The 72,089-nt window shown below is 35.3% G+C and overlaps 2 protein-coding genes, 1 long non-coding RNA gene and 1 pseudogene across 3 annotated transcripts; 1 reads left to right on the forward strand and 3 right to left on the reverse strand.

The window, feature by feature from the left end:
• Positions 1-16,634: 16,634 nt before the first annotated feature.
• LOC120150198 (probable ATP-dependent DNA helicase CHR12) lies at positions 16,635-48,125 on the reverse strand. The gene is made up of 12 exons (XM_039162894.1): positions 47,817-48,125; positions 46,651-46,807; positions 46,377-46,441; positions 45,772-45,960; positions 28,417-28,566; positions 21,816-22,211; positions 20,959-21,218; positions 20,596-20,814; positions 19,347-19,554; positions 19,116-19,269; positions 17,981-18,583; positions 16,635-17,446 (listed from the first exon to the last, which is right to left on the reverse strand). Exons 1-12 carry the CDS (start codon positions 48,069-48,071, stop codon positions 16,743-16,745), a joined length of 3,360 nt encoding a protein of 1,119 aa, XP_039018825.1. The 5' UTR covers positions 48,072-48,125; the 3' UTR covers positions 16,635-16,742.
• Positions 48,126-61,208: 13,083 nt separating this feature from the next.
• LOC120150185 (protein OS-9 homolog) lies at positions 61,209-64,657 on the reverse strand. The gene is made up of 7 exons (XM_039162888.1): positions 64,555-64,657; positions 63,395-63,470; positions 62,637-62,843; positions 62,486-62,557; positions 62,167-62,282; positions 61,867-61,990; positions 61,209-61,223 (listed from the first exon to the last, which is right to left on the reverse strand). Exons 3-7 carry the CDS (start codon positions 62,814-62,816, stop codon positions 61,209-61,211), a joined length of 507 nt encoding a protein of 168 aa, XP_039018819.1. The 5' UTR covers positions 62,817-62,843; positions 63,395-63,470; positions 64,555-64,657.
• A 2,898-nt stretch (positions 64,658-67,555) lies between these two features.
• On the forward strand, positions 67,556-68,740 carry LOC120150186 (annotated as a pseudogene).
• A 2,048-nt stretch (positions 68,741-70,788) lies between these two features.
• On the reverse strand, positions 70,789-71,999 carry LOC120150172. Its single transcript, XR_005518506.1, has 3 exons — positions 71,887-71,999; positions 71,400-71,546; positions 70,789-70,975 (listed from the first exon to the last, which is right to left on the reverse strand). It is a non-coding gene; the product is annotated as an uncharacterized LOC120150172 (long non-coding RNA).
• Positions 72,000-72,089: the final 90 nt, after the last annotated feature.

Raw genomic sequence — 72,089 nt, forward strand, 5'->3', positions numbered from 1 at the left:
TCAAACTAACTTTGCATTAGCTTAGAAAATTCTTGGCAAAGAACATCATTAGTAGAACCAAATATTATATCATCAACATAAATTTGAACTACTAATAAATCTTTACCTTTATGCTTTAAAAACAATGTAGTGTCAACCTTTCCTTTTGAAAAACCTTTTTCAATTAAAAAATTTGACAATCTTTCATACCAAGCTCTAGGAGCTTGTTTTAAACCATAAAGAGCTTTTGTCAATTTAAGAACATGATCTGGAAATTTTGAATCTTCAAAACCTGGAGGTTGTTCCACATACACTTCTTCTTTTATAAAACCATTTAAAAATGCACTTTTAACATCCATTTGATATAATTTAAATTCATGAAAACATGCAAATGCTAATAGCATTCTAATTGCTTCGATCCTAGCTACGAGAGCGTATGTTTCATCATAGTCTATGCCCTCTTCTTGAGTATACCCTTGAGCAACAAGTCTAGCCTTATTTCTCACTATATTACCACTCTCATCAAGCTTATTCCTAAATACCCATCTAGTACCTATAGTAGATTTATTACTAGGCCTTTCAACTAATGTCCATACTCTACTTCTCTCAAATTGATTTAACTCTTCTTGCATAGCCATAATCCAATGTTCATCATTTAATGCTTCTTTAATATTCTTAGGCTCCATGCATGAGATAAATGCAACATAATTACAAATATTTCTAAGAGAAGATCGAGTTGTTACCCCTTTTGATGGATTACCTATAATTTCACCATCCTTGACATAGTTGTACTCTCTTGGATAAGATACTTCCCTTTCTTCAATGGTTGGATTCTCAAGAGGATCATGAGTTTCCTCATTTTTCGTTTCTTCCTTTGATGATGGTTCTCCAACTTCATAACTAACGTCATTTGTATTTATAACACCTACATCATCATTCACACAAGAATCCTTCCTCGGAAGGGGATTATCATCGAAAACAACATGTATAGACTCTTCTACAACTAAAGTTCTTTTATTAAATACACGATAGGCTTTAGAATTTAAGGAATAACCCAGAAAAATTCCTTCATCACTTTTAGCATCAAATTTGCCAAGGTTTTCTTTACCGTTGTTTAAAACAAAACATTTACATCCAAAAGGATGAAAATAATAATGTTAGGCTTTTTATTTTTGAAAATTGCATATGGAGTTTTCTTTAAAATTGGCCTAATCATTACTCGATTTACAACATAACAAGCGGTATTTGTGGCTTCCGCCCAAAAATATTTTGGCAAATTATTTTCACAAAGCATGGTTCTAGCCATTTCTTCTAAAGTTCGATTTTTCCTCTCAACAACTCCATTTTGTTGAGGGGTTCTAGGTGCTGAAAAATTATGACTAATACCATTAGAATTACAAAATTCAATAAATACAAGATTTTCAAATTCAGTGCCATGATCACTCCTAACACTAGTTATAGAGTAACCCTTTTCATTTTGGATTATTTTTGAAAATGTGATGAACTGTTCTAATGCTTCATCTTTAGTACTTAAAATAGAACCCAAGTATATCTAGAATAGTCATCTACCAAGACAAATGCATATTGTTTTCCACCCAAGCTAGTAGTCCTAGTTGGCCCAAAAAGATCTACATGGATCAATTGTAATACTCTACTAGTTGATACGTCATTAATGGATTTAAAAGAAACACGCTTTTGTTTTCTTTTAGCACAAGCATCACAGATTTTATCATTATCAAATTTAAGATTAGGCAACCCTCGAACTAAATCACCTTGAATTAGCCGTTGCAAAACACTCATACTAGCATGTCCTAGTCTCATATGCCATAACCAACTATCATGTTCATCTTTAGCAACTAGGCATAAATTAGTCATATCAATAGAGTCTAAATGCACCATGTAAATGTTTCCTATTTTATGACCAACAAGCATAATCCGATTAGATGCAATGTCAATGACTTTACAACCATTAATTTCAAAAAAGACATTGAATCCCTTATCGCATAATTGACTAATACTCAATAGATTATGCTTTAATCCATTCACATATAAAACATTATGCAATGTTGATTATCAAAATTAAGAGCATATGCATAAAGTTTTACAAAGATGTTATGCATTAAAGATTGATATTGATTTAGAGAGATATCATTAAAACTTTGAAATTACTTGCATAAACATTAGAACAAAATTTAAGGTCAAAAATCAAATTGTTTGAAAATTGATATCAATGGTTTAAAATGAATATCAATTACGTTAAAATTTTGACCAAGTTTTATTATGATGAACTAAAATTCTAAAAATAAATAAATATAACTTTAAAATGTTCATCATAACCATATTTTCAACATACATGAGAATAAAACAATTATGCAAAATCAAAAATTATTCAACATTTAAAACCTCATGTATGCACAAACTAAATGAGCAACCAAATAAAATAATAACATTAAGTTTAGAGGTTACCCATTCCTTTTTCATGTGTGGCTAGAGCATCTTGAATATCATCATCTTCATCACCATTTCTCCCACACATCTACAAGAGACATTTAAGTGTATTTTGGTATCCAAATTGCTTTGGATCCTTGAACATTAGTTTCAATGCCTCTTGTTCCTTTTGGAACCCATACTTGTCTAATTTTAAATCGTTTTCCTTTCTTTAAAGGACAAGTATGTTCCTTATGACCATGATAATGACAATGTGAGCATATTGTCATTATTGAACTAGATGAATTATTTAAAATGATCTCTTTTTCTTTTGTTAAACATTCAAGCTTAACTTCTAAATTGAAAATTTCCTTTTCCATACTTTCAAATTTTATCTTTGAAAGCTCTAAATTCTTCTTAGAAATTTCATTTTGTTTTTCAAAATCCATTTTAGTTTCTAGAAGAAGTTTGTTTAATTTGAAAATTTCTTTTTCAAAGTTTTCCGATTTTATTTTTGAAAGCTCTAACTCCTTTTTCAACATTTCATTTTTATTTTCCAAGTCCTTTTTAGCTTTCAAAATAAGATCATTTTTAGTAATAAATTTATTGTATTTGGAGTTCATGGTCTCAAACTCCGAAAATAATTCATCATAAGCATCTTGTAACTCACTAAAAGATTTTGAATTTAATCTATTTGAGTTAGAAGATACCTTTGGCTCTGTGAGAGCTAATAGAGACATCACTTTTATTGGTTCTTCTTTTGCCTTGTCTCCATAGATCTCCTCAAGCTTATCCCACATTTCCTTGGCACTTGAACAAGAAGAAACTCCTTTATATACATTAGGATCAATTGCACAACACAACATATGCATAGCCTTTGTGTTTTGTTGAGCTTCCTTCCGTTCTTGATTACTCCACTTCTTTACCTTCTTCGTAGGAAAAGAATATCCGTTCTCGATTATCATCCAAGCTTCCATATCATGTGCTTGAATAAACATCATCATGAACCTCTTCCAACGACGATAATTTGTTCCATTGAAGTGTGGAGGCAGGCCAATTGGTCTGGATTCTTCCATGGAGAATGAACCGGAAGTGGACGCCATCTTTATCGATTTAACTCTTCCCGGATCTACTCAAGAGGTGATTAAACCTTCAAATGAGTGAGGCTCTGATACCAATTGTTGAGTTAATCGATTGACGGAATCGGCCAAGAGGGGGTGAATTGGCAATTAAAAATTTCGTGGAAGCTTTTGCAGAAAATTGAATGTAATTGCACAGTGATTTACAATGGTTCGACTTTCTCAAACAAAGTCTACGTCCACTACCTTAGCTATCCACACTAAGGATTTTCCAACAAATTCACTAATTTGTTCTTTCTTTTGAGGCCAAAGAGATAACCTTACAAAATCCCTCAAGAGTATACCCCAACTCTTGAGAACACTCTTTTTCCCAAAGAGAAGATTACAAATTTGTAAACTTACAAGAAAACCTCACAAGGTAAGATGTTTGCACAATTCTAGAACAAAGAAAAGAACACTCAAAGATAAATACAATTGAGTACAAAAGTGTTCTTGAAAGCAAATGAATATTGGATGAAAAATAGGCTTGAAATGCTCAAACTTGAGGTTTGATGCTTTCTCTTTTGATTCTCTCTTGATTCTAGTTTCTTGATGTTTCTTATTGTTTCTTCTTGTTGATCAATGGCTTCAAAACTTGTTTAAATACTCCTTGAATCAATTCTGAACGTTGGTGATAATTAGTGGAGTCAATAGAGCCGTTAAAGTGTGAAAACAATTAATTTTTCTAGGTGGAGCGTCTCATGCATCGATGCATGATCAAGGATGCATCGGTGCATTCGTGTAAAATTCAAATATTTTGACCGTTGGAACACTTGATGCATCGGTGCACCAAGTGTGCATCGATGCATGAAATGCATTCGATGTTTGAAAAATAGCCTGGTGCATCGATGCATCAAATGCATTCGATGTTTTGAAAATATTCAGAGTGCATCGATGCATGGAGAGTGCATCGGTGCATGAAATGCATTCGATGTTCAATTAATTCATCGATGCATCGATGCATGGACTGATGCATCGGTGCATGCCTTTGAATAATTGATTTAAGGCTTATTTTTGGTTCAAAATACTTTGTGAAAACTGTTTCAAAAATAGTTTAAGTACAAATCACAATTTTACACATTTAGTAAGGATTAAAATTGATCTTGAAAAACTTGGAGTAATAATTTGATATTCGGTTAATTGAATCGAATATAAATTTGTAAAATCATTTGTAAAATCTTAAAATTCATTTAACTTAATTTGTTATATCGAAATATCAAAAAATGTTTTCAACATTATGTTCGATGAGATTTCTATGAATAATAATCATTATTTTAATTATTGAGATAATTTGATTTATGTTGTGAAATTAAATATCAAATTTCAAATAATAGAGAGAATAAAACCATAATTAGATTATTGGTAGTTTAAAAATGTTAAAGGTTCTTGTATTATTTTTAAAAATTAAATTTAAAATTTATTCTTTTTTATTTTATTTTATAAAACTGAGTCTATGAATTACTTTTTATGTGAAAAAAAAATTATCCTCCTTAACTTTTGTTCAATTTCATCATTAATTGATAATTTGAAAGTTATCAGAAAAGGTGAAATAACTCTTGAGTCATATTACATATATATATTATGATTTTGACTCCTAAAATCTGTATATTTAGGCAGATGAAAGAAAAAAATATATTAATCAATTAATTTTAGTTTATATATTTTTAAAGATTAAATGTTAAACTTATCAAATTTATAAAAGTATGGGACCAAAAAATTTATTTTATTTTATTATAACTGTATCAAATCAACAATTAATTGTAGAATCAAACAGAAATTGAGGAAAGACCAAAAATTTTAAAATAAAAAATAATAATACAAAAGTTAAATATAAACATTAAATTTTAAAATAATACAATCGCTTTTGAAATTCGGATATATATGAGATACATATATTAAACAACATAAAAAAGTAAAAGGCACATATGTATCGATGAATCCTATGTGTCACAACCGTCTTTCGGTTGGGTCCCGGGATTGGGCTTCGACTTGAAAAATATGGATTGGGAGTCGCCACCGATCATTTATTTAAAAATAAATGGGTTGATCGGATACCATATTTCTTACCGGATCTGCGTCTTACCAGAAATATGTCGGGCTCGGGAGTCGGTTACGGTCAAGGAAGGATTAGCACCCTTGAACCGCCCTTTCGGTACTACGTAATTTCCAGTTGTCTAAATTAAGAAAATTGTAATTTTAAATTAAAAGGTAAAATTTGATCATGAATTACTTACCTCTGATTAATTGACGAAAATACCCTTAAAAAGTCATAAGATGTGTTAGAGGGAAAAAATGAATAAATGAAAAAATGAAATATAAAAATAAGTAAAAAAATAAAAGGAAAAATAAATAAATAAATAAATAAATGAAATATTAAAATATATATATATATAAATGAGTAAAATAGAAAAATAATAATCATAACAATAATAATAGTATATGAAAATATAATATAATATAAAAAAACCAAAAACAAAAATAAATAAATAAATATATAAACCAAATATAAAAATATACATATAATGATAATTGGCTTATAAATAAACTATTAAAAACATACATATATACGTATAATGATAAAGTAAAAAAAACTAAATAAAGATAATTACAATATATATATATAGTAATAATACGCTTATAAGTAAAATATTTTAAAAAAGTATATATAAATAATAAATATAGTATTAAAAAATAACCAAATGAATATAAATAAATAAAAAATATATGTATATATAATAATAATAATATATAGTGTAAAAAAATCAATTGAAAATCATTTAAAAAACATATGTATATATATTTATATAATGACAATAATATAAATAATAAATAAATAAAAATATCTATACAATAAATAAAAGGACTAATATAAAGAAAAATAAAGATTGGAGCCAAATTTGAAAGACAATTAACGTTGATATTACGTATTAGGGGGATAAAAAATGAACACGCCTCAGGGTAGATCTAGGTTCGAAACTTCGAAACCCCACCCATTTTTGGTTATCGGCACAACCCACGTTTTGGGTTATTCGAACCAAATCTCAAAAAAATAACGTGCACATGCGAGAAATGAACGAATCAAAAAAATGCTACCTTTTATTTCCTTTTCGAATCGTTTACAATAGTTTTGCCTTTGTATTTTCCGTGTTTTCCTCTGTATTTTGTCTGTAAATCGTGTGTTACAACAGTGAGTTACAATGGCTATTTATAGTGCTTGTGGATCCTATCTTTGGGAGTTTAAATCATAGTAGAACTCTATCCTATTTTTAGGAGTTTGAATCCTAGCAAAATTCTATCCTATTTTTAGGAGTTTGAATTCTAGTAGGACGAAAAGGTGTGTGGACAGCTGCCCCTCTTTGCCCATAATCGTGTAACAAGGATAGGGAAAAGATTAAAAGACACACTTTTCATTCGGTGGAGTTAAAAATTGACTCTAATGTTTCAATAACTCCCTGTCGAATTGAGTTACGGATGACTCATCCGTCGTGAAGTCGAGTTCATCTTGAAATGATATGAAATTGAAGCCGTAGTTCAGAATTTGAATCAGCACGTGGCTTCTCTTTGCCCTTCGGTCTTCTTCTCGGTTTAAAGACCTTGGATCAGAATCGAACTCAGAAATCTTCATTGACAGATAGCTTTTGCTTGAAAATGGTTGCTTGTCACTAAGGCACGGTTAACACAGGTCCTCTTCTCGACTTGAAAACCTCGACTGCAACCGGAAAGTAGTGCGATTGATGTGTCATCGAGCTGAATGAAATCGAACTTGATAATTTTGATGGCAGATAACCCTTCTAGCCTTGAGTATGCTGTAAATGATATGCCTTGGAGCTGAGCGTAGTCGAACTCGAAGGTCTTTATTGACAGATACTCCTTCTTTGAGTTGGATATCCTTCTTCATGAAGTTGAAATCCAATCTAAATATGGATGATGCTTGTGTGCACGATTCCCTTCTTCGTGAAGTTGAGCTTGAAATTGGATATCCTTCGTCGTGAAGTTGAAATCCAAGTAAGTAGCATTGTTCTGAGTCCAATATCCTCCGTCGTGAAGTTGAAATTGGCTCTGGAACCAGGAAGTTGTTTGTTGACAACCAGCCGTCCCTTCGTTGTGAAGTTGAACTTGTGTTGTCTCGAGTCCAATATCCTTCGCTGTGAAGTTAAAATTGACTCTGAATGAAATTTTGTTGACAATCAGCCGCCCATTCGTCGTGAAGTTGGGCTTGTGTTGTCTTGGGTCCAAGATTCTTCGCTGAGAAGTTGAAATTGGCTCTGAAATTGGGAAGTTGTTTATTGACAACCAATAATCCCTTCGTCGTGAAGTTGAACTTGCGTTGTCTGGAGTCTAATATCCTTCGTTGTGAAGTTGAAATTGGCTCTGAAATTAGGAAATTATTTATTGACAACCAGCGGTCCCTTCGTCGTGAAGTTGAACTTGCGTTGTCTGGAGTCCAATATCCTTCGTTGCGAAGTTGAAATTGGCTCTGAAATTGGGAAATTGTTGTTGACAACCAGTCGTCCCTTCGTTGTGAAGTTGAACTTGTGTTGTCTTGAGTCCAATATCCTTCGCTGTGAAGTTGAAATTGGCTCTGAAATTGAGAAGTTTTTTGTTGACAACCAGCGGTCCCTTCGTCGTGAAGTTGAACTTGCGTTGTTTGGAGTCCAATATCCTTCGCTGTGATGTTGAAATTGACTCTAAAATTGGGAAGTTGTTTATTGACAACCAGTGGTCCCTTCGTCATGAAGTTGAACCTACGTTGTCTGGAGTCCAATATCATTCGCTGTGAAGTTGAAATTGGCTCTGAAATTGGGAAATTGTTTATTGACAACCAGCGGTCCCTTCGTCGTGAAGTTGAACTTGCGTTGTCTGGAGTCCAATATCCTTCGCTGTGAAGTTGAAATTGGCTCTGAAATTGGGAAATTGTTTATTGACAACCAGCGGTCCCTTCGTCGTGAAATTGAACTTGCGTTGTCTGGAGTCCAATATCCTTCGCTGTGAAGTTTAAATTGGCTCTGAAATTGGGAAGTTGCTTGTTGACAACCAGCCGTCCCTTTGTCGTGAAGTTGAACTTGTGTTGTCTCGAGTAGCACGATATCCTCCGTCGTGGAGTTGAAATCGCGGATGGCCCATTCGTTGTGAAGTTGAGCCTTGACTTGAATATCCTTCGTCGTGAAGTTGAAATCCAAGTATTGTATGTTGCAGGTGGACACAATTCCCTTCGTCGTAAAGTTGAAACCGTGGAGACCCCTTTATTATGAAGTTTGGCTTCGAGCTAGATATCATTCGTTGTGAAGTTGAAATCCACTCTCGAGAAAATTGTATTATTTCGAGAGAAACTTTCAATCTGTCGAGTTGGTCGAAGTGTAGCTTCTTGTTGCTGAGTTAAGCAACCAACATGAATCTTTAAAGGTGCTTTTGAATCGAGTATCCTTCATTTTGAAGTCGAAACTTGACTCTAAAAGCTGCAAAAAATTATGTATGTGGAAAATGATAAATATGATGCTCTAAAATGTATGCATAAGATGCATGTAACATGAATTGGTTATATTTTATCGCCTGAAAAAGGTCTGATAATTTGTATTAGGATGTTGAATCCCCAAATAATGCCCCAATATTTGATGTTGAATCTTCAAATATGCCCCAAATGTTTCTCATTTCTTGCTTTAGCATTGATTCTGAGCATGAGTTTTGTGTCTAAGAGTCACATGTCATTTATCAAGATCCATTCTAGAGAGACTGTCTTGTTTGAAAAAAAATGTTTTTTCCTTTATTTTCAAAGTTCTGAAAATATCAAAAGTTTTGAAAATATTATCCCTTTCACGGTTTTACAATTGAGACGAGTCATAAAACTAGAGTTCATTGGATATCAAAGAATTAATTACAATGTTAATCCTTCAATAAATTATAGCTATTTGACAAGTGTCAAGATCAAAGCTATCTTTGGGAAATGGTTGAGTAAGGAAAGGATAAAAAAGTCTCAAGTTATTATGTTTGGTCAAAGGTTTGGCATTTGATGCTCAAAGGTTTGATGGGGTATCTTGCATGCTCCTCTACTAGAAGTGTTATCTGACTCCCAACCTTCGTGGTTACACTCGGATTATGCGATGACGTATCAAGGAACTTGTGTGATCGCCTTAGTTGCACAATTTTTATATTCGAGCCGCCTTTTCAGGTTTTCAACTCGAACCCTCCTTTGGTTTCAAGACGTTATTCAGGATTTACGTCTTGAACCCCCTTTGTTATTTTTCTATACCATGCATTAATTACATTGTTTTTTGCAAACAAAGATTAATCCTGATGGGCGGGATGAAATATGAAGATAGTCTCTTCTGTTTAGAAATCCATGTATGATTAGAAGGGACTTTTAAGGCACGTAATGTAGGCCAGGGCTCATGGTTATGAAAGAAAAGGATAAATAGGCCCAAACAAGTGTTACAGGGTTTTGAACCAAGGATCAATTCATTCTGATGCCTTCAATCTTGTCTTGCTCAAAATGTCTCTTTCTCTTGATACTCTATGATCTTCAAGTGAAGTGATTCAGTGATTCAGGAATTATTGTTCTTGATCAATCTCATAGTTTGAATCTTGATGTGCCATTTGTCTTTAGGGAATCTTTGCATGTGTTTTTTGTCCATTTTTCTTTTTGATTTTTGTTCTTTCTTTTTTTTCTATTTTTTCTTTGTTTTTTTTCTTCTTTTGCTTCTTTTCTTTTTTGTTCTTGATTGGATCTTCGCACTTGCCATTTAGTCTACCTTTGGATCGATGTCTTCACTCATGTGAGCAGATTTCTTCCACCTTGCCCCCCAGTGTGGAGGGTGATCCTTGGTTAGGGTTGAATCAGAAGAAAAAATACTATAGGATCAAAAGGGGACACAAGGGATATATATTTTCTCCTGTTGTGAAGGGATAAAGAAAGAAAGCCATTCATCATTTCATACATGTAAGTCTTCACAGAAGAGGTATCCCTAGGGGGATAGATTTTCAGGATTAGTTCTATTCACATGAAAACAATGTAGTTAATGCATGATAGAATTATTTCGGATGAATTCTTCTTCTTTTTTCCCCAGATGTCTCAATGTTCAAGCTCCCCGCGAGATGGCCCAAGTTGTGTCTAAAGAATAACGCTCATGTTCAGATGAACAACTCAATGCCTTGGGTTTTAATGGTATTAAAATGTCAATTTTGAGTCCAAAAAGACAGTGGTATGATTTTATTGACTCAAAGAAAGGTATGGGTGTATCGAAAAGATAAAGGCAATGTTCAAGAATTTGGTCTTTTTGGTAATGACCATGAGTTATTTTGGGTAAAAAATCGAGGTATTTTATTTTGGGGTTTGAGACAGGATAAGAAAGGTCTAATCTTATCATATGTCAAAAATCTGTAATTCTTGAAGAATTAAAAGAATCCTTAATTCATTTAATATTTGAAGAACTAAAGATTAAAATTTGTTCAATTTCTCCACCTTAGAAAGTAGCATAAATTCAATCCTTTAAAAGATTAAGCAAACATGAAAGATCAAAGACGTGTTCAAACAAAGTAATCCTCTAAGTGCAAATGGTATATGCCATGCCCCCTTCTTCGGCAAGCGCCTTACAATTTTCAGATGAATGTTTGGGGCTTCTTATGTGGCAACTGCAAACAGCTTCAACATCGTAGTCCTTAGGATATGTGGACTTTTTTTTCAGATCATCCTGGCAGGCTTTGTCCTACAATCAGCTGATCAGGTTCCCACTGTATTGATTTCAGCTTTTTCTTTAATTGTTAAAATCTTGCTTCAATGTGGTTTCATGTGGTTAAGACCACTTCATCGAATCCTCCATGACTTAATTTCATGTTAGTGAAAATGCTTAAAAATGTAGATGAAGATGCAAAAATGCAAAATGCAAGAATGCATGAAATGTTCAAGGCATTGATCGAGAAAAGTGTTTATTATTATAAATAATCTTTACTTAGACAAAAATGTTTTATCTTGTAAGAGACGTAAAAATAATCAAAGGTACATTCGGACTAAATCTTCTAGACCCCGAATAGCTTCTAGTAGGTTGACAAGTCTTTTGTCTTCATCTGTCACTGGTTGTATGCCTTTTCGGACCATTCCAGCTTCCCTTGCCAGGCCGTGTAGATGACGAGCTACCTTCTGTATTTGATCCAGGAGGTCTCGGATGACTGCGTCTCTGGCCTTCACCCTTTGTTGTGCTTGCTCCCAACGGAAATGCCACTGTAAACATCCGTCGAAGGGCACTATCTGAAGCTTTCTTGCTTGCTTCTTGAACCCATCTACAATAGATTCTAACTCAGCTATTGTTTTGCCATCTTTCTCATGTTGTTTCTCCAGATCAGCCATCCGGATTCTCAAGCATTGGTTTTGATGCTGACTGCCTGCTAAGCGCCTCTGGGCAGTCTTCATCTGTTCCTTCCAAGCTCTCTCATTCCAGTATTTAGAAGCCATTTTCAACTTGGAGTTATCCTTGACTTTATCTTGATACCACTTTCTCAAGTCTCCGAGCTCTAAACGGACTCTTTTTTGTTCTTTTTCTAGTTTGTCTGCTCGATCTTTCTGAGAGTATTCCACTGATAGCGCTCAGCCTCAAATTCCTTTATCCTCTTCCCCAGCTCATTGTTCACAGCTTCAAACTCTGTTTTGGCTATCTCAAGTCCATAAGGGACATGCCTGAGATGCTCCTCCATGGTCCGTGTGTCCTCACAGTTTGGCACCGGGGTGTTGTCGTTTTTTCGCAATCTTCGCCACTCTAAATAGTCTGGGGTAAGCATGTCTTTAGCAGCCACAATATCCATCCGTAACACTTTCTTCCATGAATCGACAATCTCTTTGATCCTCTTCTTATAACTGTCGCCGTGATACTCAAACTCTGATTTAGCTAGTACGCATGTTGCTGGGACAAACTGGCGTGCCCCATAATGTCTAAGTGCTAACAATGGAGCATACCCAACTGCATCCCAAAGTTCAGATAAGGTCATAGTGTCAGAGTCCCCATATTATAAAAGAACGTCACTGAGGAACAACCAGGGGGATCTCCAAGTAATATCTCGATCTTGATAGATGAGTGAAGACTTTCATCCACTTCTCTTTTGAAGTTCCTTTATGCCATTTCATGGTGATGAACTCTCTCAAAGGTAAATATGTAGTGCTAAATCGACGGTAGGCAACCCCATTATTCTTCCAGAAATGGCTATGAATCCAGACTTGAAGGAGTTGAACACATCCAATGAATCTACCTCCGCCAGCTCTTCGGCAATGGTTGAGAGACCGAAAGGTCTCGGCTAAGATGGTTGATGCTGGGTTGACCCGTTTCGGAAGTTTCTCAAACAGTTCCACCACGGCTGCGTCAATGCATCCCAAAATCTTCAGAAAGATGATCAAGCCATACGTACCTAGTGCAAAAAAGGTCTATAGTCTTCCATTCATCAGGGTGGTCATTCATTAGTTTTCTTATGTGGATCCACTCAATTCCCTGCCCGTTACCTTTGTTTCAGAGTCGGTCAGTCACCCACTTTTCATCAACTCCTGCAATTTTAGCTAGTCTATTCTTGAAAGACTGACTCTTGATGTGTTTGATGTAGGCTCGCTCCAGTTTAATGCTTTCACAGTGCAATAGTGTAGTATACTCCTCGATGGTAGGTATCATGTCCTCCTGGTTAAAAGTGAAGCAACTGTATCCCGGGTTTCAGAATCGAACCAAGGCTCTGATTAAGGGCTCATCGGTCTTAACATGAAGCAAAAGTGCAATGTCACCATATCGCTGACTGAACTTCTGTTTCCAATCATTCTTCCAACTGCCCCAGATGTCCCGAAGCTCTTGCACGTCGTTCTGCTTTAGGATAATAGAGGCATAGCTAACCAGTTCTAACACATAGCTTCCTTGAAGACTATCTCCCTTTTCCTTCTGAGTCTTCTCGGACCATAGTCGTACCTCGGGGTTTTTAATCTCTTGTATTACAACATCTTTATCCATTAATTCAGATTATTTTGTGTAATAAATACCTTTTTAGGGATCAATGACCTCTTGTTATGATGCAAATGATGAAAACAAAATAAAAGAGGACAAAATAAAAAAAATAGTGAGGTAAATCAAAATAATAAAATGAAAAATCCTACCCCACATGATATATACCCGAACATGCTTAGTATTCCTACTCGGACATGATCTCTATCCCGCATGCTAATTTCAAACAAATCCTAACCGCATATTTGTCTAGTTCGCATGCTTTGAACAGAAAGTAAATCATGAAATAATTCTGGCATCTTAGGGTTTGAAATAAGGTTTTGGGGTATGCTCTAATTCTTTAAAGTCTCCCGATTTAGGTGCTAAAAAACGGTACCCGAGTTCTCCTTGCTGGTGCCCCCTTGGGCTTGCCAGACCCTTAGTCTTAAACCCATCATAGGCTTGTGTGGACTAAGTTAAACTCGAGAGGACACATTCCCTTATGTCTACGCGGAGAATAAATTCACACGAAGACATAAGGTATATGAATCCCGAAGGCTGCTTCCTAGGCATATGCGGAGAATAAATTCACACGAATGCATCGCTTTCACCCCCACTTAAAACGGGTTCGGAGCTCGGGTTTAGAGCCTTAGATGAAAAAAGACTTTAAGGGCTGAAATCATTGAGAAAACGGTTAGTACAACTATTTACTCGAAAAAATATAATCAAAAGTAAGCAATAAAGATCGAAATGTTACCTTAAAATTTAAACTTACCCTTTCGTTAAAAAGACAACTGAAAATTATCTTAGCCTGACTCACTTGAGAATCCCAGCGGAGTCGCCAAGCTGTCACAACCGTCTTTCGGTTGGGCCCCGGGATTGGGCTTCGACTTGAAAAATGTGGATTGTGAGTCGCCACCGATCATTTATTTAAAAATAAATGGGTTGATCGGATACCCTATTTCTTACCTGATCTGCGTCTTACCAGGAATATGTCGGGCTCGGGAGTCGGTTACGGTCAAGGAAGGATTAGCACCCTTGAACCGCCCTTTCGGTACTACTTAATTTCCAGTTGTCTTAATTAAGAAAATTGTAATTTTAAATTAAAAGGTAAAATTTGATCATGAATTACTTATCTTTGATTAATTGACGAAAATACCCTTAAAAAGTCGTAAGATGTGTTAGAGGGAAAAATGAATAAATGAAAAAATGAAGAATAAAAATAAGTAAAAAAAATAAAAGGAAAAATAAATAAAGAAATAAAGAAATGAAATATTAATATATATATATATATATATATATATATATATAAATGAGTAAAATAGAAAATAATAATCATAACAATAATAATAGTAATATGAAAATATAATATAATATAAATAAAAAAAAACCAAAAACAAAAATATATAAATCAAATATAAAAGTATACATATAATGATAATTGGCTTATAAATAAACTATTAAAAACATACATATATACGTATAATGATAAAGTAAAAAAAACTAAATAAATAATTACAATATATATATATGTATAATACGCTTATAAGTAAAATATTAAAAATATATATATATATATATATATAATAATAAATATAGTATTAAAAAATAACCAAATGAATATAAATAAATAAAAAATATATGTATATATAATAATAATACATAGTTTAAAAACAATCAATTGAAAATCATTTAAAAAAACATACATATATATATTTATATAATGACAATAATGTAAATAATAAATAAATAAAAATATCTATACAATAAATAAAAGAACTAATATAAAGAAAAATAAAGATTGGGGCCAAATTTGAAAGACAATTAACGTTGATATTACGTATTAGGGGATAAAAAATGAACACGCCTCAGGGTAGATCTAGGTTCGAAACTTCGAAACCCCACCCATTTTTGGTCATCGGCGCAACCCACGTTTTGGGTTATTCAAACCAAATCTCAAAAAAAATAACGTGCACATGCGAGAAATGAACGAATCAAAAAAAATTCTACCTTTTATTTCCTTTTCGAATCGTTTACAATAGTTTTGCCTTTGTATTTTTCGTGTTTTCCTCTGTATTTTGTCTGTAAATCGTGTGTTGCAATAGTGAGTTACAATGGCTATTTATAGTGCTTGTGAATCATATCTTTAGGAGTTTAAATCATAGTAGAACTCTATCCTATTTTTAGGAGTTTGAATCATAATAAAATTCTATCATATTTTTAAGAGTTTGAATTCTAGTAGGACGAAAATGTGTGTTGACACTATGCCCCATGTTTGGAATCATATAAAATTGTGGAAACTGTAGCTTAAAATTTCATATTTTCTCAGAAAAAGAAAGCCGAAGTTTTTTCACTTTTTTTCCGTTTGATAAGCGACGACATCAATCTTAATATTGATAGTTAATCTTATATATATATATATATATATATATATATCATTTTTCATATGTTTTCTTAATTTTTAATAATTATATCTTTATGACATTTTTAATCTTTTTTATCGGTCGTTTGATCCTTTTGTTTTCATTTAATTTTCTTACAATTAGATTTTACGTCTCAACTGATTAAGATAACACTTATTTGTTATCTTGTTAATCTTCACACTTTAGACTCTCAATTGGATTTAGATACACAATTTACGTTTGAAAATAGTTTTCTCACGACGCTCAATTCTGATATGTAATTATCAATGATCTTTCAATAATTTGATCTCATGTTATAGTTCGCTCACCTATGCAATCAGATATGTCCGTATCGATATTTTTGTTCAAAGTTTTTATTAGTTATTAACATTTTTTCTTGTATAGTCTTTGTATGTGTACAAGTTGCTTATTTATTGTATCAATTACTATAAGAATGTCTTAATTATATGTTTAGTTTGTGTAATGATTGTAAACTTTCTTTGTTTCCCAACTTTATTAAATTGATGTTCAAACTCAATTAATTATCGAAATAACATACATAAATATCATATAAAATAAAAACCCGACTGCTCAAAAATATATCTAACCGGATCACTAGGGGATATTATATATACAAATATTACAAAGAGATTATATAAAATAAAGAAACTTGATATAGTTTTAGACATTAATTAATTTGTTTTTTAAAAGAAAAACACATTATTGGTGAATGCATAATTTAAACTCTAGATTTTAATGAGGGAAATTAAACCCTTGGAATAACTTTATGGTACATACATACACAATAACACACTAGGGAAAGTCATTTCTAGGATCAAATTCAGTCTTCAGGAATAGGAAATTTACACCCTCAGAATTCAAGCCCATCCATTTCCTCTTCCATTGTAATTCTGCCCTCTAGAATCTGACGATGAACTTGGGAAAACATAGCTTGATCTCTTCTTCTTAATACTACTCCATGTAATTATCCGCTCATTCCATAAACTTCCTCCACCGTGATGCTCCGATCTTTCAACCCCTAGATCACGATATTCGGGTTTCTTTGGAGCTGATGAACCATAGGTAGTATCTTCACTTGTTCCTTCACTTACTGCTGCCATATTGTCATTCCTGAAGTCTACTCCTATGTTATTACCACCCAACTCATTGCTCTCATCGGCTGGAAGATGGTCTTTTCTCCTCCTTTTGCTCGGTAACTTCTTTTCCATGTCTTCTGCATTCTCCACAGCCCTCATGTACTGTAAGTCGCTCATTGTATCTGCGTAATAGTTCCCATCCCTTCTTTTTCGCTTCCCTAGTTCAACATTGCTTTCAAAAGCTTTGCCCTTCCTATCATCATCGTTAAGTACAAACACCCACTCAGGTACCTCGTGGTCTTCCATGAGACGAGACCGATAATTCTCCTTCGCTCTTCTTTCCTCATCCATTTGCTCAAACAATCGGAACTCGTCATCTGAGCGAGCTGCAAGTCGGTTGATTTCCCTCTCACTTGGAACATCTGTTCCAAGCGAACTTGTTCCTCTCCGCATAATTTCTTTCAGCAGTTCTTTTCTGTCCTGAGCTGCATAAGTGAAGATGACCACGTTAGCTTGGTATTGAATTTACTCGAGCCGGAATACAATCAAAACATTAACTAAAAGAGAAGAGTTGTTGTCATGTGATAGATGAAAATAAAAATTGCTTCTACTCCAACAAGCTCCAACCAGTTCAAATGGTTTATATTTCACAGAGAGAACAATAAAAATATTTTAACAAATTAGATGGCAAAACATGTATGATGTGAAGAAACAAAACTACGTTGTGTTAAGTGTCAAAGGAAAGGTTAGGGTAGAGTAGGGGTCGGATAGCAGTTGCTTCGACATTCCCCGTGTTTTACTGTCCCACCTATATGATTACACATGTGCACACACAGACACAAAACCATACACACCATGCAAACACATTAGTATCCAACAATACCCTATGGATCTTGCATACGCTGATTATCAAATATAACACGACAGAACCGAGAAAATATTCCTTATTCTAACTCATGCCAAGCTGATTTTTGTGTTACATGCATTACACAGATAAAGTCAATTCAAGCACAACAGACCTGTGGAAGTTGTATTAAACAATCCAGCCTGGATGACCTTAGCATCAATACCCATCTTCTGCTTTGCACGCTCTAAAATAACTTCTTCAATTGATCCAACACTAACCAGCACAAAAACCCTGACTTCCTTCTTCTGTCCTATTCGATGGGCTCTATCTTCTGCCTGCTGGTCCATTTGGGGGTTCCAGTCACTATCAAAAATTATTACAGTGTCGGCTGTCTGCAAGTTCAGCCCAAGACCTCCAGCACGAGTGCTTAATAGAAACATAAAATAAGGAGAGTCTGGAGCATTGAACTTCTTAAGCAAAGTGCCTCTTTCCTCCGTTTTTGTTGAACCATCAAGTCTAAGATACATAAAATGGTTGAGTCTCAGATATATTTCAAGAATGTTCATGAGATGAGTCATTTGGGAGAAGAGCAGGACACGATGGCCAGTTCTGTGAAGTTTTGGGAGCAACCGATCGAGGAGCTCAAACTTCCCTGATGCTCTAAAAATCTCCTCTTTCTGCCACATATTGTGGGTAGGCACAAAGAGATATGGGTGGTTACAGCACTTCCTCAATTGCATCGTCAGGTTCTGGAGCCTCTTTGATTTCCCAGACCCTACAAAAATTTAGACTTATTAACCAATTGGCAACTATTTCTGCTTTCCTGTTCCAGTAAGATAATACCACTACTAAGCAGGAAACAATATAATGCAGTTCAAATGAACTCAAATGTGAGAGTCCAAGATTAAAACTCGAGTAGTATAAGATTGATAAAAGTATATGGAAAAGATCAAAGAAGATAGATACAACTTGGAGCGTTAAGAAGCATAATACTGTATCTCAGCTGCCTTTGAGAAGGTTGTATGGTAGATATATGGTAACTCATGTAGTACATTTGTACCTACCCATCAATGTTTTTTTAAGAAAATGTCAGTAACTAGAAACTAGTCACTTAGCAGTTGGGAAACAATGTAAATCCCCTTAAAATTAAAGAGAAGCTATACGCTACCAAAAGCACATACCACAAAAAGTATATCCCAACCTAACAAATATGATTCAAAGAACGCAAGTACATATTTTTGACAAATAGATTGTGTGAAAAAACCATCAAAATAGCCTTGATCGCATGAAAAATAGAATCTACAAACCGTTGTCTAGCCCAACCCTGCCCTTTTCCGTTACTTGCTGATAGTATGCTTTCTGCCATGCTGACAAATCACATTTGAGTATAACCTGGGATTTTCCAGGAAGGTATTTCTCCACCTCATCTTTTTTTCTCCTTAAGATGAACGGCCTTATAACCTGAAAATCAAGGAATTTTATTCAATATTAAGAAGTTTAAGGACAGATAAGATAGTTTGAAACTAATGTAGACCCACATGATGGAGACGACGAATAATCAAGAGTTCTTCTTCATCAGTAAGAGAAACATCACCACGATCTGCAAATGGTGCATTAAACCACTCCTCGAAATTCTGAACTGAATTGAAAATGTTTGGGAGCAGAAAGTTAAGAAGGGACCACAATTCTTGTAAACTATTTTGAATAGGGGTCCCAGTTAACAGAAGTCTCCGCCGGATCTGATAGCTGCATGCAAGTGAAAATTCAATTAAAACAGCCTTTCCAATTCTCTTTCAAAGGCCTAATCTAAAATATAAGATGACATCCTCAATTCTCTAGTAATTGGAAACACTCATAATTATAGTTATCTGAGAAATAATATATCTTTCATAATGCACTAAATGCAGTGAAATATTTTAGCCTTATGTCTCAAAAGGGTAAAGTACTAGCCAACTTCACTTCAAATTGTTTTCAAAGCAACCGCAAGCTGTTTGTCTTCAGAAGGCGTTCTGAATTCAATAGCACAAAAGGAGGGAGGATTTTGAAGTATTATATGCTAACATTCAAGCCTAAGTAAAAGTATCAGTCAAGTGGTATATGGCATTAATAGATTTTCCAGGCAAACCAAAGCAACACACTACATAGCATAATTAATAGATAGTTCTATCTATGTATATATATATATATATGAATACCTACAACCAACTATAACTCTCCTTCACCGCTTCCTGACCTCTGGTGACTCCACAGAAAAAAATAAAAGATATCCAACATGTATATTTAACTAGTGGTATAATAGGTGACTTCCAAAGAAGGAAAAGGATTGATTGGGGTTGTAGATTGAAAGGAAAGAAATATTAAACAGGAGGGAAATACCAGATATAAGCAATTTGTTGTTTCAGTTTCTTAGTTTTCTGTCTTCTGTTATGTTTCTACATAAGAGTGCACTAGTTGTTACAAGTCGCATGTTATCTGAAAACCTGAAAGCTAGTAAGGCCCCTTCCTAATCAATTATGTTATGCAATACAAGCAAAACTAAAGGCCTCTAAGATGCAAAGGAAAATGTAGATGAGAGACATCTATAGGATTTTTTTTTTGATAAGAAGAGTAGGCCTCGTTAAAAAACTGATAAGAAGAGTAGGCCTCGTTAAAAAACCCCTTCATGATAGAGACATCTATAGGATCAAGAATACCAACACGCAATGGTAGGAAAAGGTGGCTGTATAACCTTCCAAAACAACATGATTACAATCTGGCAGAAAGAACAGACACAGGTTATCATCATACCCTGAAATAAGGGTTCGTGCAAGAGCACACTCGTGATTCTTTAACCGATGGCCTTCATCAACAATCATGTAGTACCAGTGTATCTTCTTCAAGAACGCTTTATCTCTCATAATAAGATCATAGTGTGTGATCAAAACATTAAATTTTCCATCTCTTGATATTTCTTCCCTCATTGACTTCCTCTCATCCAAACGTCCATCATAAAGGACTGCATGAATGCTGAAACAAGAAGAAAATGTCTAAGAAATTTCAAATTATTAATTACATGTAGAAAAGCAAATGCAACCTTTTGAATAAATGTGTGCATGTGTTGATGTACCCATGCATGAGAATTAGAGATGTTTTCGAAAAATTATTTTGTACCTAGGAGCCCATGTCGAAAATTCATGGATCCAATTTGGTAATACAGCTTTTGGAGCCACTATCAAGTGGGGCCCAGTCACCCCTTTGTTCTCCATGAGATATGCAATTAATGAAATTGTCTGTATTGTTTTTCCCAACCCCATCTCATCAGCTAAAATTCCATTAAGGTTGTTATTGAACAAAGAAAGCATCCATTGGAGCCCTTCTAACTGGTACGGTCTTAACTCTCCACCTTGAAGCATGGATGGTTGCTCCGTTACCTGTTTACAGAGCACAAATTTAGTAGCTTCTTCCCAAAAATCTATACAGAAATTAAAATATAACAAATATTGAGAACATGAATGGTTTGCAATGCAAATAGAAAATGATTAATAAGATATCATATGGTAGCCATTGGGTGGATACCAAGGAGCTAACACTGACTATTGGTAGAGGAATGACAATTCACAGGCATCAACCTGGACCTTTGTTATATTATTGAGTATACAGTATACTCTCATTAGCAAATTAGCCACAACTAGTAATGACCACAAAATCCCAAGAATAATCTATATGTGTGTGTGTGTGTTTTCAAAAAGAAGGAATCCATGACTAAGAGATTGCAAACGAACATATTGGAAGTACATTGAAATAATTTTCCAACAGTTAAAAGCAACTAAAGCATTTAAGCCGTTTTTATCACCATGAATTTGCAGCAAGAAGACATACATATTGTTCCCACCTTTCACAGCACAATTGAATTCTAAGAATCACATGCCAATCGTCCTTTGGCCCAATATAAACTCAATGGTCCAGGACAAACATTAAAAATGAAAACATTTTACAAAGGGTACAGATAATAAGGTTTATAATCTTACCTTTTCCTGAATTGAGTGAATAGCCAAGTTATACTGCCGCTGACCTTCAAGTAGATCACTGGATTCATCATTCTGATCAGAATCAGTGGCATCTATATCTTCTTCAGGAAGTGAATCTTGAGGAGTTCCATCCTTCGAAGCATCCAACTCAGGTGAATCAGAATCTAAATCCTTCAAATCTTCAATACCATCTGAATGTTTAGCATCTTTCTGACGCTGAACAGCAGCTCCTAGATTAACAAGGAGCTTATTTGTTTCTGAAAGAAGCATAGTTAATCGTTCATTCTTGCTCTCCTTCACTAATCTCATATATGCTTCTTGATCATCAGCCTTCAGGGCCTGGAACCTCAATTTCTCAGCTCTCGTAGCACGTTGTCTTTGCCTTCCATGCCATGCCTGTTAAAATACCAAACTTATGCTATAGTTCTCTTTGTTGGATCATAAACTTGATCCATTATGGGAGCCTAAACCCAAACCCAAACTAAATTGATGTCATTGCTTACTGACATCAATTTGATGAAGATGTCATTGCTTACATCAATTTAGTTAGGTGAGAGTTAGGTATTTGTAGACTTTAATGGTTTAAATTATTTTATTTGTGTGGTGAAGGATTGTTCTTGAGTAGTATAAATACCCCTCCCCATTTTAGTTTAAGCATCAAGAAAAATGAAGAGCTTCTAAGTGAGTGAAGAAGCAAAGTCTTATAAGAGTGAGTTGTAGTTCTTGTTTTTGAGTGAGAGTGCTCTTGTAATATTTGTTTGAGTTTCAATAAAAGTTGTTTGTGTGAGTGTTTTATTTCCATCAAAGTGGAATCAGAGCGAGTTGGAAAGATCGAAAGTCTCGACGAGAGGAATCTGACGCCGCCAAAATTTTCTCAATCTGAGTTCTGACGCACCGCCGGAAGACTACTGCCAGAAAATCGAGTTGACTCACCGAGTTGAGCCGAGTCAGCCGAGTTGGAGCCCCTTGACCGAGTTGTCCAAGTCCCTCCCAAGATTTTTCAGCGTTCCGGATTAATCCGTGCAATTGGATTTTGCAAATTCTCATTATATTGAGAGTTATGACAAATGGTATGGCACCATTCCAAGTTTCGACACTCAACAACAACAACTACGACAATTGGAGTATCAAAATGAAGGCACTTCTTGGATCACAAGATGTGTGGGATATCATAGAGAAAGGCTATAACGAGCCTACGGATGATGATGCTTTTGCTACTCTTACACCAGATCAAAAGACAACTTTGAAGAATTCAAGAAAGAGAGACAAGAAGGCTCTCTACCTCCTCTATCAAGCATTAGATGATGATGGTTTTGAAAAGATTTCGAGTGCAAACTCTATCAATGAAGCGTGGGAGAAGCTGCAAACCTCTTACAAAGGATCCAAGCAAGTGAAGAAGGTTCGTCTCCAAACATTAAGAGGTGAATTTGAATCCTTACACATGAAAGCATCCGAGTCTATTTTAGATTATTTCTCAAGAGTAGTAGTTGTTTCTAATCAATTGAAAAGAAATGGTGAAAAGTTAGAAGATGTGAGGATAATAGAGAAGATACTCCGTTCGTTGGATCCCAAATTTGAGCACATAGTCGTGACGATTGAAGAAACTAAAGACTTGGAAGAAATGACGATCGAGCAACTCCAAGGATCATTGCAAGCATATGAAGGGAAGCATAAGAAGCATGAGTTTACTGAGCCACTCCTCAAGCTGCAACTCAAGGATATGCATGAAAGTCAACGCAATGATAGAAACCAACGTGGCCAAGGCAGAGGCCATAGACGAGGTGGAAGTCGAGGTCGTGGACGAGTCTGGAATTAGAGCAACAATTCCAACAACTATGAGAAAGGAGAAAGCTTAACACGAGGTCGTGGAAGAATCAATCCGAATTCAAAGTATGACAAATCTCAAGTTCGATGTTATAATTATTAGAAGTTTGGGCATTATGCTTTAGAATGTAGATCTCCCAACAACAAAATTAAGGAGAATGCCAACTATGTGGAGGAAAAGACAGATGGCAAAGAAACTCTTCTACTAGCACGAAAGGAAACTGATGGTGGCAAAGCAAATTCTTGGTATCTTGACAGTGGTGCAAGCAATCACATGTGTGAAAGGAAAGACATGTTCGTGGAGCTAGACGAGTCAGTAAGCGAAAATGTTTCGTTTGGAGATGATTCCACAATAGAAGTGAAAGGGAGAGGTAACATTCTTATCCGTTTGAAAGATGGGAGGCATCAATTTATTTCAAATGTCTACTATGTGCCTAGTATGAAAAGTAACATCTTAAGTTTAGGGCAACTGGTAGAGAAAGGTTATGATATTCATATGAATACTTATAATCTTTCTATAAAAGATGATAAGAATAACTTCATTGCTAAAGTGTCGATGTCAAAGAATAGAATGTTCTTGATCAACATACAAAATGATGTTGCAAAGTGCCTGAAAGCTTGCTACAAAGATGCACCATGGCTTTGGCATCTTCGATTTGGGCATCTCAATTATGGAGGTCTAGAGCTGCTATCTAAGAATGAGATGGTGAAGGGACTACCTCGCATCAACCATCCTGACCAGCTTTGTAAAGGGTGTCTAGTCGGGAAACAATTCAAGAAAAGCTTTCCAAAGGAGTCAGAGACAAGAGCCAAGAAGCCACTTGAGCTCATCCATACCGATGTGTGTGGACCGATCAAGCCAAGCTCTCTAGGTAACAGTAATTATTTTCTTCTCTTCATTGATGATTTTTCAAGAAAAGTCTGGGTATATTTCTTGAAACAGAAGTCGGAAGTTTTCGAAGTCTTCAAGAAGTTCAAAGCAGCAGTGGAGAGAGAAAGTGGTAGAAAGATCAAAGCCATGAGATCCGACCGAGGATAATTTACTTCCAGGGAGTTTCAAGAGTTTTGTGAATCAAATGGAATTCGTCGACCAATGACAGTTCCTAGATCCCCTCAGCAAAATGGTGGCAGAAAGAAAGAACAGAACAATTCTCGACATGGCACGAAGCATGCTCAAAAGCAAGAAATTACCCAAGGAATTTTGGGCGGAAGCAATAGCGTGTGCAGTCTACTTGACAAACCGATCTTCAACAAAAAGTGTATGGGGAAAGACACCACAAGAGGCATGGAGTGGAAGAAAGCCTAGCATTTCCCACTTGAGAACCTTTGGAAATATAACCCATGTTCACGTACTAGATGAGAGAAGAACGAAGCTTAATGATAAAAGCGAGAGTTTTATCTTTATCGGCTATGATGCAAATTCGAAAGGTTACAAGCTGTACAATCCAGACAATAAGAAGATTGTGATCAGTCGAGATGTGGTTTTCAACGAAGAAGGAGAATGGGATTTTAACTCTCATGCATATGACTTAAATTTCTTTCCTCGGTTTAAAGAAGATGAGCAGATAATGAGGGAACAACTAGGTGAACCTCAACAAGAGCTTGAAACTCCACCCACTTCACCAACATCAGTCACTCAAGGAGACTCATCACCTTCGTCATCGTCAAGTGGAAGTCAAAGTTAAAGAGTTGTGCAACGTACAAGAAGCCTTAGAGATCTCTATGAGGTAACTGAACGGCAAGATAATCTTACATTATTTTGTCTGTTTGTCGATTGTGAACCAGTGAGCTTTCAAGAAGCGATACAAGAAAAGAAATTGAGAGATGCGATGGATGAAGAAATCAAGGCCATCGAGAAGAATGACACATGGGAACTTACCTCACTTCCCAAGAGACATAAGGCGATAGGTGTCAAATGGGTGTACAAAACAAAGCAAAACGCCAAAGGAGAGATTGAAAGACACAAGGCGAGGCTAGTTGCTAAAGGCTATAGTCAAAAGACTGGAATTGACTATGATGAGGTATTTGCTCCTGTTGCTCGATTGGAGACTATCAGACTAATCATTTCTTTGGCAACTCAAAACAAGTGGAAGATACAACAAATGGATGTAAAGTATGCCTTCCTAAATAGAGTTCTTGAAGAGGAAGTCTACATTCAGCAACCATCAGGCTAAGAAGTCAAGGTTTTGAAGTTGAAGGCTCTTTACGGGCTAAAACAAGCACCAAGTGCATGGAATAGCCGAATCGACAAGTACTTCCAAGAGAATGGCTTCAACAAGTGTCCCTATGAGCACGCTCTATATATCAAGATCAAAGATGGAGATATTTTGATCTTGTGCCTCTACGTGGATGATTTGATTTTCACCGGAAGCAACCCAAGCATGTTTAATGAATTCAAGGATGTGATGATGAAGGAATTCGAGATGACAGACATGGGCTCATGGCATACTACCTTGGCATTGAAGTTAAGCAACAAAAGGATGAAATTTTCATTTCACATGAAAGCTATGCAAAGGAGATCCTGAAGAAGTTCAAGATGGAGAACTGTAAGCCAATAAGCACACCGACAGAATACGGGATCAAGATGTCCAAACATGAAGAAGGCGAAAGTATAGATCCAAAATTCTTTAAAAGTTTGGTGGGAAGTCTACGCTATCTAACTTGCACGAGTCCTGATATTCTTCACGCAGTTGGATTGGTTAGTCGTTATATGGAATCTCCAACAACCACCCATTTTAAAGCCGCAAAGAGAATTCTTCGCTATCTGAAAGGTACAATTGACTTTGGCTTGTTCTATTCAGTTTCTAATGATTACAAGCTTGTTGGATATAGCGACAATGATTGGGGTGGAGACATAGATAATCGAAGGAGCACTACCGGATTCGTATTTTTCATGGGAGATATTGCTTTCACATGGATGTCAAAGAAACAACCGATTGTCACATTGTCCACTTGTGAAGCGGAATATGTTACTGCTACCTCATGCGTTTGTCATGCAATTTGGCTTAGAAATCTATTGAAGGAGATAGGTTTGATACAAGAAGAGCCTACCAAGGTTTGTGTCGATAACAAGTCAGTCATTGCCTTAGCAAAGAATCCAGTGTTCCATGATCGAAGCAAGCACATCGATATTCGCTACCACTATATAAAGGAGCGTGTTGCAAGAAACGATGTGGAAGTTGAATACGTGAAGTCACGAGATCAAGTTACCGATATTTTTACCAAGCCACTGACAAGCGAAGACTTCATAAGATTAAAGAAATTACTAGGAATCACAATATCAAGTTTAAGGGGGGTGTTGGATCATAAACTTGATCCATTATGGGAGCCTAAACCCAAACCCAAACTAAATTGATGTCATTGCTTGCATCAATTTAGTTAGGTGAGAGTTATGTATTTGTAGACTTTAATGGTTTAAATTATTTTATTTGTGTGGTGTATTATTGTTCTTGAGTAGTATAAATATCCCTCCCCATTTTAGCTTAAGCATCAAGAAAAATTAAGAGCTTCTAAGTGAGTCAAGAAGCAAAGTCTTATAAGAGTGAGTTGTAGTTCTTGTTTTTGAGTGAGAGTGCTCTTGTAATATTTGTTTGAGTTTCAATAAAAGTTGTTTGTGTGAGTGTTTTATTTCCAACACTCTTGTGATTTATACCAAATGATATGATGACTAAAGCTATTTGTAAGTGATGTTAAATCCAATAATAGAAATATATAAAGCATTGTTAGAATTAGAAAAGAAGATTACAGAGTAACATGTTTCTTGGAAGTCTTCCTTTTTGTTTAAAATAAGTGCTTACATTTCTGTCAAAATATATTCAATATCAAAATTTTGTAACCATGGTGTTGTTTCAAGTAAAAGGGCAGTAAGCATATGAATAATCAAATCACAAAGAGAACCAAAAGCTTTTCATATTTGGCTCAGAGTGCTGGTATGCTTCTATGACATCAATAAACCTCTAGATCTATGCTAATTGGACTCTTCATTTCTCATGAAATACCAGTGGTCGACACTTGGTTATGGGGATATGACCTTCAAGGATCCTTCAAATATATGGAAAAAAAATTTAGAAAAGCCTACCATACCCGTGTCAGATGCATACCCGAGTCCGAGTTACATAGTTCTAGATAATATTAACCGAGGATGTTTCAATAATTGGCAAACGTCAACAACTATAAAATGTTTAATTGAAGGATCTAGTACTGCCATTTTTCGTTACTAACTCTTCTAGATTTTCATTTGTTTTATCTGAAAATTAAGTTGGATTGACATATGGTAAACCTTTGATAAATGAGAGACGAGGAATAAGTGAGAGCCTGAATATAATAATGCAATGCTAATAGTTACTAGAAAAACAATAGAAAAATCTTTTTGTTGGAGTACGAACAATATCATAATTATACTATTTACACTGACTTAACTAGAATGCAAGTAAGTGTTTGTACCAAAGAGTTTAATGCATATTGTAGTTAGATATCAGAAGGCCAGAAAGCACTCTGAGTGGTGCTCCAGCTCACTATTCTTTGTTGAAAGAATAAATCAGAGATGTAGTTTTATCTATTACCTAACACCTCTCATTAGTTTGATCAATATTTTTTTTTGATAAGAATTTCAGGCCTCATTAGTTTGATCAATATTGGCTCAAGACAAACATGCTCCACAAAATTCCACATATATTCTTCTCATTAACTAAGTAAAGCATAACTTCGCATCCCTCTATCCCTACCATATGAATGATAAAACACTGTAAAAGTATACCACATAGAAAGAACATTATACCAGGACACCATCATTCCTTTGTTTTCGACACTTTAGAGTAGCTTGAATCTGCAATTGGAAGTCACGGAATGCATTAACTATTTCTGAGAAAAATTTCTTCTTTCTGTTCTCCAAATGGTTCCTCTCCTCCTCTCTCAATCGTGATAGCCTCTGCACAAATAAAAAAAACCACTTTATCAACAGCTCACTTGAAATTTCAATCTCCTTTTGACTCGTGAATACAAACACTATACATATACATATATATATCCACATACATATTCCTTTTAGATATACAACAAGGTGCCAGGACCGAATGGGCTAAATATGGGTTTTTTTAAGAGATTTTGGATGGTGCTGAAGTACGAGATCTTAACGTTTTTCTCGGATTTTTATTCAAGGAAGAGGTGGGAGAAAGGAGTGAATCGTTCTTTTATATCATGGATCCCCAAGAAATTGAATCCGAAGAGCTTGGAAGATTACCGGCCTATTAGTCTGGTACGTGGTCTTTACAAAATTTTGTCGAAGGTTCTCTCAAGAAGATTAAGGACTTGTATTGATTCTCTTATAGGTCCTGCACAATTTGCTTTTGTACCAGGGAGGAAGATTCTTGATTGTTCCTTTATAGCGAATGAGGGGATTGATTTTTGGAGGAAAAAAAGTTTGAAAAGGGTGGTGTTTAAAGCGGATTTCAGAAGAGCCTATGATTCAATAGACTGGTCGATCTTGCAAAAGGTTATGGAATATATGGGGTTTGGGCAGCGATGGAGTTCCTGGATTTTAAAATGTTTATTCTTAGCTTCAATTTCCGTATTGGTTAAGGGCTCTCCAACTGAAACATTCAAGATATCTAGGGGTTTACGCCAAGGGTATTCATTATCACCGATGTTGTTTAACTTGGTGGGTGAGATGTTAAGTTTGATGATGTCTTAAGGCGGTTAAGATGGGTCTTTTCAGTGGGTTTCAGATAGGCAGTCCAAATAAGGCATTCCCACTATCTCATTTGCAGTTCACCGATGATCTGTTAATTTTTTGTGGTGCTTCGGAAGGGCAGCTAAAGAATGTGAAGAGAGTATTGACTATATTTGAACGGTGTCTGGGGTTACAACTAAATTTGTCTAAGAGCAAAATTTTCGGTATAAATGTTGATGAATCGTGCCTCAGAGCGTGGGTAGATTCGATTGGATGTTCAGATGGAACCTTTCCAACGGAGTATCTTGGTCTTCCCCTTGGTTTGAGAAAGAATTTAGTTTCTATGTGGGAACCAGTAATCCAGAGATTTTACTCGAAACTGACGGGTTGGAAAGCAAATACTCTTTCTCTTGCAGGGAGAGCAATATTGGTGAAGTCAGTTTTAAGCGCTTTGCCAATTTATTTTATGTCGTTTAGAGTGTCGAATATGGTTCCAAGGAAATTGAACTATATTCTGGCAAACTTCTTAGGGGGGGTTCATCAAAGAAAAATCGTATACATTGGGTGAATTGGCAGACGGTGTGCAGACCTAAAGATTAAGGGGGGTTGGGGCTCATGGATTTAAACCTTATGAATAGGGCTCTCCTAAGAAAGTGGGCATAGAAGTTTGATACGAAAAAGGAGTCTTGGTGGAAGAATTTGGTGTGCTGCAAGTATAGTTTGGATAATAGATCAATATTGATAGATAATGTGGTACCCTATAAGGTATCTTGGATGTGGAGGGGAGTTGCGAATAATTGTTGGGCGAATGATGAATTTGGTCAATGTTTTCGGAATCATTTTCAATTACGAGTATGAAGGGGGAAGGATTTATTGTTTTGGTTTGAAAGGTGGGTTAGCAATATCCCTTTTAGAGTGAAGTTTCTGAGGTTGTTTTCTCTTTCCATTAATAAAGAAGAAAAAATCTCTGAATTTGATTTTTTTAATATAAGGGGATGGTGTTGGGATATCCAGTTGCGAAGGAATTTATTGGATTGGGAAGTGGAGCAGTGGACGAAGCTGTACAAAGTCATGGGAGAGAGTTGGAGAGAGAGTGATAGAGAAGTCGAAAAGTCATTTTTCCTCTGGTGACATATGGACAACATTTGAATCTTAGCCGAAGAGTGTCAAGGAGTGCGCTAAGGGAGCTCTTTCGGTATCATGGGTCGGTTATTAGAATCTTCATCCCGAGAGTTATGGAAAAACCAAAATACAAAGTTTCTACTTTTGCTTTTTATTCAGTTTGCTAATGAGAAGAGTGAAGAATGATATCACGAAAGTTAACGATTCATTCATTGACAGGAAGAAAGTATCAGTGGGGGTGGCAAAGTACCAGAAACCTTGGAGGGGTATAAGAAATTATAGGTTGTACAAAGAAGCTTTGGTTCAGAATAAGAGACTGAGGGCAGATCATGATCTGGGGGAGAACAGATGGGGGTCTTCAAATGATGGAACAAGTAAGAGGAATTTATGGCAGATGCATATTCCGGCAAAAAATACGGATTGGATGAAGCGCTCATTGACGGGGGTCATTAAGGCATTCGTTAGGTTGGAACTGGTTCAGAAGGCTTTACACATTGATGGTATTGATGTGAAGTTGGTAAGCTGAGGTTATGCATGGAACTCATGTATTATCACTTTTCAATCGATTGAAGCTTTAGTAGACATGGAATAGTAAGAAAGAGGAATTGTCCTTTTGGTTCGATTGGGTAGAACCTCTTCTAGATGATAACGGAATTCCAATGGCGTATTGTTTGGTTGAATTGTATGGAGTTCCGTTGATATGTTGGCAGGAGTCTTTCTTACAGAAATTAGCTGAAAGATGGGAATCGTTGGTTTGTATATTGGAGTCAACAAGGAATATAAGAGATATGTCAGTAGCAAGACTGATGGTTAGAGTGGCAAGCCCACTCGATGTTCCTAAGACGATCACGATAGGGTCATATGGTAGAACTTTTAAAGTCAGAATTAGGCTGGGTTCGATTTTCCAAAAGCCGAGTTATCTTAGGGAGAATGAATCGAATGGGTTTCAGAGGATCAATGGACAGATGAATTGTCGGAGAAGGAACAAGATTATGGGAAGTTGGTTGTGATGGAGGAGGAAGATGAACAGTTGAATTATGATTCCCGAAATTGGGTAGCCTTGTGGCTTGCAATAGGAATGACGAATGGTAGTTCGGAAGAGAGATTGACAAAGCAATCATTATTGTTGGGTAATGAGAATGAGATCATTAATGAATGAAGGGCAGATTATCTCGAGCAGAGTAGTCTTAATTGGGGATTATGCGAGCCTGGGGTTAAGAGGAAGTTTGAATTTATCCCTTAAAGAGCAGGCCCAAACAAATGAAATGAGTGAGCCCAGATCGCCTATCCTTAGAATTTATCCTTCAGGGACGGCTATTAAAATAACTCAAGGTGAGTTTAGAAATGAGGTTGGTAACCAAGCCTAAATCCAATCGGAAGTCGAGGGAGAAGGGTTAGGTGGAATTGAGGGGGGAGAGAGATTATATAAAAGAGGTGGAGAGGGACGTTTAAAAGTAAGTAGTGGGTTGAATGGGAAGGGGTGGGTCAGAAGGAAAGAATCAATTTTGGCAAACAAGTGATAGAAATAAGAGGACTCCTCTTTCTGATTGTAATGATTCGGTAAGAAGTGAAGTGAAGTGAATGGAAGGGCTAAGAAGATGTTTGAGAGAGTATATCGGATATCTGGAGACAAAAAGGATAGATGTAGATCAGAGGATGGTGACAACTCGATGCAATTTCAAGAAGTTGACAAGGAAGTAAATGCCACTTGGAAGGTAAGCAAATTGGTGGAAATAAGATTTCAAGGCGGGAAAAGATATTTTGTAAGGATATTTGAAAATTTAGGGGAAAACTAGGTAGTGGAAGTTGGGAATTGAGTTCCCAACTTTTACAGTAGGTGTTTGAAACATCTTAATGTCAAGTTTTTCGTATGTCTCGGAATATTAGGGCCTGGGGAGAAAAGAGAAGATAAGAGCAGTGAGAAGCATGATTTTAAGTAGGAAGTCATTTTTTGTGTTTCTGCAGGAGACAAAATTGGAATCTGTGAATCAGGCGTTATTAAGAAAGTTGGGTGGAAGAAAACTAAAAGGTTTGTGTCTGTCCCCTTTAGCAGGGGCATTAGAAGGTTTAGTTAATCTTTGGGATGAAAATTGGTTTGAGAGGGAGCAACAGTTTATTTTTAGAAGGAATGCAGTGAAGGGTAAATTAAAGATAATGAAGAGGAATGTTGTTTTGTTAATGTGTACAGTCCTACTGTTGAATCAGAAAAGGAGAGATTTTTTTAGGAACTAATTTTCTTAGAACAGATGGATTGTTCTCTATGTGTGGGGGGTTTAACTCATATTTGTACTCGGGGAAGAAGCAAAGGAAATCATAGAATACACTTTCTATGAGACTGCTAGGGGATTTTGTTTTCCAAACCTACTTGTTGGGTTCCTCCTCCAGACGGGTTTATAAAGATTAATGTTGATGGGGCTATGGAGAGTGGTTGGAATAAAGGTGGTATAGGTGGACTCATAGAGACAGCAGAGGTGTGTTGATTCACTGGTTTTCTGATAAGGTTGGGGGAGGACCTCCGATTATGGCAGAATTATTGGCGATAAAGAGGGGGTTGTACATGTTGTCTGATTCAGGAGTTGGTCTTAATATGAGGATTATTTTAGAATCGGATTCAAGTAATGCTTTGAAGTGGATCAAGAACCCGGAACTAAGCTCCCCTATGTTTCTATCCTTGGTGAAGGAGATTGTTTCTATAATGGAAGGGAAGGATACTATGTTAAGGCAAATCTTGAGAGCTGCTAACTGGGAAGCGGACAGACTTGCTAGGGATGGTATAGGATGATCGTTAGGCTATGTTTTGGTGTGTTAGGGTGTTAGACTCCCTTACATCTCTGCAGGGATTTTGTTTTCTGTCTTATGTAATTAGTGTTAAAGTTTCTGTAGGAAGAAGTTTTTTTTTTGATAAAATAAGGCCTCATTAAAAACCCCCTTCTTATCCTACATGTTACAAACAAAACATGAAGGACATTGGAAGGAGGAAAAGAGTGCCTCTAACTTTTATTAATTAGAACAATAATACACCTCCACACCTCAACAGCTAACAACTTCTTACAAAACAGAAAACCATATATCTGAAAACAAAACACACCCTGAAACTCCTAAATAGGAACTACCAAGGCATAACACCTTAACCATTACACAAAACGTAAGTTCAGCCTATACCAGCTTTAGCTAATTCATCTGCTTCCCAATTTGCTGCTCTCGAGATGAGCCTTGTGATGATATCCTTCCTCTCCACAGTAGAAGCTATATCCCTTACCAAGGAATGAAACAAAGTAGTACTAAGGTTCGGATTATTAATCCATTTCAGAGCATTAGAAGAATCCGATTCCAAAATGATCCTCTGATTTGAAAAGAGATCAGCTTCAACTTCCTCAATAAGAATCAACACTCTCTTGATCGCCAAAAGCTCTGCGAGTAAGGGAGGACCTCCCCCTACCTTCTCTGAAAAAGACCCAAGCACCATCCCTCTGCCATCTCTAGTCAAGCCACCTATTCCACCCTTATCCCAACCTTTGACCATTGCACCATCAACATTAACTTTTAAGAACCTTATCGAAGGAGGACTCCACCTAGAAGAAGGAAGATACCTCTTATTCAGATTGACATGTTGATCAGCTAGTTTTAAATCCCCCATCAAGGAATCAAAATGAAAATGAACATCCTTAACTGATGTTTCAAACCAAGAAACAGTTCTGAAACGTGAAATGAAGAACAACAGCGCTGAATCAACCTTCTCATTCTGGAAAATCACCTCATTCCTACATTTCCAAACAGACCACAACACTGCTCTTGAAATAAACTTCCATATATTGGATCACGGCACTAAGTCATCCCAGGCAATTAGGAAGTCCATCACCGAACCAGGAACCACAAAGAAAACATTCCAAAACTTTAAAAACTTAGCCCACAAAACCCATACCACTTCACAGTGAAGAAACAAATGAGAGACCGACTCATTGTACTTCCTGCACAAAGGGCAGACATAGTCTTCAACCCCAGAAACTCCTCTCTTCAGCAATTCCTCTTTCACCGCAACTCTATGATGAGCAAGTTGCCAAACAAAGGATTCCACACATGGTGGAGCTACTCCTTTCCAAACATACCGTTCCCAATTACTTTCTAATTGATCAATACCCTCTCTATCAAAATAGGTTTTCATGCATGATTTTGCTGTAAAACATCCCTCTCCATTTCCCAACCAAATCCAACAATCTTCCTCTACTAGAGACAAAGAAGAGCTATTCAACAGAGAGATAATTTGCAGCCACTGCTCAACCTCCCAATCCACCAAATTCCTTCTCATTTGAATATCCCAAACCCAACCCGAATCATTGTGCAATCTGAATTCTGCTACCTTACCCTCTTTGTTATTCGAAAGAGCAAATAACCTTGGAAACCTATCTTTTAGAGGAGCCAAACCCAACCAAACATCATGCCAAAACTGAACAGTTTCTCCATTTCCAGCCCTAACACACAAATTTCTCCTAAAACAGTCCCCAAATGCATCACTTGAAAAGAAGTTCATAACAATTCCTCTCCAAATCCAAGAACTATGAGCTGTCCAAGTATTCCGGATCATCAAAGAATTAGGATCCATATTGTAAACACAACACACAACTGATTTCCACCAAGAATTTTTCTCTGCAGCAAATTTCCACACCCATTTCCCCATAAGAGCCCTGTTTAATAGCAGCAGATTCGGAATCCCTAAACCCCCAACTTCTTTGGCTTACACACCAAATCCCACTTAATCCAATGAATGTTCTTTTATCTGATGATCCCCCCATAGAAACGATGCCATGATAGAGTTTAGTTTGTTGAGAACACTAATAGGGATCCGAAAAATAGAAAGATAGTGGATTGGAATAGAGCACAACATTGATTTGACCAAGACAGCCCTTCCAGCCAAAGATAAATACTTGGCCTTCCAACCAGACAAATTATTATAAATTTTTTGTATAACCGGTTCCCACAAGGAAAAAGAATTCCTCTTGGCCCCCAATGGAAGACCTAAGTACTCCGAAGGAAAAACTCCCCTTATGCACCCTATTTCCTTTGCCCATGAAACTAGTTCCTCCTCCCCCACATTAATTCCAAAAATTCTGCTCTTAGACAGATTCAACTTCAAACCCACCATCAGTTCATAAATTAAAAGTACCCTTCTAATATTCACCAAATCATGAATAGAAGCCTTACTAAAAATTATTAAATCATCCGCAAATTGCAAATGAGATAACATGAAAGAACGTTCATTAGAGCCTAATTCAAAACCCGAAAACAGCCCCTTATTCACTGCTTTTACCAACATTAAATGTAGCAATTCCCCTCCCAAATTGAACAACAAAGGGGATAACGAGCAGCCCTGCCTTAGCCCTCTAGTAATGTGAATTTTCTCCGTAGGTGTGCCATTTACCAAAACTGAAATGGAAGCTATTGAAACACACTTGTACATCAAAGAACTCCATCTAGCTCCAAACCCCATTTTACTCGTTATTTTCAGCAAGATCCTCCAATCAACCGTATCAAAAGCTCTTTTGAAATCCACCTTAAAAATAACTCCCTTCAATCCTTTTTTCCTCCAACAATCAATGCCTTCATTTGCTATAAACGAGCAATCTAAAATGTGCCTCCCCAGTATAAAAGCAAACTGTGAAGGACTAATAACTTCATTAATGCATAAGCTTAACCTTCTAGCCAGAACTTTTGAGAGAATTTTGTAGAAACCCCCAACTAGACTAATAGGCCTAAAGTCTTCAAGCCCCTCCGGATTGTCCCTCTTGGGAATAAGAGAGAGGAAAGAATGATTGGTTTCCATGTCCCATTCCTTTCCCTCATAAAAATCTTTAAAAAACCGCAGCAAAATTTCCTTCAGACTTAACCAAAACTTCTTAAAAAAACCTAAATTCAGTCTATTCGGGCCAGGTGCTTTATTGCAATCCGAATTAGCGATTACACCCCAAATTTCCTCTTCAGAAAAAGGCTTCTCGAGTGCCATACTCTGCTGATTCGATAGCTGTAAAAAATCCAAGTCCATCTCCTCAACTTCCAATGTATTTTCCTGATTAAACAACCCCTTGAAAAAGTGCACCACCGAAGCTTTAATTAATTTTGGATCTGAGATGTCTTCATTATCTACTTTGATGGATTTGATACCATTTCTCCTTCCTCTACCTCTTGCACATTGGTGGAAAAATCTAGTGTTCTTATCCCCATTCAAACTCCACTTCAATCTTGACTTTTGAAGCCAAATCAATTCATCTTTTTTGTACAAGTCCCACAACTCTTTCTTTGCTTCCACTAGGTTCTTCATAGACACCATGGAGAGACCTTGTTGCAGATTAAGTTCCATCTCCTGAATTTCTTTCTCCAACCTATTTATTCTCCCGGGGATCTCAAGATAACCCTTCCCAGACCAATTCTTCACTGCATCCTGCACTCCTTTTAGTACACTGGAGATTGGTTGTCTATTCTCCACATTACAAAGCTTGACCAGTTCTCCCTCCATCATCCTACAAAATCCATCTTCTTCCAAGACAAAATTAAACAATTTGAACGGTTTAGGGCCCCAATTCCAGCCCCTATTTTCCAGCAAGATGTTGTTATGATCTGAAACAGACCTTTCAAGGAGTCTTTGAGTTATCATAGGGAACAATGATAAAAATCTTTGATCCACTAGGAATCGATCAAGCCTCTCATAAGTTGGGATATCCCTATTGTTACACCATGTAAATCGACCTCCAACCAAAGGCAAATCCAGTAAATTTGCTTTGCTCATAAAATCTTTGAAAGCAAACATTGTAATTAAGTTCACTGCACCTCCCATCTTTTCATCCTGTGACATTACAACATTGAAGTCTCCTCCGAGACACACTGGACAGTCTATATTCTCTAAGAATGATAACAGCTCCCCAAAAAAAGCCTCCTTTTCTGAATCGACACTCGGACCGTACACATTTATGAACCAACAGGATCCTTGTAACCCATCAATAATACCCTTAACTGCTACAAACCTCCTATGAATGATTTCCTCTATAATCTTACACTCTTTTTCATTCCATAAAGTAATCAGACCTCCAGCAGAACCTACAGCTGCTGAAACTGCCGAAGCTGTCAACAAATTACCACCCATTTTCCTCACTACCAGCGGAGTCAACACTTCCATTTTCGATTCCTGAATGAATAAAATTACAGGCTTTCTCTCCTTAACAACCCTCCTTACAGCTCTAGCCTTAGTCCTCCTACCCAAACCTCTAACATTCCAAGACAGTAAATTCCAACTAGTCATCTATATCCAGTCATAACCTTGAAATCCATCACCCCTTAATTCCCCCCATGCACTCCTCTCCCCTTAACCAATGAATTTGCTTTGTTCATAAAAGCTTTTTCCCCCCTCTAAATGAAATCCCTAACAATTTACTTACATTCCAGCTCTCCAATGCCTCTACCCCATCCCCCTCCTCATTTCTATATTCATATTCCGAACTTGTACCTAAACAACTCCTAGTTCCCCTCAACCTAGATCTTGAGTAAACATGTTTATATTTTCCCCTTCCCATTCTACTCCCAGGTACAATCCCCGAATTTCTATAAGAAGACAAGGAAACAGACCCCACCTGCACTGGAGTTTGACAATGTACAACATTATTTTCTGCTGTTTCAAAACAACATCCCTTGCTTAATCTTTCCTCCTCTTGATCCAACCCACTCCTCAAATGTAAATCCGGGCCCCTAATAAGCCCATTTCCGCAGTCAACTTTTTCATGCTCTATGGGAACACATCCCATACTTTTCCCATTTTCTCTCCCTTCATTAACTTCTTCGGACTTTTTCTACTGTATGGAGACATCCCCTACTTCTGTCACATTTTTGCACAAAACAAAAGTATCTTCCATACTTATGTTTAAATTCAAACCTCCCTCGGTAGTTGTGTTTTTGCCTTGTTGAGAACTTCTAATCCAACACTCAATCCTATTCTGGGGTTCTGACAACTCTTGTACTCCCACCTGCTCTTCTTGCCTATTCTGCACATCTTCCTTGCTCCACTCCGAAGAGCTTTCCTCCCATGGTTCCTCTGCAACTTCTTCTACCTCCATATCTGTTAATTCTGGGGAAAAATCCTCAACACCATCAACTTTAATTTTGATCATGAATTTTCTCCCATACGTAGTGATGATGATCTGTTCTGGAATTTCATATGGGACCGACCAACAATTTAATGGGACACCAATCATTGAAATCGCACAATAAGCTAATGGAGTGCCCCCCTCCTCTACCACTGGTTCCAATATTTCAAACCAAAACTTCAGGGCTTCCCATTTTTCTTCCATTGCAATCCTTCTCTCTTCAACCGACTGAAACACTACCAGACACGCATTCTTCGCATATCCCCACCTCATCACCTTAACTTTGAAGCCCTCATTTCGTAAGGCTTTATGCACAAATTCTACTTCAAAAATATCTTTGCAAATGCCAGTAAGTGAAGATTTCAACCATAATCTCTCTTCCATCGGAATAAAGACTTCCAAAGATTTCTTCTTCCTTAGTATTCCTTTGACTGCTTATTTGATGACCCTCTGGAACTTTTTTCACCCCAACCACCGTGTCTCTATAAGTCCTTCCATCAAGGAACTTGCTCATTCGTTCCATTTTCTCTTTCCCTTGTGCTGGAGAAGTCAATCTTCTACCCTTCAACTCTCCTATTTCGACCTTTTTGAAGCCCTCCTCACTAACCCCTTCGCGACTCTTCGTCTCAGATAACTTGTCATATTTAGCTACTGATACAGAAATTATCTTCTCGGCAATCCTGACATTATTCATCTTCTCCACCGCATTGTACAGATCCTTCTTGCTTGCAAAATGGACAAAAGCAAACGTACAATCCTTGTATTTCGGTCTGTTGTTAATAAAAGGAATAAACACCCTAATAACTTTTCCATGATAACTAAAATGTTCCCCTAAAGTTCTTCTGCTCACTCTCCTACTAAGATTATCAACGAACGCAGACCAAGAACCCCCTCCAAGAACCTCTCCATCTTTGCCATCAGAATATCTGCTCTCTCGTTCTCTCGCTCTTGCCATTTTCTCGATCATCATATGTAGGAAGAAGTTTTTAAGTCTTATGTAATTAGGATTAAGGCTTTTAAAGTTTGATGTAAGGGATGGCAGTGTATTATTCTCCTGCTTAATAAAAGTATTAGGCACTCTTTTCCCTCTTTGTTTGTTCTTCATATTACTATTGTAATATGGAGGGCAACTAGAGGGTTTTTAATGAGGCCTAATTTTCTATAAAAAAAATGATTCACCCACTTTTGTCAGACTTGACCGGTTCTTAGTGAATTCCAGATTCTTGAGCATTTATCTAGATGTTGTCCAGATTCTTATCCCAAAATTGTTATCAAATCATAATGTGATAATACTAGAAAGGAGTGCGGTTAATTGGGTCCGAAATCGTTCAGGCTTTTTAACTATATGATGGAGGAATAGGGTTTTCAGGAATTTATGGAATCAGCATTGGAAGTGATGAAAAAAGATAAGAGGAGAAGAGGAGTTGCAAACATGTTGATTGAATTGAAGATAATTATTAGAAGTTTGACAAATAATAAACATCTCATGATTCCGGGAAGAATTGTAGAGCTAGAGAAATCTATTTTTGACATAGAGGCAGTTATACAACAGGGTTTAAACTCAGTATCGTGGGATGCAATTGCGAAGGCAAAGAAGGAATTGTGGGATCTGTACAAGAAAGAGGAATTAATTTGGTTCCAAAAGTCACGCCAGAAGTGGAACACAGATGGGGATCGAAATTCCAAATATTTTCATCAGTGTGCATCGAATAGGGGGTAGGGTAAATGCCATAAAGGTCCTTAAAGTCAATGGCGAATAGATCTCTTACCCAGATCAGATTAAATCTAGTATTTTAATTTTTCAAGGAGGCTTATAATAGTAGCCAACTGTGGGAGTGGATAAAGTGGATCTCGAGTTTGCTAGATTATCGAAAGAGGAAAGTACTATGGTGGAAAGGAATTTTGATGAAGAGGAAATTTGGGAAGCTATTGCATCCTCGGATATCAACAAGGCGCCAAGACCGGATGGGCTAAATATGGGTTTTTTTAAGTGATTTTGGCCGGTGTTGAAGGATGAGATCTTAACGTTTTTCTCGGATTTTATTCAGGTAAGAAATGGGAGAAAGGAGTGAATCATTCTTTTATATCATTGATCCCCGAGAAATTGAATCCGGAGAGCTTGGAAAATTACCAGCATATTAGTCTGGTAGGTGGTCTTTACAAAATTTTATCGACGGTTCTATCAAGAAGATTGAGGACTTGTATTGATTCTCTTATAGGTCCTGCACAATTTGCTTTTGTACCAGGGAGGCAGATTCTTGATTGTTCCTTTATAGAGAATGAGGGGATTGATTTTTGGAGGAAAAAATGTTTGAAAGGGGTGGCGATTAAAGTGGATTTCAGAAGAGCCTATGATTCAATAGACTGGTCGATCTTGCAAAAGGTTATGGAATATAAGGGGTTTGGGCAACGATGGTGATCCTGGATTTTAAATTGTTTATCGTCAGCTTCAATTTTTGTATTGGTTAACGGCTCTCCAACTGAAAAATTTAAGATATCTAGGGGGTTACGCCAAGGGTGTTCATTATCACCACTGTTGTTTAACTTAGTGGGTGAGATGTTAAGTTTTATGTTGTCTAAGGTGGCTAAGATGGGTCTTTTCAGTGGGTTTCAAATCGGCAGTCCAAATAAGGCGTTCCCACTATCTCATTTGCAGTTCACCGATGATCTGTTAATTTCTTGTGGTGCTTCGGAAGGGCAGCTAAAGAATGTGAAGAGAGTATTAACTATTTTTGAACTGTTTTTAGGGTTACAACTAAATTTGTCTAAGAGCATAATTTTCGGTATAAATGTTGATGAATTGTGCCTCAGAGCGTGGGTAGATTCATTGGATGTTCGGATGGAACCTTTCCAACGGAGTATCTTGGTCTTCCCCTTGGTTTGACAAAGAATTCGGTTTCTATGTGGGAACCAATAATCTAGAGATGTTACTTGAAATTGACAGGTTGGAAATCAAATACTCTTTCTCTTGCAGGGAGAGCAGTATTGGTGAAGTCGGTTTTAAGCGCTTTGCCAATTTATTTTATGTCGTTGTTTAGAATGTCGAATATGGTTATAAGGAAATTGAATTCTATTATGGCAAACTTCTTATGGGGGGTTCATCACAGAAAAATTATATCCGTTGGGTGAATTGGCAAATGGTGTGCAGACCTAAAGATAAGGGGATTGAGGCTCATGGATTTAAACCTTGTGAATAGGGCTCTCCTGGGGAAGTGGGCATGAAAGTTTGCTGCAGAAAATGAGTCTTGGTGGAAGAATTTGGTGTGTTGCAAGTATAGCTTGGATAATAGATCAATATTAATGGACAATGTGGTACCCTATAAGTCTTCTTGGATGTGGAGGAGAGTTGTGAATAACTGTTCGACGAATGATGAATTTGGTCAATGTTTTCAAAATCATTTTCAATTACGAGTCGAAAGGGGGAAGGATTTATTGGTTTGGTTTGAAAGGTGGGTTAGCAATATCCCTCTTAAAGTGAAGTTTCCTAGGATATTTTCTCTTTCCATTAATAAAGAAGAAAAAATCCACGATTTTGGTTTTTTTAATATAGGGGGATGGTGTTGGGATATCTAGTTTCGAAGGAACTTATTGGATTAGGAAGTGGAGCAGTGGATGGAGTTGTTGTCCTTATTAAATAAATAGTGTTAGGATGCGGATTGATTAGGATGATCATTGTGTGTGGACGGGTAATGGGAAGGGTGTTTATTCGGCAAAACCATGCGTTAAATTAATGACAGAAGGTTCTATTGAGGATCCGATTTAGTCAAAGATGGTTTGGATTGGTTATGCTACCCCAAGAGTGGAGGCGTCTATGTGACAGGTTTTGCATCAAAAATAGGTTGTTAAATCTGAATTAATCAAGTGTGGTGTTAGTGGGATAGAGAACATTTTATGCCCTTTTTGTGGTATGTACCAAGAGATGGTTTCGCACTTATTCTTTTCATGTTCTATTGCGTGGGGCACATGGGTAAGGTTCTTAAGTTTTTGGAACCTATCTACTGTGCTTCCGGTGGATCCTAATGTTTTTTTTATCTTCTTGGGGAAGTTTAGCTCCAAAATCTACTATTTGGAACTTTATTTCGGGAGCTATCTTGTGGTCAGTATGGAAGTGTCGAAACCAAGTGGTTTTCGAGAATGGATGTATAGATTGGAAACAATTGTTTTTTATTTCTAGATATAGAGTGGTTGCGTGGTTTTCTGCGAAATTCCCTAATTTTCCAGTTCTATTAGATTGCCTTGTTGGTGATCCGAAGTTGGTTGATGCAAGCAATCCGTCCATGAAGATTAATATGTTAAAGGTCTCGTGGTGTCCCCCGCCCTCAGGTTTCTTCAAAATTAATGTGGACGGGGCTGTGGCAAGTGATTGGAATAGCAGTGGAATTGGTGGTTTTTTTATAGAAGATGAGGCCTCATAAAAAACCTCCTTTTTACCCTCCATGTTATGAAAGTAACATGAAGGGTAATGAAAGGAGGAAAAGAGCGCCTATAATTTTATTAAACAGAAGAAAAGTACATTGCCCACTCTACAACAAAAAAAAACCTTCCCAGAAAGCATAAGACTTAAAAACCACTATCAGCTGGAAAACGTAGACACAAATTACATAATACTGAGAAATGAAGAAAGCAAGATTGTGGGTTCTTTTTCGGAACCTACGGGTCCTGGTCCTCCTATACTAGCTGAATTGAAGGCCATTCAAAATGGTTTAACTTTGTTTGTGGAAACATAATGGTGTGGAAAAGGTCGATTAATCATAGAGACAGATTCAGAAATCGCACTCAAGTGGATTAAGAATCCCGAAGTATGTCCTAATGTGTTCTCACAACTGGTTAAGGAAATCGTCAGTGTTGTATTGGAATATAGTGTTATTATAAGGTATGTAAGAAGGGTTGTAAATTGGGAGGCTGACGGTTTAGCTAAGTCGGGTATAGGGTAATTGTTTAGTAATTTTTTGTTTGGATGGTGGGTTTGTAGGGTGGGTTGAGATTAAGTAGGTGGGTGGTGTTTTGTAAAAGTCTGTTGATGTATGAGGTGCATTCTCTTTATGGAATAAAATTTTTAAGCCCTTTTTTTCTCCTACCAATGTCCGCTGAGGTACTTATGTACAACGACGGGTATGAAGGGGTTTTTTAATGAGGCCTAGTTTCTTGTCAAAAAATAGTGTTAGGATTCGGAATGATGAGGATGATCATTGTGTGTGGACGAGTAATGGGGAGGGTGTTTATTCAGAAATATCATGCTTTAAACTAATGACATAAGATTCTATTGAGGATCCGGTTTGGTCCAATATGGTTTGGATTGGTTATGCTACCCCAAGAGTGAAGGCATTTATGTAGCAGGTTTTGCATCAAAAATTGGTTGTTAAATCTAAACTAATCAAGCACGGTGTTAGTGGGATAGAGAACATTTTATGCCCTCTTTGTGGTATGTACCAAGAGACGGTTTCTCACTTGTTCTTTTCTTGTTCTATTGCGTGGGGCATATGGGTAAGGTTCTTAAGTTTATGGAACCTATCTACGGTTCTTCCAGTGAACCCTAATGTTTTTTTATCTTCTTGGGGAGGTCTAGCTCCAAAGTCTACTATTTGGAACTTTATTTTGGGGGTTGTCTTGTGGTCAGAATGGAAGTGCCGAAACCAAGTGGTTTTCGAGAATGGATGTGTAGATCGAAACAGTTGTTTTTTATTTCTAGATATAGAGTGGTTGCGTGGTTTTCGGCGAAATTCCCTAATTTTCCAGTTCTCTTAGATTTTCTTGTTGGTGATCCGAACTTGCTGATGCAAGCAATTCGTCCATGAAGATTAATCTGTTAAAGGTCTCATGGTGTCCCCCGCCCTCGGGTTTCTTCAAAATTAATGTGGATGGGGCTGTGACAAGTGATTGGAATAGCAATGGAATTGGTGGTATATTGAGAAATGAAGAGAGCAAGATTCTTAGTTCTTTTTCGGAACCTACGAGTCCAGGTCCTCCTATACTAGCTGAATTGAAGGTCATTCAAACTGATTTAGCTTTGTTTGTAGAATCAGAATGGTGTGGTAAGGGTCGGTTAATCGTAGAGACGGATTCAGAAATTGCAGTCAAGTGGGTTAAGACTCCTAAAGTACGTCCTAATGTGTTCTCACAGCTGGTTAAGGAAATTGTCAGTGTTGGGAATATAATGTTATTATAAGGCAGGGTTTCAAATCGCGGTCGCGGTCGCGTTTTCGGTTACTTCGGATTTACCTTGATTGCGGCCGTCGCAGGCGTTATTGCGGACGTCGCGGGTAACTCGGACGGCGGCGAAACCGCTATATCGCGGCCGAAATCGCGGTCGCGAACCGTTTTTTATAACCCTGTTATAAGGTCTATAAAAAGGGTTGTAAATTGGGAGGCTGATGGTTTGGCCAAGTCGGGTATAGGGTAATTGTAAAGTAATTTTTTTTTTTATGGTGTGTTTGTAGGGTGGGTTGAGATTAAGTAGGTGGGTGGTGTTTTGTAACAATCTGTTAATGTATGAGGTGTAATTTCTTTTAGAAATAAAATTTTTAGGCACTCTTTTCCTCATTCCAATGTCCTCTGAGGTACTTATGTACAACGACGGGTATGAAGGGGTTTTTTATTCAGGCCTAATTTCTTATAAAAAAAAGATACAACATACGATGACATTTGGCAATTATTTGTAATGTTTGGTTCTTATGTAATTGTTGGTTATTAATATACTAAGGCACTCTTTTCCTCCTTCCGCTACTTGTCTCCTTAATAGAGACAACTATGAGGGAGGTTTTTAATGAGGCCTTCTATTCCTATCCAAAAAAAAAACATACGATGACTTTTCATTCTACAAGTTATCTAACCTCATTTTCTCCTAATACAAAGGTTTGCATTACTCATTAACGGGGCTTCCTATGATTCACCAAACCAAATTCAAGTAACTTAACACTCTTAGCAATTTTATCCTTTCTCATAAATCCACTAGAAAATCTCTGCCCGTGTTGATTGCTATACCTTCACATAGCCTCTCTCGTGCCCAAATAAATAAAGAGGTAAGAAAATGAGATCTCTAAGGAAAAAAAGATTGGAAAGGTAAATACTAAATGGAAATCACAAATTTCTATGCACAATCTCATCCCATGAGGTTGAAGTTCAGTTATTACAGAGTAATCAAAAATCAATGAAGATTTTAATACCCACTTTCTCAAGCAACATGAAATTAAAATGACTAATAGATAAAGCAAAAGACCTCGTAATCCCGTTTCTTTCTCGTTTGATCATCTGCTTCTGTAGTGAATGGAACAAAAATGCCATACGGATGAAAAGGCAATCGCGCCATGCCCCAGTCAAACAATTGCTTGTCAGGATATGCACAGTTGACACGAAGCCAGTACTCGTTACTTATAAAAGAACGTATCTTGCTTTGCAACTCTGCTAGCTGCCAGGGAAAAGGTCTCATGTCATTCACCAAAACCAAGAGAAAGTGAAGTATAGAAAATTATTCATCATCATCAATCTAAGATCTTTAGCTGAATGCTTTAATTAGATAAAGGGCTAAAAGAGCAACGAGAAAGACAATACTATCATATCTTGCCCATTATATATACTGCATTTGGTCAACTTCTCCGAACTTTGAAAGTCCTTAACAGATAGTAACAACAGAAAGCAAAAGCGTAAAACAACTTAATTCCATATCCAGTCTATAAGGGAAGAAACAAATTCATGATAGTGCAATCAACAGCTGCCTAAATAGTAGAACAGATTATCGCATTTCTGGAATTAATATGGAATTCACATAGCAATTGAGAAATATGGGTTTATGTGTATATCTACAACTTGACGACGTCAGTTTACCTTTAGTCCATAGAGTTCAAGTAAACACTTTGTCTGCAAGTCCTCCCCTCTGCTTGAAGGCAAATCTGATTCAAAACATAAATGCATAAGTAATCCTTCTAAAATGGTTGTCAAAATACAACTTGAAACAAATTGTTGCTACTATTAAACTCATAGATGCCAGTAATGGCAATAGAAAGATTACATGATTTTCAATCACTAATTTTAACATATCGAGTATGTAAAAAATAAAAATACAGAATACTTAGTAAAGATCCTGTGTAGAAATGATAACCTTCAAGTTCATTCAATCGATGATGAATGTGGCTCTGGTAACGGTTTTCCTTTGATTCTGCCAAGCTAAAACCTGATATGCATTTTGATCGTTGTTTTGATAGTGCACCATCAAGGTCACACAATAAATCATCCTTCTCAGAAATAGAAGGATCATCCTGCCACATTTTAAATCAATTTAAGAATGCCGAAGGAAATATATGATAGTGCTAAAATTTAGAAGTAATGAAATTATTGCACATAGCAATGACAACCAAACTTTTGCGAATTTAATTTCAATGTGAAAAAGCTAACACTGAAAGCCGAAAAACCTACAAATCATGTATAGAAATCAAATTCAGTCATTCAAACAGTAGAAGGGGGTACTTCTTACTGAAACAGAATCCTCTAAAACTTCAAAATTTTCAACAGAAAAATGGAAAAACAATAAGAGAATGTTATTAATCCCTATAACAGATCAAAATATGTTATTAGACTTAAAACCAAAACAAAAACTCACCATCTCATCAATAAAAGGAAGTGCCACAAATTCAAAAACAGTTACTCGCACAACATCAAAAACAATAAGAGTATCTACAAAAGAAACAAAAAATTACAAAATTCACAGAGAATGTTTTTTAGGTTATTAGATGAATTAGGTTACTACATTTAGTGATTTAGTTATTTTTTTTTAAAGAAATACTATTTTTTAAGAAAAGAAAATATACTAGCATTTCTATTTTGTAATTTAATTACAATTACGATACTTTAAAAATATATATATTTTAGTTAACGGAAAGATACTTCAAAAACATTTATTCGAGCAAAACATTTTAACTTAAAAATTAAACCTTGACCAGTGCTCAATGTAAATTCATATAATATTTAATTTCGAAAAACCACTCGCGAATCTGGAATTTTGAGCTGAAATTTCAAATTATACACCCAATCATTGAGCCACTAAACAAATTCATAACCCCCCAGTCACAAACCAAACAAAGTAAACAAAAGGGTCTCCAAGGAAATAGCATAAATGAAGAGAAATTGACACGAAATGAAAACAATTAAGACAAATAAACACAAAACAAACTTAAAGAGAGAGGGAAAAAAACCTCAAGTTTGAAACAATTTGCATTGGAACGGAAAGAAAAGCGAAAAATCAAAAGGGAAAAAACCAAAATTACTCACCGAATTCGTGTGGGCAAGTCCAGGCACATCAGATCCAGGCTCAACCTGGGTCCCATCATCAATGGCCTCAAGAAGCCCTCCCTCTCGTTCATCAAAGCATATAGAGGAAACAACGTCGAACAAGTGGGGAGGAATGGGAAGATTTCTAGAGACAAAGTTAAGGGCACATATCAAAGACTTTACCTTCTGTAAATCGACTAAACAAGGTTCCTCCTGCTGCTGTTGCTGCTCTTGGAGCTCTAGCTTAGCCACCATGGCGTGAATCAATCTATTCGGGTTTTTTTTTTTTTAGGGGGGGGTTTTGGGGTGTGGTTAGTGAAGGGGAGAAACAGATCACAAAATCCCTCTCTAATTTATTTATTTTTTACTTTTGGTATAATTCCAATTGTTGCCCCCTAATTTTTACTTATTTCCAATTTTGACCTTAAAATGTTTTTTTATTACGCCCTTGTTGTTTATTTTTTAAAATTGAGCAATTTTGGTAGAAAAAATTGAGTTGATTACCAATTGGTTAACTATCAATAAAAATTGTACTTTTGGTATAATTCCAATTGATGCCCCCTCAATATTTACTTGTTTCCAGTTTTGACCTTAAAATGTTTTTTGTTTGATTACGCCCATGTTGTTTACTTTTTAAATTTGAGCAATTTTGGTTGAAAAAAGTGAGTTGATTATCAATTGGTCAACTATCAATAAAAATTGGTGATGTGACACTCTCTCTTTCTCGACTATAAAAAATTACAAAATGGTCACCTCAATATTTTTATGTTTCAAACTCTTCCCTTTCCATTAAAAATTAAAGATCGTTTAAGCTGAACGTTAGCCTGTTGAATGGTAAAGATAAAATATGATCCTAGAATCTCAAATGATTATATAGCTCAAATAATTTTAGGGTCAAATTTTATCATATCTCAGTCAGCAAGTTAACAATCAGCACAGACAATCTTCAATTTTTTAATATAAAAAGACGAGTTTGAAACATATGAATAGTATGTGACCATTTTGTATCTTTTAATAGTTGAGAGACTCAATAAAGTAGTGTCATATAGTCAATGGACCATTTATGTATTTTACCCTATTTTTATTTAGTATTAATTCTATTTAAATACTATATAAAGTGTTTTTCCTTTTATTTTATCACTTTTTACCTTTTCTTCTCTCTATATTAAGTTATTAACTTTTTCTCTTAAATTCTCTTCCTCTGTCTCAAAAAAAATTATATATGAACATTAGAATGTTTACATTTTCTAGAGTTCGATTAAACTATGCAGTAGCAATTGTCATGTATCGTTAATTACCATCATCAATCTATCTAAAACAATTTGAGAAGTGCAAGTCATTGTATATTAATAACACCTCTTTCGATAATGCTTCTTACAATTACAACATATCTTATAATATTTCGATTAATGGTGTTATTATTCAAATGTAGATCGTCACATTAGTATTTTGGATCATCACATCAGTATCACATACCATCACGTAAATACCATAACAGTTAACAATGATGTTTATCGATCAAATGATCATATTGATTAATTTTTGGAGTTTATATAACACCTCTAACTCCAATAAATAAAATTTTTTAATACGATAACCATTAACTAAATAATGGTTCAAATTAATTTGGATTTGGATTTCCATTAATTTTAAGAGAAAATAATCTCAGTGACCAAAAATCCTAGATAATATACGATTTTAACCAACTTTTTTTGGATTTGCGAAAATGACCAACAAAATCGCAATGCGATCTCTAATTCGCATTGCGATCTCCACTATCGCAAATTCGCGTCGCGAATTCGCGTTGCGATAGTCTACAGTTGTCGTTGCGATTTTCCAAATTCGTTGCGATAGTTAAAAAAAAGATTTTGTTTCTTAAGAATTTTCTCTAAAAATATAGTATCCGCGTGGACGTGTCGAAGACACGTATTACCACGACCACGACCACGACCATGACCCGAGACGGACGGCGGTGGCGGCGGCGCGCGAGAGTCCCCCTTGTTCTCTATCACTCAACAAGGAAGTGGGAAAGCCAAGCCTTAAATACCATTCCCAATAGTGTTTCCAATACTATGTGGGATTGAGCATTACCAACACTTGTTTCCAATACAATGTGATTATTCAGGAAACAATTAACAATCATGCACCTTAAAACAACTGAATCAGCAACCAATTGCATTAGTATTATACGATTAAATATGTCATAATTAAAAGTCAATCTACAATCAATCGCGATTATTGCAATTTTAAGCAAAACATTCAAAAATAATATCACTATTTAAGGCTCAATCCCACATAGTATTGGAAACATTATTGGGAATGGTATTTAAGGCTTGGCTTTCCCACTTTCTTGTTGAGTGATAGAGAACAAGGGGGACTCTCGCGCGTCGCCGCCGTCCGTCTCGTCTCGGGTCGGGTCGGGTCGGGACGGGTCGTGGTCGTGGTCGTGGTCGTGGTAATACGTGTCTTCGACACGTCCGCGCGGATACTATCTTTTTAGAGAAAATTCTTAAGAAACAAAATCTTTTTTTTAACTATCGCAACGAATTTTCGCAACGAATTTGGAAAATCGCAACGACAACTGTAGACTATCACAACGCGAAATGGAAAATCGTAACGCGATTTTCAACTATCGCAACGCGAAATGCAACGCGAATTTGCGATAGTGGAGATCGCAATGCGAATTAGAGATCGCATTGCGATTTTGTTGGTCATTTTCTCAAATCCAAAAAAAGTTGGTCAAAATCGTATATTATCTGGGATTTTTGGTCACTGAGGTTATTTTCTCTAATTTTAATAATTCAGTTGTTTAGTTAATAATATGAAATTTTCATTTAAAAGATAAATTCAATAAATAATTAAAGGATTTCATTGGTAAATGACTGAATTAAATGAAATGAACAAAAATTATAACCCTTGATTGTCTATTAGTCCATTAGACAAACGAGTTATAAGTATGAATTCTCATTTGATTACACCTATGCTATTATTCATATTAATTATCAATAAAGAAAGGGAGCTAAATTCGTGAAGGCTTTGGTAAAAATAAGTGTAGGTTAATAATAGGGTAAGATTCTTGGAACCCTAGATTTGTCATCTTTGATCTTTATATGAATTTTAATCTTAAAAAATAATGTTTGGCTGTGTTTTTTTTATTATGTATGTGTTATGGATTCAAACCCTAAAAGAAGAAGAAAAGATGAATGTTTGATTAACTTCGAAGGGTTGTTGAAATACTTTTAAGTATACGTGAGTGTAACTGGATTGTTTGATGCATGCATGCATGTTATATAGGTGTTGATTCTAAAATCTCATTTGTGTCCACTCCATAAAAAAAATTATGTTATTAAAATACATGTGCCCACCCTCAAAATTTTTTTAGACCCGTCATTGTATATACATATATATATGTTCTATTGTATTTGGTAATGTGCAGGTATTGAATAAATTTATTGTCTATATAATTCACCTGATACGTGTGCGTAGGAGATTTTGTATTTAGATTATCAAGTGATTATCCGAGGTATATATACCTCTCTCAAAGTTTAATAGTTGAAAGTACGATTTATTCGATAATTATTCAAATTGTTATATATATCTTCGATGTGATATACGATGACATGATTGAATCTGTTACCCTGAAATTCGAAATTCCTAATCTACGAGTTTATATTGTTTTGGTAACGTGTCAAACATAATTACTACGTCATAGGGCCATTAGCGCCAGTATATGGGTTGATTCGAGGTACGAGTAACATCATGGTACAAAATCTTTACTCAAATTTTACGACTAACATGCACTCAATATCATTTTAGGATACGAGAGTTGAGGATTTTTTACCCATTGAATATATAGATGTTTAACTTATATGTTTGTATCAATTAACAAATGTGTACCATTAATAAGATACTGAATATCATATTATAGATCAAATTTATAACCAAAGTATTAAATGCTGTGTTTGAATTGGTATTATAATGAATGTCATTATACGTCATTGAATATCATTATGTGAATATTATTATTTGTCATACATATTGTATTGCATATTATATTACATCTCTTATTCTGATTATCTCACTGAACGTGAAAATCTTACTTTGTGTTTCTTATATTTTAGAGGTTGTAAATAAGTTCGATTATATCATGATCACATCATAATTAAGTTACAAGTCTACTTATTTGTACATATATTTTGTTTTGTCGACTTTTAGTAACGGTGGCATTTACTTCTATGTGTTTTGCTTTAAGTGTTTCATTTGCTATTTAATCCTATGTGTTTAAGTCTCTTAATTTTAGCTATGCTCATGAATCTATGAATGTGTGATAAACATGTTTGTGTGAAGTGGTATGAGATGCCATGACAAAATAGGGCAAGTATGTTCTAATGTGGTATTAATATGATGAAATAAGTTAAAGCATTAAAGCATATATAATAAATGATATGACCTTATAATTAGAAACTGGAAATTTCTGAGCAATTTTAATTTAATTTAAGATAAAAAAAATTTACAGAAATAAGCAAAACTGAAATTGTGATAAAAGACATAACATTTTAGGACCAATGAAAAATGTTAGGGAAATGTAACATTTTAGGTTCAACAAAAATGTTTGGGAAATGTAACATTTTAAATCGCGTTCAACATAAAATATTATATTTTTCACATTTTTTGTTGCGTTCATTTCCGTCATTTTTTAATGGCTTAAGGGTTACTTTTGCTCTTGTAGTATAATCAATTTATAATTTCCCCCTATAGTATTTTCGCATCAATTTAGCCCTTAATGTTGTTTAATTGCATCATTCTACACTCGACCCCAAGCTTAAAACATTAAATTGATTACCTTAAACCCTAACCATAACTCTATAACCTCTAAATCTTAAATTTTAAACCTTAATCTCTAACTTAAAACCCACAATTTAGTGTTTTAACTGAGGGGTAGGGTATAAAATGATTCAATTGAACAATTTCAAGGGTTAAATTAATGCAAAAATATGATAGAGGTGAAAATAATAAATTGAGTATACCATAGAAACAAAAGTGACCATTTAATCTTTTTTAATCTTAAATTAGGTTGTTGTACCTTAAAACTACCCTTAAAAACTAAATTAAAGTAAGAATAAATGAAAGTTAGAAGATATATGTCTTGTCAAATAATGATGAGATGTTTGTTAACAATAGCGGATCTAAAAATTTAAAAACATAAATCTAGTATGAATCAATTTACCTAAGTGGATAAGAGAATTGTTATTGTTCCAAGAGGTTACGGATTCGAGAATCAACGATTATAAAGGTGATTAAACATTTTTTGTTAAATGATTATGATTATTTACATCATATTCTACTTTATAATCACCTTACTAGGAAAAAATCATTAATCTAAAATTTTAATATCTTATTTTAAAAAATAAATAGATAAACATCCTTATTTTTTTTGTTCTTATTAACAAATTAAACTAACTTTGACCTTTTTCCCTTATCTTTAATATATATCCTTCCGCAGGTAAACGCAAAAATCCTAGAAGGTTGGATGCAACCTTGTCTGATATACATAACTAGTTTGTAATGATTTATTATTAATGATAAAAATATCTTATTAAATTAGATCTTTTAAATAAAGTTAGAAGTTCAGATCTTAACGTTTGCGAATAAAATAAATTGGGTTAGAAATGTCATCTTTACCTTTACAATACTTGATCCGAATGAGTCAATTATTAAATAAAAACCGATAGTTATAAAAAAACATTGAATTACACTTTATAATAATTCTTTAAGTAACCTTGCAAAAAAATAAATTGATTTCACTTCTATTTTAATATAGACTATTCAATTTATAGATACGTAATATATTATTGTTTTATATTATTCTTAATTAAATATAAAGAAAATAATTATTTAATAACACGTATACTCACATTTAATAATATAATATTTTATAAATGTAATGATCAAAATGAATATATAAAATTTTATTTCAAGATTTCAATATGATAAATAGACATATTTACACGTGAATAACATCCTAAATTATTTAATAACATGCTTATCATAAATTTATTTAATACTTAAATAATAATTAAATGTATATGCACATAAACAAAACTCGTATGACAAATGAAACTCTTATGACACATAATAATTAAAAATTTAAAAGATGTTACGATACAGATAAAATCATATCAATAATGAGTTATAATTATTATTTTAGATTAATTATTATAATTATATATCAATTAAATTAAAATTTAACATTATAAATAGTATCAATTCGTTTAACATTTTTAATCAAATAGCATTATAAAAAGAGAAAATAAACTCAATGATCGAAAATGCCTTATAATATACGATTTTAACCAACTTTTTTTGGATTTACGAAAATGACCAACAAATTCGCAACGCGAATTCCAATTTCGCAACGTGAACTCTAATTTCGCAAACCAGATTCCAAATTCGCAACGCGAATTTGTAAATCGCAACACATAAGTCAAATTCGTAACACAGAAGTCAAAGCGCGTTTATTTTCGCAATATTAATTTCGCAACACAAATGTAAACAGTATTATTGCAAATCATAACCTAAAACCCTAAATCACAACTCAGTCTCATCTCCATCTCTCACTCTCTATGACGACATCCGTCCTCATCTCCGACGTAATTCATCATCATCTCCGACGAAATCCATCTATCTCCATCTCTCATAGCAACCCTCACAACCATTCACGGTCAGAAATGGAAAATCTACCACCGAGGGTTAGTTTTTTTAATCTCTTATTTTTATTTTGAAATTTTTGTATTATTATTAGATTTTTCTTATATTGATGATAAATTTACTGGTAATTTCAATATATAGATTAACCATTTCACTTAGATTGCTTAGTAAATTCATTCGGCTGCTGTCAATGCTGCTAAACTGTTTAGTCTTTAACCCTGTGAAGTTAGCATTTGTCTTTGTTTTGTCTTTCTATTGAAGAAATGCAATTCATTCAAGTTTCAATTTGCAGAAGAATAGTTTTTGAAACTTAAATTCCCAACACGAAAATGAAAATCGCAACACGAAAATCGCAACGCGAATTTAGTTTCGCGTTGCGATTTTCATTTTCGCGTTGCGATTTTCATTTTCGCATTGCGAATTTAAGTTTCAGAAACTACTCTTCTTCTGCAAATTGAAACTTGAATGAATTGCATTACTTCAACCAAAAAACAAAGACAAATACTAACTTCACAGTGTTGCGAATTTAAGTTTCAAAAATAAACTACTAATCTTTATGTTGTCCTTGAACCTGCACTAAACCTATATATTGTCCTTTTAAATGTTTTATAAGTGCTTACTTCTGGAATGTTATCTGATGCATTTTGTGAACTATGATGGAATAATGACTTGGGTGAATACCGTGCTAGTTTAAATTATATTTGGTTGTATTTTCACTGTTTAATATCATGTCTGTTTATAGTGTATAATTTGTAGTTTTTGGTATATCTAACTTGGTATGTTTATTATTTTTGTAGAAATTTTTTTCGGCTCAATTGACCTTAAGGAATAAATTAAGCCTAGCCATTAAAATTGTGTCGACGCTTACACCTCTACAAAGAAAATTGTTTGAGGATACTTGCTTCGGGCCATAGCTGAAAGTACAACATCCGGGTGGAGATGCTATGTTGACACATTTGTTTCTTCAGATCATGACTAACGATCTACCTGAGAGGATACAACGTGGTGATGAAGAGATATGGTTTCATTTTCCTCCAGCGTATACTTGTTTTGGGCGGGAGGAGTTTGCTTAATCACTAGTCTACGCTTCGGACACGATGAAGTAACCTGGTACACTAGTCATATCTCTCGCCCATCATGGTTATCTCGGGTTTTTCCTGAGCTGACAAAGTCGAAGCCGAGTTTACACGTCGACGACTTGAAGAGATTATTTGTCAAAGATGGTTTTACTAGGATGAATGACCTTGATGTTGTCCGAGTTTGCCATTTATTACTTTTGCATGCCGGCTTTTTAGGCAAAGAGGGCAAACAACCTATTTCTGATGACATAATATTATTGGTAGAGGACCTAAATGCATGTAACTTGTTTCCGTGGGGTTCATATCTATGGAAAGCTACCTAGAATAAGTTGACGTCTGCCTTTGAGGATCGAAAAAGTTTACGGGGCGATAGTTCTAAATACACTTTGGTATGGCTTTATTTGGGTCTTTAAGGTAAGAATTTCTATATAATGTTTCCAAATTTATAATTAATTATTTAACAATTACTGATGTTTGTGTATTATATTGTTTGTAGATTTGAATATTTGAGGTTTTTCCCAGCATACGGACATATGCGATAAAAAATTCAAATGATATTCCTAGGGCTATTACCTGGAGGAGGATCCGCATGTTGGATTGGGAAGAGTTACTACCATATACGACGATGAATGATATAAGTTAACACACAAATACTACCATATATAAACAAGTTATTACTAGTACACGTTTAACTTTGTTTGAGCTTTTATATTGTTAGGATGCCAATTATCCATTACAAAGGTTGACACCCACAGAGGCTGAGCTTGCCACTGATTGGTGGCAAGCTAGTAAGCGATTTTTTGATGGGACAGATGATTAGCACCCCCTACTTCGAGAGCCATCACTAGATCGGGCCGATTTTACTACTCAACACCCGGAAACATCACCTGATCGAGCTTCTTATCCACCTCCACCATCACTTATTCCATCACATTATCGAGCCTCTTCTCCACCATCACCTCATGATAGGCGACCGGCAAAGAGGTCACGACATTTATCTCCCTATTCTCCACCTCCACGGGATGAGTTAGGGGGGTTACGTGATGAGGTCGGTGCTTTGCGTCATAAGGTCGGTACTTTACGTGAAGATAATGGTGCGCTACGTGATGAGGTACGATCTTTACGTGGTGAGGTGGATGTTTTAGTCGATGACAATGGTGCGCTACGTGGTGAGGTATCTACTTTACATGATGAGGTAGCCGCTCTACGTGAGATTTTTTCATCGTTGCATAATGAGGTTCATACTCTACGCAATGAGGTAAATTTGTTTAATACTATACTAAAAATGCAAATAACTTTTTTTCGGCATTATTTATTTATTTATTTATTTAATATTTATGTATTAATTTATTTTCAGCGGCCCGATAAGGTAGATGCTTTACGTCGGGTTTTTCTTGCACGACGGGGTTCACGCATCAGACGTCGTGCATGTGCCATTACGTCTCCTTTCACCCCACTAGTGCCAAGACTCCGTAAGAAGAAGCCCGATGCACCTGTCATCGTTCAAGAAGCGTCTCCTATCATTCAGGAGGCCCCTTTCATCGTTCAAGAGGTCCCTCCCATCGTTCAAGATGTCCCTCCCACCGTTCAAGAGGCCCCTGTCATCGTTCAAGAGGTCCCTCCCACCGTTCAAGAGCCCGATTCACATGGCGTCATATGTCGACATATTAATAAACCCCATCCCGTGCCCGATATGATGGATGCGAGTTGGCTTTCGTATGTGTTACCGGCCAGTACCATTCCTCAGCAGGATAGGGGAATACTACCGGACACAATTATGGATAATACCCTTTGGGCTAAGACCGAAGTTGATTTTTATATACATGAGCGGAGCAAGGGGTGTTATTATGACATATGCAAACTCGACGATGTTATTCATTTGTTTCTTGATCGGTCTTAGTGGGGTATTTTTTTAGGGGTTGAAGATAATGAATATCTCGAAGGGGTGGTAAGTCTTATATTATTCTTATATTGCATTTTGATTATTATTTTTTTAAATTTAATAATAAATTCACTAATATATGTATTTTTTTTTATAAAACAACATATTGATGTGTGGTGTCACGTCTTCTAATAATAAGGAAATTGAAAAAAAATAAAAAAATACTCGATGGACTATTATGCTGACATCTTTTCACGTAGCTCACTTGAAGGATCCGAGAGATGCTTCATATATGTTGGGTAATGAAAAAGCTAAACTTTATTCTGTGTGGTGGAAGGTCGATAAGGTTAGTATTTGTTTTTTGAATATTTTAAAGGTGTTTATCCCTGTTTTGGAACGTCTTTTATTTGATATGCGCAATTATTTATGATTGCAGGTGTTTATCTCTGTTTTAGAACATCGTCATTGGCTTCTCATCGAGATTCAGCTCCCATCCCTGAAGACAATAGTATATGACAGCATGTTAAATTACATATCATTGTCTGATTTGAGGGATATATTATTTGTAAGGGATGGAGCGCTCATTTGGCGAAATACTTGAATGCAATTGATTATTGGACTAATTTTGGAAACAATAAGCCAAAAAAGTTCAAAGTTACAATGATCATAGACGAGACCGAGCCACAACAAACGGAGGGAGCCAGAGGGGATTGTGGTCCTCTCGTATGCATGTGCTTGGAACGTTTGACGACAGGAAGTAAACAGTTTCTACCTCCCACAGATAGAGATAGAGGTGCAGTAGGCTTGTGGTTTCGGCATTTTATGGCTAGAGCGATATATGCGAGACGTTGCCTACCTGCATTCCGCGTGCTGAAAGTGTGCATAAACAATTGATAAGTTTGAGCAAATGTTGTTAACATATATACTCTTTGTTGGTTTGAAAATATTTGGTTAAGTACCTAGAGTTCAATAATTTGTTGTTTGTTGGTTTTAGATGTGTAGAAAGTGTTGTTTGAGCAAATGTTTGGTTTCTACAAGTTAATCCTGAAGTGAGCTACGTGAAATTGATGTATTTTTGCATAAACAACTGTCTGGGGTACACTTTTTTTGCTTGTTTAATTGAATTTTACATTGATTTGTAAAAATTGATTTGTTTAATTGATGAGGAAATAATAATAATTTTTTGTTTGTTTAATTGATTTGTAAAAGTTGATTTGTTTAACTGATGTGTAAATTAAAATTATTTTTTGATTGTTTAATTGATTTGTAAAAGTTGATTTGTTGTTTATTTAATCTGCATTATGTTGAAGGCAAAAAAGACCTGTTGAATGTACACTTTCGCAACGCGAAAGTCAAATTCGCGTTGAGATAGTCAAATTCGCAACGCGAAAGTCAAATTCGTGCTATGATTTTCGGTTTGCAATTTCGCGTTTCGAATTTGACTTTCGCAACGCGATAATCGCGTTGCGAATTTGACTTTCGCATCAATCGCAACGTGAATTTGACTTTCGCGTTGCGAATTTAAGGAAAACACCTTCAAAAAATAACAGACAACAATCTGATAAGTAAGAACAACTGAACAGATCATAGCAATGTTCAAACTCAAGTTACTAATGAATGTCTAACTGAAAATGTATGCATTCACACATAAAATACACATGATACAACGTTTGCATTTAAAAATCACCTAAGTTAATAAGTCCCAAAAGGTGAAGCCGGTTGTGATTGGGATTTTGATTTTGATTTACTTTTGCTTGACACCATATGAGCTTTGGATTTTGATGAGGATCCATATTTTGGTAGAGGAAAAAATGATTGTGATGACACTGGTGATCCACATGTCAACCTTGTATGACCACTTTCCTTGCACCAACTACATGTCGATATCCTCTTCTCTTCACCCTTAGACGGTATACGATCGTGATTTTTTGGTCGGCCAGGTAGCCTGTTGTCCATGACTGGTGGCAAAACTGTTTGTAAGTCATCTGGTATGTCCCACTCAGAAGGATGTGGAATATGGTAGACAATCTCGGCATAAGTCTGTCGATATACTTTTGTAGTGTTGCAATCCATAGCGTATGCGCTTGAATCATCTTGGTTTAGATGAAGAGCAACTTTTAAAACATGGTCACACGGATAACCAGATGTTTGGCATTTTATACAACTACACGTCTTTGCATTTAGATCGACAAGCCCATTTAAGTTATTATCCAACACTTCAAACAAAGTGTTTGAACATGGTTCAACTCTCCATGACGTTGACTTCACAACATGTTTCGTTATCTTTTTTTAGCCCATGGTGTAACACGACGTTTCAATGTTCCTGTAAATTTAAATAAATAATACTTAGTAAAATATATAATAAGTTACGAATTTAAAGAAATAATACATGCATGGTTTCTTTTCTTGTAGTACCACTATTGAATAGAGGCTCGAAAAAACTCCATTAACATAGTAATGAGTAATTTCCGAGAATGACGACTTAGAGCGTAATTGATTCTGCACTATTAGACGTCATTAAACCATATATTGCTCCAAGTTGATGTACTCTTGACCATCTTTCAAACCCGACATCTTCTAGTATTTGAGCACATTGAGACAAAACACGTCTTAAACAATTTATATGCTTATTAAAATCCACTTCCCGATAAGCTTTTACAGCCTTCTAGTATGTCCATTTGTGATTTTTTATACTAACAGACATTGATTTTAGATTTCTGTACAAATAAACACCACAAAGTTCATGAAAAGCATCTAGGAAACACCTTCTAACAGCGTTGTCAATTGAGTTTGCCTTATCGGATATGATTGTCAGATTGCTAATAGGACCTATGCAATCCCTAAGATGCCCCATAAACCATGTCCATGAATAAGAGGTTTCAGATTTGTCAACCCCGTAAGCTATTGACAGTATCCCATTGTTAGCATCCATGGTTACTGCTAATAAGTTTACTCCAAGGTATTGACCTTTCAAATGTGCTCCATCAACTATAATAACTGGGCGCATGCAAGTAATAAACGAACGAATCTACAAAATAATATACACAATACATATAATCATTTAAATGTGAAATGCATGTAATTAACAAAAATGAGTCAACAAAATTATATTGATTTACTAACCGCAGCACCAATGACGATAAACAACAACTCAAAGTGTCCATCTCTATCTGTTTTGATATGAGTTACCGACCTAGGATTTTTCAGCTTTAAATTGTGACAATGAGCAGGCAGTTGGGCAAACGATGTTTCTGGAGACCCACTCAACAATTCCATGGCATAACATTTAGCTCTCTAAGCTTGAGAATATGAGATACTAATCTTGAACCGAACATTCATGTCATTCATAATTTCATGTCCCCGATATACTCTGTCATTCAAAAACATTAACTCAGCCAGAAAACCACCCAACACTTTTTTGTTTGTCTGTCTATGGTGAGGAAAAACTTGAGTTCTTGAACATGTATGTTTATCAATAAAAGTCATAACTTGAAACATTTCACAATCTTTTATCCTCTTTACAATCATATGCCATGTACAGTTTTTGTCAATAATACATTTTGTTTCGAAACAATCTTTGCTTGATTTGTTAACTTTTAGTTGATAGCCATCTTCCACACATTTCGTATACAAAGCTATCTTCAAGTCTTTCTTTGTATCAAAACAATCATATTTCTTGATACGAATAACTTTTGTGTAACAATCAACTTCTATCTTTACCAACTATTCTTCCGGTGTCTGAAGTAATTCCGGCATATTTCAGTTATACTCCTGTGACATTTTCTTTTTTTCTTTTCTTCGGGGACTTCTTCTTTTTCTTCTTCAGGATTATATGAATTACATAATGGATGTTCAACATGTTCATTCACAGTCGTAACTTCCTCCTCATTATTATCAATAACATCTTCCTCGGCAACGGCTATTTCATCATAAAAATTCGGGTATTGACAAATATCAAAATCATTACACGCAGGGTTTGTTTTTTCTTCTGAAACATCATCAAAATCCAAGTATTGACCAAGATCAAATTTCGAATACTGACTAGTACTCAATTTTTGGATGGCTTATAATCATCTAACTGGTCAATACGAAAACCGAAATTTGATGTTTAAAGTTGATTGGGATTTGGGTTAGGTAAAGGTTGTGGGTTTTGAGATTGTGTTTGATATTGTGTTTAGTATTGGAAATGTGGTGAAACAAAAGTTTATTGGTGATGAAATTGTGGTGGAATCATTAAATTTTGAGGTTGATAACAACGTTGTACATTGTGAGCACCATAAACTGGGGTTGAAAAACTTAGTTGATTACTACCCGCTACTGACTCAATTTCACTACTTCTAGGTTTAACAACATACAATGTAACATCATCTTCTTGCGAAACACTAATGTAAGCCAGAAAAATTATATTGTGAAAAAAGAAAATTAATAATTGTACGTCACATGTCTCAAGCAAGAGATTAGTAAGATCGCATAGGATTCCATTCGTATATTGATGAGCATGATACCTGCATGAGACATGGAATCGTTATATAGTCTTTTTCTTTCTTTTCCTTCTTTTAATTCAGTATAATCTTGTACTTTACACTACTTGGAACTTTTTTTGTAGGTGAAACTTGAGTAATTATAATAAAGATGACAAAGTTTAGGTGCAACCTAAATTTTAAACCATGCAAAGTCTCACCTTTGTGACAGATCGTTCGAACGAGGATCTTTTAATGTGGAGACGTCGGAGAGATTCTGGTTGAAAGAAGCACTGGCCTCTTTATCATATACACCCAAGACAAATTCCTGAACCACCTATAATTCCAAAATCATAGAAAATGTACATAACAGGTTGAGTATCCATAACAGGTTCTGCTGATTGAGCATGTTTGTTATATTTTGTGCAATTCATTTCAGCAAGTAATGATATTCCACATCACTGAAAGAACTCTCACTCTAATGAAAAAGCACAAGTCTAATGTAAATATGAGGACCTTAAATTCAATAAAAAAATCTACCTTATCATCTTCCACATGTACTTGTTGCAATTGCTTTTGATAGCAAAATTCATAAGACCACCAACCTTCTTGCTGCACAAAACATAGCTACATTATCAATTCAATATAGGGGACACCAAACAAACAGTGTGTGTAGTAACCATGTGCTCACTCTGATAAAGCATCGATCTTTCAGTACTTCCAGCAGTTCATCAGGCGACTTTAGTTTAACCCGTTTTTCGGACTCCACAATCATGCTACTAGTGTTCTGCAGATTAACAGACTTTAGGGTCTTCGCTTTCTCCACCATAGGCAAGAAACATAAAAAATCCTTTCCATCTTTATTCGGCATAGCAACGGACTCCTGATCATCATCATCCTGCAAAATGTTCCAGGCATTGTAATATTGGATCATCAAAAATGGCAAGTCCAGATGGAAATTGATAGTTTCAGAATTCAAATCAAAGGAAAAGCAGCCTACTAAAGCTATATGCACATGGAGAATTATGACAAGATTAAGACACCACAAGATTTTCCTTGTTCTTATACCATTATAACCATCTTTCTTAGAAACAGTACCAAGTTCCAATCCTCTAGTTGTTCGAACACAACCTCTCCAGTTTCTATACAAATTTTCTCAAGCATTCAAACGTATAAAATGAATCATTATGCTGAAGTGTTTTGCTAGATAAAAAGTATACTAGTTTATTTGAACTCCAGCTCACACTAAGGTGTACATGTAAAACATTTTCACCATTTATAAATTTTACTCGCTGAAGGAAATTTGCAGTGGTGAAAAAAAAAAGTCTAATGTTATCCAACATCTGTTAAAAATTGTGTTTCGCATCTATTACCAACTGGTTTTTCATTAAAAGTTCATCAAACCCAGGATTGAAAAGCAAAAAGTGTTTAAATTCTACTCTTACTTACGGGATGGTAGGGAAGCCTTCAGAATGGATTTCAATATTGTATTTTGGTTCACGGGCGCTCCGGCCAAGTGTGTCGTCTGTTTATCAGTAAAGAGTTAGAAAAGCATAACAAAGAAGGAGAACCAATAATGCAAACCCTTTTTTTTTAAAGAAAAATGTACTAGACACAGCTAATAAATCAGTTGCAATATAGTAATATGGAAAACCTGTGTATGATAACATCACATACAAAGACTGATTTGGTTGCAACAATTAATAGCTCTTTTTAATGACGCTTGGGGTAAGTGAAGACCAAGCATTCTGGTTTTTTCTCTTCCGCTTTTTTTTTCAGTCTCTGGTTTACTTGGTTTCAAGTTCACCCTTCTATATTTACAATAGCCTTTCATTGAGCCACATATACAAAGCCACAAGAACATAAGCCAATTATCTGCAGTTCACCATGCATGTCAGCTATGATCCATAATATCCAATTTTTCAAATAATCAGCTCTTAGCATAACTCTGCTCACATCCAATTTAACCTTTGATTTGTATAAAATTATACTTTGCCCCACTCGAGCTGATATTTTGACTTCTCCCCTACTTATTCGTAACTCTATTAAAAAACATTTGCAAAAAATAGTTGCCCTCATTTGATTACAACACTTGATTGAATCAAATACCAAAACCACAAAGACTCCATTTCTTATCATTGACGGCCGATGGATATAGAACTAATTAGGAATATATCGAGAAGGCTGGCGGGACGGTCCCCAAAATTTCAAATTCTCGTATAATTTATGTATTTTCTTGAATTTTCTATCTACAATCTATTTTCGCCACTATAGTTTTACAAGTTCAGCCTCCTAGCATAAAATATTGCGTCCCCTGAAACTAATGAAGCTCCTTCCGTCTTTGGTGCTAATTTCACCACTCAAGCAGTAATTAACAATAAACAAGTAACATATCTTATAATCCAGGAAATATTCATAAATCTAAAAAGAACAAAACCATTGGTAATAGATATTTTAAGTTCCATCATAAGGTCTCATGAGCTCAACACTTCTCTGTTTCACACATGAAAGCAATAATCAAAGAGAATCAAAGAAAAACCGTAACTAAAAAAAATAATTAGATTAATTACATAAAAAAAGGAAAGAATATATATGAAGTATGGGCTTACCCACTTGAGACGGGAAAATCTGATCAGCTAAGACATTGCTGGCAGTATGTATATAATTGCTACAAAACTAAGAAACAATCTCATATTTGGTTCTTCTTTCTGAAGAAATGTTTTGTGCCTGCAAAGGAGAAGATGTAGCCACAGCCGATGAAGATGACTCAAGTCTACGCAGATTGAGCAATGGAATCACGCCACGTCACGTAAAGGTTTGACGGTGACTGAGATGGGCTTCGTGTTCTTTTGTCCACTATCACTAACAGGGCGGACCATAAAGGCCCTGATTTCGGAATTATTTAGTTTTTTTAAAAAAAAGGAGTTTAAAAATATTTTTTTTACAAAAAATATTATTTTTTTTGAAAAATATTATTAAAGTTTCAAGTATTAAAAATTTAGTTAGACCTCTAATTTCTTTTGAAAAATATTAAATCTATCAAAATTTCTAAAAGCTTTTATTTAGACTTTTAATTTTTTTAAATAAGTAGATTATTTAAATTATGGTATCAAAATTTATTACTGACAATTAATTCAACGGTCTAATCTAATTATTTAATCGAAAGATTTTCAATCATTTAGGGTGAATATATGATAATATTTGTTCGAAATACTAACAATCATTTGACAATGAATACTTATGCACCCCTGCAAACATGTACTTGAACTCAATACCTCAAACGATAACAACAATTCATTAATCATTAAGATTGTTTAGTTCGTATAATATATATATGCTTAAATATTATAACAATAACTTCTTTTTAATAGCCTAGGTGATTATAATGTATTATTTGTTCGTAATCTTTTTTAATTATCGATTACGTACACACATTTTATAAATATTTAATCCAAGAATTCAAGAGAGAATATATTAATGTATTTTGTAAAATGATCATAAATTAGAACGGTTGGGAAAGAAAGTGGTTTTGGGATTTAAGAAAGTAAAAAGTGAATGTCACGTTTGTGTGGGAATCTTTCTTCCAACTTTTCCGACAAAACCAAGAGGAAAAAGGAACTGAGTTTCCAATAACACACGTCTTACCGTTTACAAACTTTAAAGATTCAATTAAAATTTTATTATTTTAAGAATCTTTGTTGTAATTTGTTAATAGAAATAAATTAATTTGTTCGACCTTGACAGTTCATCGCTTCTAATTTAAATAAAGAATTACGATTAGTCGAGGATCAATCGATGGTCGATAATGTTTTGTGAGAATGATGGTGGGAAGGTCGTTAATGTAGGCGAAGAACAAGAAAAAAAATCCCTTCTTCTTGGCCAATGAAATTTATAATGACTGAGTATAATGATATTTGATATAAGAACTACCATGACTACTTGTAGATTGATAAGTTATATATATATCTGATTAGGTGATCAAATTTTAGATTTTGACCTAATAGATTGATATGACTGGTTAGAAATGAATTTTTTCATATACTATAGTTGATTTGAGAGCTTGCATCCGGATAGTATGAAATTATAAGAAACTTTGGTAAGTAAAAATATTTATTTAAAAATTCTAAAAATTTGAGAATCGATAGTTTTCGAAGATAACTTACGGAAATATAACATAAATCTTTGAAATATTTTCATATCGCTTTGACGTGAATATCTTTTGAGTTGTTTTGATCAATCTTTCAACTTTCCGTTATAAAATACATTTTGGATTTTGAACTAACACATGATGAGTTAGACAAAGGTATGCATATCCGAAGATAATTTTATACTCGTTAATTTTATAAATTAAATTTGTTTATATTAAATGAGTATAATTAAAATTAGAATTTATAATTATGAGGAGCATAACTTAAGGAAGCTGAGAAAGGTGTTGTAATGAGGAATGAAGGTGGTAGTAGTCAAAACAAATCTCTTCCTTTGCCATTTTATCAAAGACAAGAAACATGGAAGGAATTCCTTGGAAAATGGGATTAAAGTCGAGCTGAAGTTCTAAAAAACACACACACAAAACAAAAATCTAATAAGAACAAATTTCATCTGTTTTCTTTTCTTCCCTACTCTCCCTGCAACACACACATATTCCATTTTCTCGTTAAAAAAATTATCTTTTTGAATTTTCCAGGAAAATTCCTACACCTCGAATTCATTTCCCCAGATAAGTCTTCTGCCTTCAAGTTTCCTCCTTTAGTTTTGGTTGTGCATGAGAGGTCTTCCCTTTTTAGCTGATGTTGAGAGCTTGAGGATTGTTTTGTTTCTCTCTGAACTGGGATTTCTTAGTATTTTCTCTTTTGTATTTTCCATTTTGGTAATCTGGGTTTTAATGGTTTTAGGTGCCTAAGAGGCTAAGATCTTTTTGTTTCATATATGGTGTATCTGAACTGGTTTTTGAATCTTTCTTCATAGTGAAAGTTGTCAAAAGTTAGTATTTTAAGGTCTTTTGGGAATTAATTTCATCCTTGGTGGGAGGTTGCTTCTGGGGTTGAACTTGTTAACTTGTATATCAAGTTATTTCAACATCAGGGGTAGTGATTTCTTCTTCTTGTTTCATTTGATTAGTTTGTGTTGGTTTCTAGTTCGAGTCAAGTTATTTTCTTTTTTGTTGGGTTTGCAATGGGGAAGCATGGTGGAATGAACAAGAAGCAAAAACAAAGTCGAAAACAATCGTTCGAAATCGTATGATTCCGACACGGCGGTTTTCATTGCCATGTGTCAAGAACTGAAGGAAGAGGGGAACAGACTGTTTCTGAAAAGGGACCTTGAAGGAGCAATGATGATATATGAGAAGGCCCTCAAATTACTTCCTAAGAATCACATAGATGTACGCCGTCTTAGGACCAATATTGCTGCATGTTACATGCAGATGGGGTTGAGTGAGTACCCCAAGGCAATCCATGAGTGTAATTTGGCCCTCGAGGTAATACCGAAGTATAGTAAAGCATTCGTAAAGCGATCGAGGTGTTACGAGTCTCTGAATAAGCTGGATTTAGCTTTCAGAGATGTTAATGCAGTTCTTAACATGGAGCATAGTAATACCATGGCATTAGAGATTTCAGAAAGGGTAAGAAGTTCACTTGAGAAACAAGGTGTACCGGTTGAGTTACATCTTGAATCCGTTGAGCCTCATAGTGGCTTCCAAAGTTACGAAAGTTGTCAAAGACAAAATGAAGAAGAAGATCAGCGAGATTGAAGAATGCGTTGAACCGCCAAGTGCTTTGCAGACTTCAAAAGTTGTCAAAGAGAAAACCAAGAAGAAGAACAACAAGAAGATCAGTGAAGCTCTAGATAACAAGGTTGTGGACCAAATTGAGGTGAAGGTTGACGAAAACGTAGAAGATAAGAAGGCCGAGGATAAATATGTTGAACGACTAAGTGCATCACAAATTTCGAAAGTTGTCAAAGAGAAGAAGATCAGCGAAGCTCAAGATGACAAGGTTGTGGATCGAATCGAGGTGAAGAAGGTTGATGAAAATGTAGAGGAAAAGAAGGCTGAGGATAAATGTGTTGAACCACCAAGTGCATCACAAACTTCGAAAGTTGTCAAAGAGAAAACCAAAAAGATCAGTGAAGCTCAAGATGACAAGGTTGTGGATCGAATTGAGGAGAAGAAGGTTGATGAAAATGTAGAGGAAAAGAAGGCCGAGGATAAAAAAGTTGTTGAGGAGAAAATCAGCAGTAAAATGGAAGTACCAAAGAAGAGTGTGAAGTTGATTTTGGGTGAAGATATAAGATGGGCTCAGTTGCCACTTAATTGCGGCCTTGTGCAACTAAGGGAAGTATTTCACGATCAATTTCCTAGCTCGAGAGCTGTTCTTGTCAAATACAGAGATGAAGAAGGTGATTTAGTCACAATCACCAGTGATGAAGAGTTGAGATTGGCTGAAATAGCAACAGAATCACGGGGTTCTGTGAGGCTGTATGTTGTACAAGTCGATTCCAAACAGGATCCATTCTTCGAGAGATAACCGCAATGGAGTTCACAATGTTGAGATTAAACGAGGTGAGGCTGCTAAAAATGGTGATGCTAGAAAGGTTATGGAAAATAGAAAAGACTCGTGTTGCATCGATGACTGGATAATTGAGTTTGCTAAACTATTCAAGAACAATGTTGGGTTTGATTTAGATGCATACTTGAATCTTCATGATCTTGGAATAAAGCAATATTATGAGGCCATGGAGGATACAATCATGCCCGTTTTTGAGATTTTGGTGGTCCTGGACGAACTAAAAAGTTAGGCCCTAATAAAATATTTAAATTATAATTTGTATTTTTTTCTTCGATCGTGTTATGTATATCATTATTGTGAACATAACAAATAATATTGTAATCGCTGCAAGTATTGTAGTTATGGATTTTTAATAACATATATTATTATGTACATAACGATTGTTTATATTACAGTTTTGGACGATGTCTGCATAACAATTATTGTTGAGGTTACATATCATTATTTAAGTAATTGTTCATAATAATAAGTGTTAAAAAATAATTTTTAATGGTAGCTTCATAATAGTAAGTATTGGAAAAAATGACTCCCTAATAAAAAATATTAAAAAAATTAAAATTTAAAAGTATGTTCATAATAACAAATATTAAAAATATTGACCCTCCAATAAAAAATACTAAAATATTAAATTCATAACAAAAAATAAATATTAGAAAAAAATTGAATTTTAAAAGTGTGTCCATAATAACAAATATTGAAAAAATTGGACTGATAATAAGTATTGAAAAAAATTGGGTCTTTAATAACAAATGTTAGAAAAAATATTGGCAAAAAATTAAACACTTATACAAATATTATAAAAATAAATTTTAAAAATAGGCCCTAATAATAAATATTAATAAATAAGCCCAAAATAATAAATATTAAAAAAAGTAAAACCATAATAACAAATATTTCAAATAATTGAGGCCCTATAATACATTATAACAATTCTGGGCCCCGTCTGGCATGAATGTTTGGAGCCTGCAATTGAGAAATTTGAGCATGCTGGAGTTTCTCCAACAGATATAACTGTTATGGTAAAAAACAATTGTTCGAATAACATCGCACCGGAAGGTAATATAGTTAGAAATTCATTACTTTGTATCATCAGCTAACATCTGCATAAACCTTAAGATCATATCTTTTGTCAATTGCAGGCTTAGGGTTTAAGAATGACGAGATAATACGGGCATGGAATGAGATGTATGAAGCTAAAAAGTGGAAGAATGACTAGAACCATTACTTAGACGACGAGTTTCGAAAATTTATCATGCATTGGAGCATGCATAAGTTGCATGTTGTTTTTGAGTGGCATTTTCCAGGATACCAGTTGGTCAAAAGACATATCTAACTTCGTATTATTTGAACTGAGATTTGCAGTACTGCATTATAGTTTGGTAAGTTGATTCTTTCTTAAAAACAAGAATGACAAAATCTGCGGCAATACAAATCATGCACTTGGAATTTTCACTTTAAATATATTTTCTAAAAGTATAATGTCAAAAACTGCCTTTAATTAGATATTCATTTTAATTTCTTTTCTTTTTCAAGTATTTTGACCCTATGTTTTATTTTAAAGTGAAAAACTCTTAAAGATTAACTAAATACTCACTTTAATCTTTATTCATTTTTTAAACATTTTCACCCTTTACATTTCATTTTAAAACAAAAATCTTATTTGTAGTGTTATCATTTATGCCTCAAAATGAAACGTATTTTATCAATTGCATGTTTATTCACCTCACTTACCAAATTCTCAGAATATTGTATTCAATTATTTCCATGAATAACATAGGATCATCCCTTGTGCAGGGTCTTTTTTTCTGCTATTGTCTTCTACATCAAACATCAACCTGAAAGTTGTGTGATTCCCTTTTTCTTCTTCTTCAAGAAATTGGTTATCAATACATGTTTGGGTATGACTTGAAGCAGGCAGCAGCAGCAGGAATCTCATGTTTTTTTTCTGTTGGTTTCTGCTCTGACCTTCATCAGTTTCCCCCAACCTCAAAGAAGTATAAAATACATGCTGGATTCATTATTGAATTGCAGTTATTTATAATATGTTTGCCAGATTGAATCGCCAAGTTTCTTTTGAGTTTACAAACTTGGCAGTTTTATTAAGAACTTTTAGAAGACAGTTGTGCATTAGGTTGATGATGATTCTAGTTTTTCTTGTATTACAAAAGCAGCTTTTCATGTCTCAACACACGCTTACTTAGTAGTTGAGAAAAGCTAACCCCATCCGAGCGCAGCTATCTACAATTACAGCATACGTTGCAGTTTTCCTCCCCAGGCTTTTATTCCGGTCGAAAGGTGACGAGGCTGGGGAGGGCAGTTGACTGAAGCTTCTTGATTTCAGCGGCTGTTACCTGGCACGACTCCAAAGATAGTGATCGTAAATTCTTCAGAGGCTTTAAATAAGGCAAACCGTCATTAGTTATGTTGGAGTTCGAAACATTTAACGACACCAATGCAGTCAATTCTGCATTCAAAACAAAACGCAAGATCCATCATTAGAAGAGCTCAGTGATTTCATCAGGGAACACAGCAAACGACTAGAATATTTTCATATTCGAGTAGCCACTAATAGCAGTATCAGCTCTCAACTAATCAATTTTCAGACCTGCCATTCATCCTATATACTTTAGGCATATTTAGTTATTTACAAGCCAGCTTGTCGTAAAGCGCTAGACTGCAATGAAAATGCTACAAATTACTGATCCTCTTCCAGAATGCCGAGTGAGTGTGGGACTATTGGCAGATGAGATAATCAGATAATAGAGACACAACTCTCTTTGTATACACACATCTCGTATCGGTTTCCATATGTTTGTTCTAGAAACGTGGTGAAGAAGAACAACACCAAACAACGCCACAAAATCCAGAGAAGAAGAAGCAAAAAATACCTGAAATCAACTCCAAGGATTTGTTTGTCAGGTTGCCGTTTTGTGAAAGGTTCAGTAGCGTTAAGGAGCGGAGATCTTTGATATTTTTAACACCAGAATCAGTTAAACCCCCTCCGCATATTTCAAACGATTGGAGGTTCTTGAAGCCTGTTTTAGCATGTAAATGGCAGGTGTAAGAATATTTGAACACATTAGAACTGTTAGAAAAGTCTACAATGAAATTGAGAGATCATAAGAACTCTATACCATTGTAGATATACACCTGACACCTCAATACATTAACTAACAGAACTTATATTTCTTAGTTACCAGTAAACTCTCTCGATTATATATGTATATCCAAATTATATTCAATCCTCATGAGCCAATGAGCAAAACAGAACAATCAAGTTTTCCAAGTAAGCAAAATAAGAACATCTAGGAAACAATAGGTTAACGGAAACAATGATCATGCAACTTTCCAGCCATGGCTATACTTGTGACATACATCGTAAATAATTTGTTCCACCGTCTGAAATTCTAGCCCCAAAGAGATCTAGATGCACCAGTCCAGCCAAACCTGCATCGGCAAAGTACAAATGAAAAGTGAGGATTTATATGCATCCTTAAATCATTCCACGATGGGAAGAGAGCAATATGTAGAGATTGAGATCAACAATTTTTAGCCACTTTGACTTGGCTTTGGAAAAA

This window comes from Hibiscus syriacus, unplaced genomic scaffold, assembly GCF_006381635.1.
Source record: "Hibiscus syriacus cultivar Baekdansim isolate YM2019G1 unplaced genomic scaffold, ASM638163v2 tig00111016_pilon, whole genome shotgun sequence".
Classification (NCBI taxonomy): Eukaryota; Viridiplantae; Streptophyta; class Magnoliopsida; order Malvales; family Malvaceae; genus Hibiscus; species Hibiscus syriacus.

Bases quoted from the DNA above. Each gene is read 5' to 3' on its own strand.
- LOC120150198 (XM_039162894.1), bottom strand. From the start codon at position 48,071: ATGGTGGCTAAGCTAGAGCTCCAAGAGCAGCAACAGCAGCAGGAGGAA. The intron at 46,808-47,816 runs GTGAGTAATTTT...AAAATGTGGCAG, and splicing joins GACTTGCCCACACGAATTCG to GATGATCCTTCTATTTCTGA. The intron at 28,567-45,771 runs GTCTTTTGCTTT...TTATTTGTGCAG, and splicing joins GAAAGAAACGGGATTACGAG to AGGCTATCACGATTGAGAGA.
- LOC120150185 (XM_039162888.1), bottom strand. From the start codon at position 62,816: ATGCCGAATAAAGATGGAAAGGATTTTTTATGTTTCTTGCCTATGGTG. The intron at 62,558-62,636 runs GTGAGCACATGG...TGTTTTGTGCAG, and splicing joins AAGATCGATGCTTTATCAGA to CAAGAAGGTTGGTGGTCTTA. The intron at 62,283-62,485 runs GTAGATTTTTTT...TTGGAATTATAG, and splicing joins TACATGTGGAAGATGATAAG to GTGGTTCAGGAATTTGTCTT.